Source organism: Diadema antillarum, unplaced genomic scaffold (assembly GCF_040938485.1).
Source record: "Diadema antillarum isolate AM-2024a unplaced genomic scaffold, OU_Dant_1.0 scf00000215, whole genome shotgun sequence".
NCBI classification, from domain to species: Eukaryota; Metazoa; Echinodermata; class Echinoidea; order Diadematoida; family Diadematidae; genus Diadema; species Diadema antillarum.
The window spans coordinates 240-72,328 of record NW_027271104.1 but is presented as its reverse complement, the minus strand read 5'-3'; the positions used below and the strand labels follow the sequence as shown (position 1 = coordinate 72,328).

The window sequence follows — 72,089 nt, the reverse complement described above, 5'->3', positions numbered from 1 at the left end:
ATAATAGGGAAGGTTAATTGAAACCTTCGAGGAAAACAATTTCGATTACATGGAAACAGAAACCACGAATATTGTAAGCCTATACGTCATGTTGTTATATTGTTCTTATATTTATATCTTATGTGTTACCTTTTGATCTTAGTATATAATTATATGAGAGCATTGTGTGTCATCTTGTCTTTATATTGATGCATTGTTTGGCTGCTGTTGGAATGTTGTCTTTTTTAAGTGCGTGCGGTGTCATCAAGGAGTTTGAATTGAACTGGTATTAATTCAACAATGACACACTACATGGTGTTGATTTGATATTGTTGGTGTAAATCTCTGTGGTATAACATCCGCACGGTGTCAAAAGGCGACCACATCAATTACTGATGTTACCGTAGTGTCAATGTGTTTACAACTTTTTTATCCTTCAAAAATCAATAACTTTCTCTGTACGTTTTTGTTAAACTTGTTGAAGTTCAAAATCAAGAAAAAAGAATAATTACTAATTAGCTGTCTAATATATATATATATATATATATATATATATATATATATGTATAGATATATATGTATAACCATTTGGGTGACACTTATTAAAAGGTGTTAATTTAAAACCCAAAATGACCTCCGTGTTTCATATAAAACATCTGATTCTTTGTAATCATATGCATAATAAGCCATTGTGAGTGGTGTGTACCGTGTGCTGATATAAGTCACTTTTGGCCCTTTCTCCCCATTCACCCCCATTTTAGCTCTTCTTCAAAAATCTATTCCATTTCCTTCATGAAATTAATAGCACGAAAAAGAAAATTGATTGTCTTAAAATGAAACTAAACGCCCCAAACAACCTCATCGGGAGTATCGCCTGAATTTAGATACACGAGTAGGAAATGCAGTGCACGCATTTGGATTTTGAATTGACGGAAATGAAACAGAGCTCCCTTATATGAAATTGATCGCTCGAATTCTGAATTTGAATGCCTGGATATTACCGCTTGCGTGCGCTGTGTGACCTTGAATGCACATTGTTGAATTAGAATGACAAAAGTGTGATATTTACCGGGGGAAACCTAATGGCAACAATATCCTGATGAAATTTTGTGTGACTTTTCATGATTTCTTCATGAAACCTTCACAAGGTACACAATGAAATTTTCGGGTGTAGGCCGAATTAAGAAGTTTTGATATGACGTATAAATCCTCACGATTGGTCGCACTTGACGTTAAATCCAAGTTTGTTACCGTTTAGGACAGGGGCATATGAGGAAAATCTATTGAACGGCGCTACCTTATTCTGAAATATATGCACAGGTTATAAAACATGGTACTGAAACACCGTAAAGCTGCTGCTATCCTATGCAGTAATAACCACATTAACTGGAATATCGTCATGATCATCAAGTATACATTATATTCATAATCATCTCAGAATATCCTAATGCGGTTGATAACAGTTTTGAGAGTTCTTGAAGACTTCTCCTCTGCTCTTTCGTTTTGCCCTTTAGAGGAATGTATCGCAATATAGTAAAGAAAACGGCTGGTTGATGAAATACTGTTGGGAATCCATATAGCTAATGATTTCAAAATTTCGAAGTTGAGATTTAGATTAAGCAAGTATTACTCCCTGAGAAGGCAACCAAATTTTAAAGCAAATTTGTTTTCAAACGCACACGAAAATTATTATATTCATTGAGAGTTATACAGTGACAATACGGATTGGAATAAGTGCAGACTTCACTATGATCTATTAACAGGAAACAAATCGTAGAAAGCTACAGTATATGACAGGTATAGATTAATGTTTCAGCATAAAGAACTGTTGATACTGTAGGGACTGCTGGAACACGGCAGTGCAAATGAATATTTGATGCGGAATGAAGGTAATAATTTTGTCAACATGTTAATTATATAGCAGGAATAAAACTGTTTTTTTTTAAGTGCGTTTATCATGATACATAGAGAGCAAAACAAAGTCTTTCCATTGATCCTTTATTTGTAATATTAGAAAGAATATTCTTGACGTTCAAGTACAGAGACCCTTTCGATGTGACATCTGAAGGAAATGCATGGGCTCTGAGCATGTTATTTACGTTGCCCGAAAACATGCATGCACTCGTAAACTTAGAACAATCTGGTGTCTTTTATTGATTCCAAAAGTAGTTGTGAAGCCCATTGTTTAAAGGATTAATCAAAATCGTGCTGTCAAGACAAACATTTGAGTAATCAGAGAATAACACAATTATGATAGCGCAACCTCCGCCTGTGAAATAGACAACACAAGTTAAACTGGCATGTATGCATTCTTATATGACATGAATGATTGTGTGTTGATGAGAATGAGGTCTGTCAATTCTAAGTATTTGCAGTCATATTCTATAGCAAGATCAAATCATTTCAAGAGACTTGAACCAGCATGACCAATTAGCTTCTCATCTTTGTGACTTTCTCTTTAGTATTGGTGACACTAAGATACACTTAAGTATATTCTCCTTGAACTCCAACGGCTTCTCTGCAGCCTTGATTTTGAAAATTGTCGAGCATTTTTCTTTTCTTTTCTTTTAGTAGCACCATTGCTTTATCTTGAGGAGTTTTCTGCTTTGATATAAAAATGTAGCTAGTGTGCATATTGTGACGAGATTACATAAACAATAAGAGAACAGCCTATGTTATAGCTTGAGTTCTCAGAAGTAAGAATGTGTAACGGTTGGACATGAATCTATTAATTCGAATTCAACGCTTCTGTAATAAAAACTTAGAAGCATTACAAGAGCTTCCAATTTAGTCAAGGGAAGAGGTGAATATGTTTTTTCATTACCGAGTTCAGGATGTCCTCGACTAATCCCATTGTACTAAATTCACTTGTTGTTTTGTAAGTCTTTATTTATTGGTTCTAATAAAGTCTCTGTGATTCAATTTTCTTACAAAGCTGGCGCCCAACTACTCGTCGCGCAACCACCCGTCACCCTTGTTCTTGGAAGATCAGCATCTATCCCTTGCGGAATCGATGAGAGAGCCCTAAGCGTATATTGGCAGAAAGGCGAATTTAGATCTTGGAAAAAGCAGCACAACGTGGTGGCATTAGATGATCTACACGAGCCAATAAAGAGAACGTATTATGCAGACCGTTTCAACATCACCAATGATTATTCGCTGACAATAAAAGATATCAAATTTGAGGACGAAGGAAGATACTTCTGTACAGTCAGAGAATATGTCACTGAAAATCTTATTACCGGTGTTACAGACATCCTCATTGAAAGTGAGTTAATCTGTCATGTTTAAGATACACTGTAAAGGTACAATTGATAGAAATAAATAAATCATTGAATTCTGCAGATTGAACTACTTCTAAGAGAAGAAACACAAAACAGACGTCATCATAATGTACCAGCACGTAATATAAAATAAAAGTCATTTTCTTTTCTTTTCGTTTCTTTTCTTATCTTTTCTTTTCTTTTCTTTTCTTTTCTTTTCTTTTCTTTTCTTTTCTTTTCTTTTCTTTTCTTTTCTTTTCACATCAAATAAGGATTCCTCTGTAATCCCTTTCCGGTAAAAAAAAAAGAATATAAAAGTTACCGTTGCGATAGAGAACAAGTGCTACTGCTCAATGTTTTTTTTTTCTTGGAAGAGAAAAAAGACACCCCCCCCCCCCCCAAAAAAAAGAGATCATTTCCTAAACTTAAATCTTAATCGCCATGTCCTTCTGATTTCTCTACTGCAGCGACGATCACATCATAGATCTGAGCCGGGTAGATAATTTTGAAAAACTTTGTAACTGAAATAACAAAACAAACTATACATTAATGAGAATGCGTTTGTTGATGTGAGAAAAAAAAATGCAGCAGGCAACAATTTGACAGGGATTCAAAATATCACTGGATTTGTAGGGCGCCCAAGCAATCTGTTTGGAACGGTGGCTTTGCAAAGCGTATCATTATCGGGATATACCTGGGAATTTTTATGTTCTGTACGAGAAGACGAGTCTCACAAATGCACTGTATAACAATACTCTAAATACTGCAAATAAACTTGTCCAGTGGCGTTTTAATATTTAACGTATGTGATAACATAATACTGTGGTAAAATTATCCGTACAGATCATGCGTTTGGTCTGTATAATCTGTCCCTCCTCATTACCCCTCCCCCCCCCCCCCCCCATCCACCCGCACAACTTTGTTTTGTTGTTGTTGCTGCTGCTGCTGCTGCTGCTGTTGTTGTTGTTGTTGTTGTTGTTGTTGTTGTTGTTGTTGTTGTTGTTTACTTTGAGTAAGCGAAGTTTGGTAGTTTGTAACTTATCGAATTACGGGTTGCCCGCCAAACAGCCCTTTGGAAAGCCGACACAAACGATTTGTCTAACAACCATCACCCTTTAAACAAGTAAATTCTGTGAGATCTTAACTCAAGAGTTGAATCTAATGATTTTGCAAAGATAACCTCAACTATTGTCCAAGGACAATCTGCTCGGACATATTACGATGGAGACTTTGAGGCACCATGATGGTCATGCAAAGAGACACAAAAATAACACATATCATATTTTTGAAGAAACATTCATTGGAGAGTTATGGGAAAAGTCAGATTTTAAGTAAATACATGTATCGAGAGATAGTCTTTAATTTTCCACATAGCGTATGCGTGTGACTTTCTAGACTTACAAAACGTTTCTTCGAATAACATTCGTAATGATTAAGCTCTCCTGGACTGATTCATAATCTTGTCATATAATGATCACAAATTCATGTCATGTGATTTTTATCACAGCTTATAGTGTGCTTCCTTCATAAACTTTTGTCAGCCATCCTGACAAGACCAAGATGGAAGTCAATTTACATGTGTTGTGAAATAAAAATTCATTTATAATTTCAGTCTTCACGAATTCTCATGTCAAAGATGTGCGTTACATTCAAAGCATACAAGCAAAGAAATCATATCATACAGAATTCAGAGTATCCTTGTCACAAAGGCACTAAAATAACCTTTTCATTTTACATGACTATGGTGGATACGTTTTCGTGGAGACAGTACACTGATAACATATGAACGTTTTAGGTTGCCTACTTATCACATTGTTAGTAAATCCAAAGTTACCATTTAAAGTATAATGCAATGGTGTTTTGAGGGACACTTCTGTCCTTATTATGTGATGAATTGTCACAATACCAATCATAGATCGGGTCGTGGTAGACGAGTCCTCGGTCTCGCTTCAACTGGGAAGAGGCGCCACAATAACGTGCCATTTCACGGCGTCAACAAAGAGTGTGCGTTGGAAGAAAGATGGAGTCCTAATAGCTGACGATGAGCGCTACCTGATTTCAACAGAAGACCATTCGCTGTTTGTACTCCACGTGACTATTTATGATGGCGGGATATACGTGTGTGAATACTCAGAACCCGAAAAGAAAATGCTGTATCAGGATGTTACACACGTAATAGTAATAGGTGAGCTTGCTTAAACATCGTTTTGGTTATAGTGTGTGTTATGCAGCTTTAACTGTTTGTGTTTTCACAATTGTGTATGTTTCTACCTCAAGCAAGAACAAATCAGGCATGAGTGCAATTTCTGATCTTTTCTAATGTCAGTACTGATACGTAGAGATTGTCTAAAGCATGTACGATACACAGGTTTAAGGGGTTGCAATCTGTTTAACCTTAAGATGTTTGCAAAATGAGTATTATTGTATCAATGACAGGTTGGGGGAGGTTCACAGTCATCAATAGGCCTACCACAGTACATATGTAATTAATGAGACAATATGTAATTCACTCTAAGAAAGTAGGCCTACATTCTACTTTTCGTTTGGAATAGAGGTTGAGAAAATAAGATATTTTTCTTCCTTGTACAGGTACACCAGTCAATCCGTTTCCAATCATTGATGTGTGCGATAGGAAGGTTGAAGGATCGAAACAGAACTGCACTTACAAAGCGTCTGCCCCTCTATCTATTTCATGCTCCGTATATAGCTATTTTCCCAACATTCTATTGGACTTTCTACGTAACAAAGAAATAATAGAGCCCCTGACTTTAAAGGAGACCTCAAACAGCGACGGAACGAAGAATAGGGAGATCTCTATTCATGCTGCCCCTAACGATGAGCCGTATGTATGCAGGTCATACCGGATACCTGGAGTGGACGGAGAGAGATCAGCTGCAGTTATAATTGCTAAAACTAAAGGGAGACTACTTAGCACGGCATTTATAGGTAAACCTATAATAGTACAATAATCTTGTTTCCTTCTTATTCTAAACAGTACATCTGCTGTGATAATCTATAGAGTAATAGAAACAGAATAAAATCTCATTCTGCAAAATTCAGCCTTATCTTGTTTTTGTTGAAACCAATTAGATGACAACAACACCCATCTTGATAATTTCGGTGACCAATATCGCCATTCTGTTTAATGCTTAGTAACTTCACTTTGTCTATAGTATATTGCCTCATGAAATTACGTTATCAACGTATAGCGAAGTCCAATTGAGAAGACGATGAGAAATATCGTCAATTAACGATTAATGAAATTAAAGATTAAAAAATTGTTGATACGAGAGGATACTCGGATTACTTACTAAAAAAAAGGAATATTCTATTCAGACAGGAAACGAGTTGAGCTGGGAGGCTGGCTAATGAATTCCATTCCTCAGTATAAAAGTGAAATAGCCCCATATGGAAAATGCCTTACGATATATAGATTAGACAACAAATCTGGCACCATGACTATTATATCTCCCTTTTTTTTCCACTGATAATTTTCTGCAATTAGCATTTCTTGCCGTGGTCTCGGGAATGCTGACTATCTCAACTGCCACTTTATTAACGGAATATATTCGCTCCGAACGAAAAGCTAGAAATCCGCGAGGTAAGTGATATCAACCTTGTTTGTCATGTTTGTTTGTTTTTTGTGTATCCAAGACACTGAAGCACAGGTCACCAGTAATCGCTTTTGTGTTCGCTACTTAAATGTCTATGCATGCATGTCGCGAGACATGAACTTGAGTATCAGTTACTCGACCTAAGCTGGGATGAGTATTCTTTGCCTATTATCTAAGTTATATGTCAAGGGCTGTACTCTCAATTCTATTTTTTTTTTTCACGAGATAACCCCTACAAAAATACTTTACATGGATGAAATATCACTGTCTTCATCCAGTTGCTACAACTCATTTATCCCGGCTATCATGTCCATTTTGAAATTCAGTACTGCTTAGTTTTGAGGCAAAGGACTACTCCTTGGCCCGAATTCATGAAGGTGTTACAATGAAACCAATGAAACCGTAGACAATTTGTATGGAGCACCAAGTGTTGCATGGCCTGTTTCGTTTCGAAATCAGTCATTTCGTCGACGAATTAATGTTGTCATTTCGTCGACGAAATGACTGATTTCGTAACGAAATAGGCCAAGCGACACTTGGCGCCCCATTAAACACTACAGTCTTTGTCCATGATTTGAATCATGGTTTCAATTGTACCACCTTCGTGAATTCGGGCCCTTATGTTTACATCAATACCCCTGGAAGGACATTATACAATAATTCATTTGACATTTGAAAGAAAATGTTACAAGTTCGGGTATAAATGTTGTATTAGTATTCGCAGATATGACAGAATTCTGGTTTTCTGAGGATAGTTCTCTTCTTTCCTCATCATTCCAATTTAGCACGTAAAACTTCTGGCGATGAGATGCAAACATCAAACGGTAAGTTATAGCAGCTGAGATATACTGTGAGAGAATTTTTATTTCCTTTAGGCAATTCAATACTCCAGGCAACGATTGGTGGTGGAACATTTTTTATTTTCATTTTTTACTTCTTTTTTTTTTGGGGGGGGGAGTATATTAGCAAAGAAAAGAGATCCCCGTTAATGAAATGCCACGGGTAGATATTAATATACCATTTACTTATATATTTATATTTAACTAGCAGCACCCGTGGAAATCCACGGGTCTGAGGGGTTTTACTCTTTTTTTCCCTCTCATATATACGATTTTACACATTTTTATTGATGAAATAAAAAGAACAGTTACTTGTGCTCTCTTCTACTCATGACCACCATGCCCTCACACACATTTTCACCCTCGCAGAACAAACAAACAAACATTCGGGGAATTTAAAAATCACCAAAAAACGCTTGATGAGATTCTCCGAAAGTTCTGCCCACAGATTCTTCCCGTCTGAACGGGGAGATGCTATTGACACTGTATGACTTTGATATTAATTATACCCCCTGTTCTTGCATCCATGCAGGCACCCGAGCGAATCCGCGGCTGGTCTCAAGGCATCGCATTTTTTTTTTTCATTCCTATTTCTTTTCCCACGTTATGAGAAAAAAATATAATATTTTCGTCTTCAATCGCTCCCTCCTTTTTGTTTTTAATCACCAAAACTTGGTTCGATGTATCAGAGAACCATCCGTTTATATACTTCAGACTAAACATCATCATTATTATTATCATATTGTTATCATTATTATGCTCCTACTGTTATATTATTATTGTGATCATATAGTCATTAGGCTTTATAAGTATAAGAAACCCGTGGAAATCTACGGGTCTCAGGGCTTCGTATTCTTTCTTTAATATTTCTTCAACCACGTTATGACAGAAGAAATACACAAAGATTATTTTTGTCTTCATTTGCTCCCTCATTTCTGTTTTCATAATCAAAACTTGGGTTGATGGATTTAGAACCGCCTGTTTATCTCATTGATACTGTTTATTGTTTTTACTATCATTATAATCATTGATTATGATTATGATTATGATTATGATTATTACCATCATTATTATTTTCAGGGAGGGGAGATCATAGTCATTCGGTTTCATTGCTATTTTATATAATTCATTGACATGGGGATGACTCAAGGGAATTCAGAAAAAAAGTTTATCGGTCAAGGATAGTGAATCTTTTTGTCCGTCATGTCAAGGTTACTCTCAAGGTTACTTATTTCAAATAGCTTCGTTATCATTGATATTTATTTTTAAACATTAAAACAATCCAGTAGGCCTACCTGTTTGCGTCTCTTCCGCCCACTCTTAGTTATGGATTATAGCACCCCTCCCCATTAATTTGTATTGGCCTATTCTCTTATTATCATTATTACAGTGTAATATTGTTATTGTTATTATCATTTTTATTATTACTAACATTTGTATAATTATTATTATTTTTTTAATCATGTTCCAAATTTCACATTTCATATTCAGGTTACATATTCCATTTGATTTTGAAGTAAAATATGTTTAACACAACAGTCAATTTTAGACATAATTTCACAAATGTATAAGGACATGTAATACAATGATGTGTAAATATGAGGAACCTACTAAAAAGCAATGCTTGTAGGATGTAGGTTCCAAAGAAATAATGTAAGCGTTTAGTGCAACATGCTAATTACGAAAGATGACGAAACACATTCGAAATTCAGTATGTCGAGATTATAATAAAATCTACGGAATGAACAAAATAGTTTATAATTTTCAAGGTAAAAACTCAAGGATTTAATGCAACATAAAATTGCAATATTGGTCAAACAAATGTAGTCAAATGTAGTCACCCGAGCGAGGCACCATTAGGGGAGAGGAGAGAGTAGAGTCATAATATAGGGATGATCAACATAGGGAGGCAGAAATGTTAATTTGTTAAGAATTGTAAAAATCTCTTTCCCCCATTTTTCTGCTCTTGATAAAAAGCTTTTCTGAAGACAGTCCTGCGCAAACTGTCAAAAACTGCTTCACTGCACTAACATACTCAATCTTGTGCTGAGCAGGACTACCCCAGTTGTGTTTTTGTTGCTATTGTGCTGAGAGAAATACAATATTTTCGTCTTCACTATACTGCTCTCTTCTTTTAGTTTTTATCACCAAACCTTGGTTTGATAGATCATAGAACCACCCGTTTATCTGCTTCAGACACAGGTACATTTTATCATCATTATTATCATTATTGTTATTATCATTATTATTATTATCGTTATTATATTACCACTATAATCTCCACTATTATTTGTGGAGGGGGAGATCATATTATAGTCATTAGGTTTAATAAGTAGGCACCTGTTGGAATCCATGCATCTCAGGGCCTCGTATTTTTTTTCTTTAACTCTTTTATATGGTTGAAAGAAGAATATTTTTGTCTTCATTTGCTCCCTCTTTTTTATTTTTATCAACAAAACTTGGTGTGATGGACCATAGAATTACCCATTTTATTTCCACCTGGAAATTCAAAAAAAAAAAAAAAAAAAAGCGGTCGGCAAAGCGAGGGTTTCCTCTACGTCCGCTCATCTTATGAATATTCATGTTTACAGCAGCCCTACAGTAAATGAATGGACAGCGGCGCGTGTAATCTGATATGGAAGGATACGATCGGCAAGGACAAAATTTAAGTGGATATTTAGCCGTCCTAAACAGTCTGAGTACAATGATACCCGCTTGAGAGTAAACTAAATGACGTACCTGAGCTGCATATGTATAGTATCCTGCAGTTGTGCAAAATACAATAAAATAACAGCATTCGTTGTTTTCATTAGGGCACGCCAATGCCAATGGCGAACGTCACTGTACGTAAATGCCCTTGTATGATCGCGCGCGCCGTGTATATACGATATGAGAGTCCATCACGCGAAAGCAGATAGTGTTTCATGTAACCATCGTCAATACATACACACAGGCGCAGGCCACACACTGGCGTACCGTGCCCACCCGAGAGTACATTGTGTGCGTGCCTGCGTGTCCGCCGGAAGATGTCAAAGATTTCGCTGCACCCATCATCTTTAGTATCCCACTGTCTCTGCCAGATAAATGATGCACTATCGAGAAAGTAGGAGTCCAGCGCAGGATTGGTGAATATTAAAACGCTTGGCTCTTTCGTCACGCACAAAAATGCATTATGCATGTAGCTAATTAATTTTTCTTTTTCGTCCTCGACGTCGACACGGAGGCGGAGAGGGGACGAAACCCGCGCCATTCGATGCAGGATACTCTCCTGCGGCCGACGGCACCGGTCGCAGCTGCCCGGAGCCGACGGCTCGGGAGGAGATAGACAATCCAGCAACGCCGGAATAAAACAGGAAAAATACATAAGGCCGCGACAACAACAACAACTTCGAGTATTATAGTATAGGATATTTTCGTTATGTGTATATATATATGTATATATATATATATATATATATATACATTACACACTATATATAGTGCGATGAAGGGTATATACCATGTACAGACGCAGTGTTGCTTCTTCATTAAAAGCTATAGGCCCTATATAGTGAGAAATCGGAACGAGCGGTAAGTGTATCTGTGGGTTCCAACAGGTTTAAAGGCTGCCGAGCTTTCGATCCATATTCAGTGGACCTGCCAGGGCTTCAGTTGATGTGGGTGCTGGGCTTGGGTGTTCGTAGGTGCTGCATGTGATGAGTGTGTGTGTGTTCGCGCGTACATGTGTGTGTGCGTGTATTTATCAAAAGGCGTAACAACATCCTTGGTTCAGTATCATGTTGATCCCTTTCTAAAGTGCAAATCCATGATAGTGGGAATGATAATTCAAAATTTTTATTATTAAACTTCTCGCATCTATGTGGATTGAACCCAAACAATTCAAACAATTTTTATTTGCATCGTTTGAAATATCAGAATATCTTTGATTATGTAAAGAATAAGATTTATCATTGAATTCTTCTACTATAGTCCACTCTAATGATTTATAACATTTTGGTCGCATATATTATGATCAAAATCCATATAGTGTATTGGAATACACCAAAATGTTATGAATTGGGTAAGTATGAATAATGAAGAATGGGAACTCATTTGTCCTGAACACTGTGAGGAAAAGGTAGAAAGAGGGGAGAGAATTCGGGAGAGAAGTGAAGATAGAATGATTTTCCAAAAACACATATCAAACATAGAACGAAAACACAACAAAATTGTATACAATACCTATCATGCACTTCTTTTACAAACTAAGGCGTTTGCTACAAGTACTAGACAGTGGACAGTGGAAGTGGACAGATGATAATCTCACACCTCCTTTCCCTAGACTTGGCATAACTTGCATTTTTTTTTTTTTTACATTTTACTAATGTGATTAGGAAAAGACATTGCAGGGAAACGTGCTAGTTATGCTAAATCCATAGGGGAATTAGGATTTCAATGTACCTGTAAGTAATATTCTTTATAGTGATTGACAGCTGATGTTATTCACAGAATCTTGGTTAGGAAGGCCTTGTGTGGTCGTATTCACAATTTGAAGAAAAAAAAAATACACAATCAAAGTCGTATAAAACACATGGTACATGAGGGGATTATCTAGATATTCTTTTGGTCACATAGATCTGGGCATTATGAATCATTAAACGTCAGCATGCACTTGCATTGCATAGTGTTCCTGTCACTCGACGATTCACATTTCTATGAGGTAATCTGACAGAGTGTAACATCATTTTCAGTTGAAGAGAAATGGAATCGGCCAATCACCGCAGAGGAAATACAGAATATCGCTTTTCAACTTTCACACGGAAGAGTCAGGAGACCTAGCAGTGCTTCATCGAGCGAAATGGCACATGGAGAAGGCGAAACAAGCAGGCTGTGCATTACTGACACTGACTGGAAGGCTTCATTTGATACATACTTAACTTTACTTGACGGGGTTGCGCGACAACGTGGAAAACACGATCAATTCAGAATGGAGCTCTGGAAATTTGTTCGAAAGAAGGCCAATCGCCATGATCTTTTGAGTGAGTAATTAGAAGAGTAAATGCTGCTTCTATATTAGAAATTTATAAGCACCAATCCTGCTTAACAGATTAAGCAGGATCATGGTCTAGGGTATGGTCTGACAAGTTGATCAAGACTATAGAATCAGGAGGTTTCTATCACCTCCCTCTCCTCCCCCATTTTTTCTTTCTCTCTCCCTTTCTGTTTCCTTAACCCCATTTCATGGAATTGCTGAGAATAGATGAAAATGCCTACTTGCAACAGAAAAAAAAACAGAATAAATCAAAATAATCAATGAATCTTTCGAACAAACGAAATGATCTGAGGTGATTACTGTACTTAGATTTTTATCAAATCTGACAAATTAGGTGATCCGTTCAATTCGGAATTGGAGCGATTGGCATGCAATTTCTGAAATGTTCATAGGAGAACAAGAATTTCTTCCTGTGGACGAAAGTGTGGGTTCTGCCATAAGGGTGACATGTAAAATTGTCAAATTCTCCGAGGTTACTGTAATGTGCATATCTTATCCACATGCAGCCATGACGTAATCAAATTGAAATATTGTTGTATAAATTCGATAGAAAATCAAATAACCTGCAACAAGTTAAAACCTTGAAGAAAATTGTTCAAGAATGAGTGACATTTATCAAACTCGATTGAATTTGAAATGAGTTTACATCATTTGGAAATTTCACTTTTTTTTCACAGAAATTTGATGATTCATATCATTTTTGTCAGCCTTCATGAACCCTCAGATGACTTTTCCAGCCCATCACCTTTCAGAAAATGTGACAAAAAATCTGGGTCACTGACTACTGTAACATGCGATAATGAATTTAAAATATGCGTTATTTTCGCACATTTTGCACAGCATACTTATGAACTTATGAACGCACGCACTGAATTTCAACTTTGATGGGCTCGTTTGACGTCATGTCAAGCCTGAGACTGAAACTTTTTTTTTAAATTGAGAAAAATTCTCATTGATATCAGAAACCAATTCCACGACAAAAAAAAAAGAGAAATCAGTTTTGCATTGCGTACGGGGATCTGGGTGCAAATTTTCAAATTATAAGTGGTCAAAATGGCATGAAACATAGGCAAAATGATTTCTAAATGACTTCTTTTTCAAAATGAAATATTTGCGGGTGTAGCAGGATATTTTTCTTTTCTGCCTTGTACATAGGCCTATAGATTATTACAAAAAAAAAGTGAACTTACCAACTTTTACAGTAGCAAAACTATTTTTACAAATAAAGATAGAGACATTATTGTGTCGTCATACGACGTCACGGTTGAGTGATCACATAATAAGTCATTCAGTACAGCATTCTGAGATCATGAGACGTACCTGAATGAAGCTTCAGGAGCTAACAAGTTGAACTTTTGGAGTTAATATTTCGAAATTTGTGTACAGAAAATCAAACTTCGTACGAAAAAAAAATATATATATATAGAGAGAGAGAGAGAAAGAGATAGGTGATCCATGCTTTGACAGGGATCACCTTAATATCTTCGACCCCATTTACACTTTCTGGGCCGGCCCGAGACTAGCCCTGTTGCGGTCTACGTGGACCCGCACTCAGTGCGATTACACTAACGATTTCAGACTGGCTCGAAATTGTAACACTTTAGTATTTTGTCGCAGTGTCGCATTGTAAACAAAGATTTTTTTCCCTGTCTTGTTCTTCTTCTTCATCGTCGTCTCTTTCGTTTTCTTCTTCTTCTTCTTTTTCTTCATCATCTTCATCTTCTTCCTCTTCTTTTTCTTCGGGTGTGATGCGATGCGGTGTATGGCGTGGATGAATTTTGTTCACTCACACAATTATCATTCACTTCGTGCATCGATCGAATGATCATCATCGTTTAGAGAGTTGCAATTACAATCTGACAATTTTCACTGCACCTGAGTCCTTGGGAAAATTCGTTTCACATTATTACATCCACTGCAGGGATGTTCTTCACTAAAAACCCCACCATTACGAGCTTGAGTACATGGTGTCTAGTACATGTACTAGGTGTTTCAAAAAACATTTCCCACTTTTGATTCTTAATGATTCATAAATTATATATCAGATAACACTGTCATTGATATGAGTAATAGCTGAATAGTGTACAATTTAGTTAAAGGTGGTTTGAATATGGAAACATAAATCAGTTTCATGAAATCCATGATTAATTTCACAGTTAGGTTCCAGATTTTGCTCTATTTTCAACCCTCTGTACAAAATTTCACTTTGCACAGGGGTCAATGGGTGTGTATGGGAGTGTGTGGTTAAGACCCTGACAATGGTCCTAAACAATGGTTAGGGTTTGAATGCTTCATTATTTATTCATGAGAAATTCCACTATCACAACTAGTCTTTATTCAGCCTCTGGCAGTATCTGTGTAAAGTCAAACGCCTGCCGATACTGTCGGTGGGTCTCGACAGTGCTCTCCCTACTTCTGAAAAACAAAATTACAATGAATACCTTCTGTTCTATCGTAAACATGGTGTCAGGAAGCAAAGAAAATCACTTAGAGTATACACTTGTGTAAATGGAGCCTTGAATAAATCTACTGTGAAACATATCGCCCCAATGATAAATGCTGCTGAACTCTTTACCAAAAATGATTTCTTTTTATCAAAAAGCGAAAAATTTGTCAGACTATTTAATTAGTAGACAGTTGTATTAAAATGAGAAACTTTAGATCATTTATGCTTATTTATATCCAAACTTTAGTGATATGTGAAGCAAAAATTGAAAATGATTGCCAGCTGGAATGGAATGTGGTGTTTGCAAGCACATGGAAACGTGTGCTTCCTTTTTCCACGTGCATGCAGTTTACCCTTTACCGTGCATGAATCCAGACTAGCAGTGCCCAGGGCAATCCACATGAATTATTCATTAAGCATTCATGTGCCTGGGAGCGCGAGACTGACGCCTAGTCAACAGGTGGTTCAGGCATGTCCATTGTTCAGGGCCATTGTCAGCACACACTCACATACACATCCTTGGTTCCTGTGCAAGGTTCAATTTTTGTACAGAGGGTTAAAATTTGACCAAAATCTGAAACCTTACTTCAAAATCAATCTTAGATTTAATGAAACTAATTTATGCTTTCACATTTAAATTACCTTCAATCAAATTGTACACTATTCAGCTATTATTTATATCAATGACAGTTTTATCGGACGAATAGTTTTTGAGCTATTAATGATCAAAAGTGGGAAATGTTTTTTGAAACACCTAGTATCTGTTGCGTATAAGCCCAGCCGGACTTTATTTTGCAGTGTTTACTAATGACTTGACAATACTTTGGTTGATTTCTGATATAAACTCGCATAGATAACACAACGCATAGTTAATACTTTGGGAAACACATTGTATTGAGACGTCATGTGATAAGCGTTTTTCTGATATTGCCGAGATGTTCCTCTATTAAGGTAACTTATATTGCTCAAGAGCTTATGACCTCCGTCTGTAAGCATGAGTGTTGTGCATTAAGGCAGGCTGACAAACGCAATTATAATTGACACGTAATCCAACCTGGCTGTCACAATTTTCCCTCTGTAGATGACATACTGCCAGGATATAACGATGAGACTTCAAGTCGTATTAAACAGCCGACGACGGAACGTGGTAAGTTACAAAGGGAAATTTTTGTAGACTACGAAGGAGAAGCTTTCTTGCAAAAAAAAAAAATTAAAAAAAATGCTACGACATCACCATTATGTTTCGGGATATTTTTGATGACGTTGTCTGTCGTCATTGCGTTTTGCTTTTTTGAAGTCACACTGTACCCCCCTCCCCCCCCCCCCAAAAAAAAGAGTGCTGAAAAGTGAGTGCAACTTATATCTTTTGTTAAGTACACACATTTTCCAAATATGAATGCATGGCACATAAGTACTAGAATTAAATATAATTCAATAATGTGAAATATGTTAAATTCTAACTTCCATTTTCCTGTTGGGAAAGAAAACAAACATTGAATAAGTTGTATTTGCAGAAAGATGGATAAGAGAGAAGAAATTTTAGTATGCGAAGTTTTATGACTCTTAACTTTAGGCTTTTTAATTGCTCCGTTGTGTTTGTGATCATTGCTAATTGATGCACTGACTACACATGATCAACTTACATTTCTGACGTGCCCTTCATGAAATCATGTATTGCTTTATTAATTTTCATGGATGCTTCTGGAAAATGGAAACTAAATTGACATGCAACAGATTATGAAAAATCGGCTATTTTCGTTATTCCTAATTTTCCTTGCTACAAATATAAAATAAGGTTCGTTTTTCAGAGCACCAATTTGTGACGCTTATTTTGAAAACTAGTTCGTCCGAAAGTTCGTAAGTCCAAAAAATGAAATAAGGTTTGTTTTATTCCGAAGGTTCGTTAATCAGGAAATGGGGGGGGGGGGGGGGGGGGGGGCGTGCGCACTAACGAGTTTTCGGAATAACAATCTCCAACCTTGCAAAATACCCAGGTCAGAACAGTTTACGTAATTTGATAATTATTTCATTCATTTCATTTTATTTATTCATTTCTATTTTCAACAAAAAATATAAGTGTAGAGGACAAACCATGAAAAATATCAAGATTTTTCATTTCATTTCATTCTATTTCATTCCCGATAAAAATGTAGAGCACAATAGGACATTTGCATACACACACAAAAAAAAACTAGAGTACAATGTGACTTTTGCATTCATTATTCACATATCGTAATATAAAGTTATCACACATTTTGTTAAGCTGATTTTCATGATATTTACTAATTTGGAAAATAAAGTGGAATCTTAAAAGGATTTATTCCAATATGATTCCCCTCAAATCATCGTATATCACGTGCGAATATATGATATATGATTATGATTATGGATACATATACGTTCATGTAAATTCTGCGTACATAATATTATTATACATGCATGCATACACGTACTTGCGAGATACTAGGCATAAATCGGCCGACATGAAAACACTAAATGACGAACATAGATAATAAAGACATGGTGTTGTGTGCTCGATCTCGGATGCGTCCGTCAGGTACATGTAGTAGTAGTAGTAGTAGTAGCAGTAGTAGTAGTAGTAGTAGTAATAGAAGTAGTAATAGTAGTAGTATATAGTGTAGATATAGAAGATATACAGTTTATTACCATATTTATTTATTATTCATGGTGTGTTTTACTGTAGCATAAAACGCTGTCCCGCTACGAACTACCCATCGACAACAACAAAATTATCAAACTGGAGTTTGTCCAGAAGTTTCCTGTATCAAATACGTGTTCTTTGCGTATTTCATTTTTATATGTATATTTATAGACTCTTTACGTCGGGGGAAGCCTTCCAAGCATGCCAAGGGAAAACGTACGTCTCAACACCAAAGCAACGAGAGTATTAACAACATAGAGGTCAGCTATGTCGATGAGGGACGACATTTTTATGATGTTGCATCCGAATGCATTTTTGTGCCGCTCAGTCTGTGCTTCATCATGTCATGTGACAATGAAATACTTCATGGAGGTCAGCCGGTATCATTAAAATGACATTCAAGTAAGCAATTGTATTGTTTTGGGACAACTTTTTTATTGCATGCGATAAGGCTATACCAGCCACAGCCAATGGTACCGTTGCTTTAATGAAATGTTCGAAATATTCAGATGTCAGATTTTGTTCTGATGTTGTTACACGGTGTAAATTTGTGTCAACGTGTATAGCCATGAAAAAAAAAAAATGTTATACAGGCCTTACTGAATTCTGGTTCAATAGATGCAAGTGAGACTTATATCTCAACATGTCTGCTGCACAATTAAATTGTACAATGGACAATTAGTATTCCGCTTTGTGATGAGTAAAAGCATAAGAACGTATGATAGATTTCGGGAAACCTCGGTCAGTGTTGTTTCCACTTTTGATTTTACTCTTCCGCAGGGACAACGTTTTCACTAAAAGATCTATGCAACTACAAAATTTGATATATTGGATTCCGATTTTGTTTACTACACCATTATTTCCAGCTTCTTTTCAGGAACAATGAGGAAGGAGTCGTTATTAAGGTATCCCATGCACAGGAAATTGTGACAGGGAAACCTGATCATTGTTGTTCCATGAAGACTTGTTTCTCAGCTATTCGTTAAAAAAATGAACGCACTACGCTTACGATGAACAAGTTTGTCTCGAATACCAGAGTAGGGTTCCACTTTATACCAGCAATTTTAGTTTCAATTCATTCTAATTAGAAAACATGTAAACAAATTGGTTAAAGAAATAGCGTAATGAGGCGTCTTCTAACTCACGTTTTAATGGGTATACCATAGTTATATCGTTTAATTATGTAATAGCAAACAGAATAACCTGGAATTTACGATAATCAGTTCCACTGAATCCTGTGGAATAAATATGTACTGTAGTAAGCAATCTTCTACAAATATAGGGCCTAACCAACTGAAATATTCATGTTTTCATTACCTACGCTATCTGTGTGTATATGTTACAGAGAATGTTTTTTTTTTTTATGTTAGCTTTTTTTTGTGTGTGTAACGCATACTGAGTAGTAGGTCCTATGTTTTATGCGTTTATTGTTGTGTCCGACGCACGGTGCTTACCATTGTATATATAAACATAATCATGTGACAATGCCACTGTCTTGCTATATAAATTTAGATGTTCACCTCACATTTTGGTGTCATGGAAGCCCTTGCCAAAACACAAGAGGTGAGCAGACTGAACTGTCTCAAACGGTTAGCAGTTGGATTTTGTTCTGGTTTTCAATACACGGTATAAACTTGTGTCAGAGCATTTACCTGACGAAAAGTTTGTAATAGGCCTAAGGTCTTGTTTACCTTTGGGAGCAGTGACATAAAAAAAAAAACATGTTCAAGAGATCACTTTTGATGCATATGTGTAGGTCAGTTCTATCACAAAACATCCTACCATATATATCATACATGTATATATATTTGCAATACAGTCTAAAATATAACGAGATATCACTATTTTTCTCATTAAACCATAACCGTAGACTGTTTGGTCAGGAAACGTTTCTATTATATATTTTGTTCACATTTTGTATATTTGATAATACTTAAAATCAATAATATCATACTGGTTCATATTTTTACATTGGTTGTGTCTGTCCCTAACTCACATTTTCGAACTATTTTGAAGCATATATGTTTCATCTGCAAATTGTAAATCAAGCCTTTAATTCTGTTGCAAGTATTGCAAATGATTACTCAACATGCCTATTATACAAATTTACTTGCAAACATATGAATTATTTGTCCTTATATATTTTGAACTAATTATACATTATTTCCATTTATTGTACTCATTGTGACCTAAAAAGAATCAATGGTGGCATAACCGGTGGAAATTAACGAGGGTACATTACGGTTATCCACTTCATATCTATCTAACTATAAGCATAGTCTGATAAACAATCCCCTTTTATACCCAGGTAATTTTCTACATATAGAACCTAAGCACTTGCCGAAACAAAAGAAGTGAGCAAACATCCATTAAAATATGTGACAGACCAGATGACACCACATGAAATACTGTTATAACCAGGTTTTCTTTATCCAGGGTAACCTCTGCACTGTTGCCACTGCTCTGCCAGCCAGAGGGTCGTGCCATTATCATTACCCTATATAGCGTTGCCAGGTTTCCATTTATAATACACCTGGGTCGAGAGGGACATGGTGGGTAAAAACATTTTGTCCAAGGATATTTAAGCACTGGGCAGGAATCGAACTAGGGTCCTCCGATTAGGAGTCGGGAGTTTTATCCACTATGCCACAGCGTAGTCAGAGATTCATACACAGTACCAATGCCTGTCCGCTAATCAATTCTGTTCTTATACGTCAATGTAGGGCAATAACCAGTTGCAATAGATATTATTGGCATTTGATCATGTCGAGGTGCAGTTAATCCTGTCCGTATGAAGGGGGGGGGGGAACAAAAAATTATAAGCCTTTCATAACACAGTCCTATACTTGTGTGACGAACATTCAAAAATATTAGAGTGTACATATCTTTTTTTTTAAATATGCGAAGTGTGCTTTTACTTGGTTGTATACTTCAAACTTTTATTCGGAACGGACTTTGGGTTCCGTTATTTAATCACAGATAGCATTGTGTTGTCGATTAGCATCGATATCATTCCATTAAGTTTTGTAGCAGTAAGTTTTCCTTTCATATTTTGAATTGTAATTTGATCTGTATTGTATTTGTTGTTTTTTTTTTGTTATATATGAAAATATAATCGTCAAGCACAAGCCACCTTGCAAAGAACTGAATCCTTTGATTTGACCAATTAAATGATCTTGCCATCGAATTAAAGGACTCTTTACATTCGTGAATGACTGTGTAGGTGTCTTATCAAAATTAAAAAGTGTATTCACTATACCTTCTAATAATTTGGTAAATATTTATAATGCAATAATTCTACCTCATCTTAATTATTGCAATGAAATATGGGGGAACACGTACAGAGTACACACTCGTAGATCATGCTTCAAAAACGAGCTTTACGTATGATAAGCAGTAGTCATTTTACTATTCTTGTTCAAGTTTATCAGTCCTTGTGCAATTTCGAGTGCTTCCAATTTTTGATCTGATCAAACTTAATGTTTTGTGGTTTATGCTTAAAAACCATCAAAATATGTTGCCTGACATATTCAACAGCATATTCCAGATGAATTCCTCAACATTCCACTCATATTCCATCCGATAACACTATAATTTTCGTTAACTTTTGACCTACTAAACTCATGCAGTGCAATCTATTCGTTTCACTGGTGTCAAAAAATGGAATTCCATTGATGGTGATCTTAAACAGTACCAACCTTTCCAGGTTTAAAGTTCTATACAAACGGACCGTATTTAGACAGATGGTATCCATGACTGACTAGACTTCCTTTCTTCCTCTGCATTTCTTTCTCTCATCTCTTATTCTCTGTGAACTTAGGATGGATGTATGAGCGAGTGTGTGTGTGTGTATGTGCCAACAAATTAAGCCAAGGTATATCTTTGTTGTTGTTTTTTGTGAACTGGTGAATTGTGTACATGTATGTTATTTCAGTTTACACTGACCATGTGTATGCTTTGGTCCACGTCACAAGAAGTGTTGGTTAATGTATCTTACCCTTTTTGTCTGAGGGCTCCAGCTACAAGCACATAAAATTGCTTCTTGGGATTCATGTCACGTATATGTTTCTTTGTAATGACTTGTATTGTTTTATATTTTGTCAGCTAAATAAATCAATAAATGAATAAATGGCTATAAGGAAATACAACAAAAAGAAACTATTCTGCTGTGTCATATGCTTCGAGTTCGCATACTTCGGTTGATTGCTTCATTTCCTCATCTACCATGAACAGTCTTTCCTCTCTCTCTCTCTCTCTCTCTCTCTCTCTCTCTCTCATTCACATTCACTCACACACACAAGAACACACAAGCACACACATATACCACCACCACACTACCTACATAGAACCACCAAGGCACAGAGAAGATGCTGACTGACAGATAAAGGATCTGCAAAAGAACTCATCAAGCCAATGGTCATTTTAAAAAGTAGCAAATTTGCTTGCAAGCAATCGCTTCAAGCATACACACAAGCTTGTCAGTAAGGTCACGCTCAAGCAATTGCAAATATATTATATGCATAACCTTTTGCTTATACCCGAACCTTTTGCTTGTCCTGCACAAGCAATTGCTTGCGATTTCAACAAAAGGGACTGGCCGATTCCTATCAGTTCCCCAACCGATTCCTGAATCTGCCAAGCCCTGCCAGGTCCCACGCGGAGAAAGGTCTCCACGCTCTCAAAAGATGTCGTACAATTGTGTGCGTGTGTGTGAGTGTGTATGTGTGTGTGTGTTAGTGCTAACCACTGGACATTCCCCTTGTTGAAACAAAACCAAAAGTTTCAGAGACATCCCAGGAGAAATTTCGTGATTCACACCATTCCTTTGGTCTTTTACAAATATGTCCATGATGTCTAAAAGCGAACGTCCCAGTTAAGTAAAAGCGGGCAAAGCAATTTCTTGCTCTTGCTAGCAAAAGCTTTTGCTTGCAAGCAATTGCTTATTTTTGTGCAAAGCACTCGAGCAAAAGGCAGGTACAAGCAATTGCTACTTTTTATGCATACGGTCCAATTTCTTTCCGAGGCGTAATATGTAATCTTAGCGTATACAACTGTAGCCCTATATAATAATCAGTTGTGCTGGTAATATTCATACCCCTGGAATTTTTTTTCTGTGTATTTCTACGAAGGTTCAATTTGTTTTTCAAGTAATTACACTAGAAAAGTTACAAGAGGTTTTGACAAATGCAACATAAATCTATGTTTTCCCCAGTCTGTTGAGAAATTCTTGCCGTTGGGCTACATTGGCTGTTCCAACAAGATAACGATTCCAGTCACATGGGCCAGGAAAAAAAGTACAGAAAGTGTTTAAAGACAAACACAAAAATTGCTTTGAAATGGCCAAGCCAAAGCCGAGACCTCTATCCTATATAACAAATGTATGTGGTGGGAACTGAAGCAAAATGTCTGTGCAAGAAAACCAAGCACTTTTTTTTTGGGGGGGGGGGGAGGGGAACCTAGAGAGAAATATGACAGAGAGTTGGCCAAAACCCCATTGGAAAACATGTAAGAACCTAGTACATGAGCTACAGGTGACGTCTTCAACATGCCAGGTCAAATTTTAGACTATGCCATTGATTTTCACCTTCCACGTACTAATTTTCGCTAAAAAAAAACCCCGATAAAATATACGGGCCCTAGAAATTGGAATGACCTCTCCCCCGAAATAACAAGCTGCTTGTCTTTATATTCCTTTAAACGCAAATTAAGAGTCTTTATTGAGTGCTTATCTTGCAGAAACTGAATAATTGTAATGTCTTATGTAAAATTGTGGTATGTTATTGTCCGATCAAACATTCTTGTCAACACGCTGCAGATTCCATTTTGGGTCTTGCTGTCGGGCTCTCCGAATTCATCATTATCAATTCCACATTCTACTTCGCTTCCCTCTCTTCCTCTTTCCCTCTTTCTCTCTCTAACTTTCTATACAGAGCTTGACGGCGGACACTAAATGGCTAGATAGCTGTACATGTTACTTCTTGTGTCTTACTGATCATATCCTGGCGATAGCTTTAATGCAACAATAGTTTATAGTGTATATACCGAAGTAGGCCTTATGATTATGCAAATCATGTTGTACTTCTGAAACCATTGAATGATAGCTCGGTCACAGTAATAGTTCACATTTTAGTTTTTTTTTTTCTTTTTCTTCTTCTTATTTGGCACCCTTACATCATCTGGTCTTATCTAATATCCGTTCTCCGTTTCTTTTTCACAAACACTGACTACTCGGGGCTTACAGCCAAACAAGCTTGCATTCATGTAGGTCCCGCCATACTTTTCTTTGATCAACCCCATCTCGATTTCGAATTTGACCAGTTATTACATATAATTACTGTGTTATCACCATGTATATTGTGGTGTTTTGCACATTGTTTACAAGGTGAAAGAACTTGTTTGATTTCTGTTATAATGTCCATAAATGAGAAGTGTGGAAATAAAATGAATTGAATTGAATCGAATTGATTATAAAGTCATATCTATAAACAGGTGTTTGAATACTTGGTAGCACATCTTCTTTTTACAAATTTGTGAAATAAAGCAAAAATTAAAAAAAAAAGAATTCTCAAATACATAATTATGTTGTACTTGTCAAAGTATTTTGTAAACTTATTTACATAATGTATAAGGTATAAAATGAATAAAATCTGCAAAGACGCAGCAATTAAAAAAAAAAAGAAGCTTCGCGTATGTACTGTATATAATAATGTCAGAATAACTATACATGTATATATCATGTATGTCTATATACAATAGACTCTCGTTGTAACAATATCCGCGGGACCGGGATTTTTCTTTTGTTTTATCAAAATTTCATTAAAACCGAACAAATAAACAATAAAAAACATGGAGCGGATAATATTGCGGCATGAATTGTATTTCGGTGCAACCAAAATTTTGTTATAATCGTGTTCGTTAAAACGGGAGTGCACTGTATAATAATATGATACACACACACACACACACACACACACACACACACACATATATATATATATATATATATATATATATATATATATATATATATATATAAAATAGAGACTAGTGGATTGAGAGTTTCAAACACATAACTATCCCAAGATGCAAAGTATCTGTACAGGCAAAAAATCTAGTAAATTACTCCTTTATTTCAACTGAAGAAAAACATTATGAAACTCGTCTCCCAAGTTCATACATTATGCTTCTCCAAGAAAACTACACAGCAAATGAATCCCCGCATAGAATCAAAAGAACAATTTACTCTGACATAGTCAAACATAGCATCTTTAATGCGCTGCTAGCGTGTTGTACAGTACTACGAAAGACAAGTTTAATTTGTATCTCACCACCCTAATGTTACAACACCGGCAATAATCAAGAATGATTCGTGTAGCTTGTGTATAATAATCCATAGTGAAGCAGCTGGGCTTCAAAATTTAACATAGTTGTAAAGTAAGTACTGAGTCACCATGTATTAAAGTGATCCTAGTTATGCCAGTGATTTTTCCAGTCATACAAGTCTGTATGGCGAGGAATCAACGCACATGTGTCCCACCCCACTTTACACATCGACAGAGATACATCACTGCAATGGTATATTATGGAACTTCCTAAATCACATTACACACGGTGTATCCTCTGAGTTCTGGCATATATGTGTACCCTAAAGGGTTGTAGGTATAGAATGCAAGTCAATTAACAATTACAATTGTAACAGGGAGGAAAGAAAATGGGTGAAATGCAGAAAGAAGCATCAGTTAATACACCCAACGAGGTATTAAGCAATTAATAATTACATGTAATACCCCCTTGATATACGTATAGTGATTATGCAATTTTTTTAATAACATGCAAGCTCCCAACTATGTGGATGATGTCATAACAGCATCAGAAACTCTTAGTACTACTGTTTGGTTACACATTTGAGGACAAATGCCTGAAAGAAAGTACTAAATGTATCCTAAACCTCAGAGCTCCTACTACCTTTTTCCATTACACTCTGAGGATTATTGAATGTTTGCTCTTGTATAATAAACTTCATGGGTTTATGCTTTGGTATACATGTACGCAACACAGGCATAATTAATCACAATAGAAAAAAAACGGTATCTGCTATACATACGTGATACATTGTACGTGTGATAAGCAACACATGAAAAATATATATTTCTAAAAAAAGGAGTACATTTCACACAAGGATATTACAAGCATGTGGAGTATCACATAATAACCAAAGGACTGTCTGAGTATAGTACTTCATAACTTTTTTCTTTTCTTTTTTTACAAGTGAACAAAATTTACAGCGCATTAAGAAAATATAATTGATATGCATCTGTCATTTGTACTTTTATTCAATTCAAAACATGTTTCTTATCATAAGTGATTAAATTCTTACATCAATAGCCCTACCGTATGTTCATGGTTAACAATTTTAAGTTTACACATATTTGTTACACATATCATGCAACAAGTACATAACCCATCAACTTTTAACCATATGACAAAAAAGAATAGAGCAGATTATTATTGAGTTTACAAAAGAAGATCAAGATCACTATTGTATTTCAATTTGACCCTTTATATAAGTTAGTTGAAGTTTGTAATGTACAGCTATGTGCAATGGCGGTTGGCTTTAGTGGGTTCTCTATAACAATCAAGTTTCACAAGACACTATGGAAATACACAATGAACATCATTAGGGAATCATTGCTCTTAAAGCCATAAGATCACTAATCATACTCTGAAATTTTAAACTACAAATCATAACACCTTCTGGGCACTTCAGAAGCCCAACAAGACCATTTTGGACACAAGTGTGAATTTTCCTCCTCTGCAACCGAATTAATTTCTCTGGCCTTCATCTGTTCGTCTAAGCTCTTACGCAGGTCTGCCAACATTCCCACATCCAAATCAGGGAGATTCCTTACAGCAATCAGGGAGATATTTGTGTGTGGTACATGCATTTCGATGGGCGAAAAAAAAAATTTCCAAAACCAGGGAGATTTTAATATTCTCTTACATGAATTTCGACATGAACAGATATTGACATTTTTAGGGAGACTCCTGCAGAATCAGGGAGACTTCGCAGCTCTGCTCATGCTGCAGCAGATTTTAATCTAGAGAGTGCATATGTCCACATTGTACCTTGAAGTAGATGCTGCATTTGAAGGATACAGAAGATATAATAGACAAGCATGAAACCGACCAAAGGACAGGCAATAATGACAAACGATGCCCAAAAGCAAGTTGAAGGTCAGTCTCACTTATCTTCATAGAGAACACTGCAAAAGCAGCACCTCTGTGTCAGAGACAAACAATCCAAATTGTCCTTGTTCTGGAAAGCCTAATCCAATAATATCCCTAAATATGGCCAAGAAAACTGAGAGGGTACCTTGAATTTCTATTTGGTTTTGTTATGACATGGAGTTCTTCCTGCTCAAGACTTTCTGAGTTTAGTATAAGAAAAATTTTATCTACCTGCAAATCTTAATCATGAGGGGCTATGTCTTTTCTCTCCCTTTTGTTTATTTATTGACTTTTGTTTTCTTGTTCTTTGCATTCATGGACTTGTTTTTGGTTGTTCTGATTCTTTTTTTTCCCATTGCTCTGACACAGTACAGGTTGTCACTGCATTCATTCCATTAAAAACTTTGTCCACACTTGACTCACACATAGAAGGTGGTAATGAAAAACTCTATACATGGCTCTTATGTCCTTTGTGGGTTGTTTTTTTTTTTTCATAATCATTTGAAGGGTACTCCTGGAAAAACTACAAAAGGAAAAAAATATCCAAACAAAATCAGCCTCAAGTATACCTTTCTCCACCATTCCATTTTGTAAACCTCTGGCAATATGCAGTTTGGCTTCAACTTTACATTAATCATTCACTTTTACATGGAGAAAACATGCTCCATTCTGTTTCTCCAAAACAAGTTAATCCACAAATATTGAAATCAGGATCATTGTTCATGAATAAGTTGGGGTCGGTCTGTACCAAGCACTGCATTATGATGAAAGAAAATAATTTGTACACAGATTACATAATCGCACTTGATAATGTCAAATAGCTTTAACATTGTATAACCTAAGTACTCACTAAATACAACCATCTTATACCAAACCTAAAATTGTTGAGTGGTTGCTTCACCTTCATCACATGTCTCTGATATGACAAACTAATTTCAGAATTATTGCTTCAACTTAATGGTGTTACCTTTAGTTCAAAACTAATTTCCTCCTAAACATCACATCATATTCTGAAAACTTTGTTTATCAACCCATGTTACACATCAATACACCCAAAGAAGAAATTCATAACATTCAAGATGGCACAATTACTCATTTAGTCTGTGTTTATGTATTTACAACACCTTGAACTTTTACAAAATATCGACAGACTACTTGCGTTATAAAAATCAATGCACCAGAAGTCTATAGTAAACATGACGCACGAAACAAAGCTACAGGTAACCTTGGAAACGAGAAAATGACACAGATAAAAGTTACGCAGTACAAATCATCTACAACACAATCAACACATAGTACTTTACGGAAAGCTACGCAATTTTTGAAGTACTTTTTTATTTATTCATCTTCCACCCACTCACTATACACAGAGAGATAGCTATGTTGAGAATTTGAATTTATACACGGTTTCTGCTCTTGATGTTGCTGTCGCGAATGAAGCAATCAGAGACATGTTTGGATAATAATTTATCAACTTAAAACTCCAGGAAGCAATGTAGTGGTGCTCTGATGTTAAAAATTAACACACCTCTGACTGTACGAAATATCTCCGTCAATGGCAGTTTGAGAATGATTTTGGAAACTGATTAAAGCATATTACAACGGACAGCAGTCCAGTAAATTTGAATAATACACAAATAGGCAGTTTCACAAGCTTATGTGATCTGAATGTCCCTTACAGCTACTGTTACTACATCCTCTCTTGAAGGTGTTTGTTGTCATTTTTTTTTTTTTTTTTGGTGTCTTTGTCAAAAACCTGATACAGTGTATTTCATCTTGTTATTTTTTGAACTATGGCTGGATGGACGCTTACAAAGTGATGGATGTACATGGATCCCTCCAACATTTGCGTAGAAAAATTAAATGAATGCAAAGTATTAGAGGTACACAGTTTAAAGTTGAGAAGACAGATATTTCTTCACAGCTCAGAGTAATATGAACAGGCAGAGATCACACCAAACTCATCACCACGACATGCCCAAACAGAGATGCTCCTTGTTAAATGGTAGAAGTAGAACCAACACATTAACAGTATGTCCTATGGTTACATTATGCCATGAACATTAGTTTTCTTAGTGGTTGTAAAACGTATTTATTACAGTCTGAAATTTGCTTTCAGGTAAACGCACACTGAACACATTTTGAAGAACACACCAAAAGGGGAAAAACAGACAGCTGCCATTTTTTTCACACTGTGCAATTTAGGAGCATTGTGATTTGTATGCACTCAGAGTACATCATATTTCCTCGTATCTTTGTATGACCAATGAAGAGGCTGAGTGTTGCGTGCTTAAAGTCTTTCAGTCCCAAGGACAACGTATCAATATGCAATGTCATTGAGATTTTAGAATGGTAGTCTTTTAGACTGTCATTTCACACACCATCCAGTAACTGCCACACATTTTTTTTTTTCTGAAAGTGTTTGGGCAGGGCATGATCTACTCTTAACTATTATTCCAGCATCCCGACCAAGCAACCATCACCTACCACTGCAGAAAACAGTTTTTTTTTCTTCTCCACGCAAGAAAAGTTAGACAAGCATTTGTGCACAGAAACTACATTGGGCTCCGTCTATTACTTTTTTTTTTTCATCACATACTTCCCTCTCAAATTCAAGCCACTAAATCTATGATTCTACAGTACTTGACAGTTTTTCACAGACTAGGAATGTATATGATTCTTTTTTTGTTGTAATTTTTAGTCATAAAAAGATGAGGAAATATATAATCTTTCTTTGAAAAAAAAAATGTATACTTTTTCTTTTTATTTTCTCTTCTTTTTTTTTTATCTATACACATTACAAATGTTCATAATATTTCAATCAAACAATCAAAAAGATGGATTTGGATTCCAGTATCTCAGGCAATCACTAGAGGCACGTCATCAGAAAATCCTCGGATCATCGGTTGATCTTCATCGGAGCCTACATGGGAGGAAAAAAGCAAAGGGGGAAAAAAACCTCTCAATATTTTGAAAAGGAGCAGACAGCCTTGTTGAAACGAAACCAAAGCCCAAATATAAATACAGTATGGATTAAAGGGGATGGCTGGTAACTGATCAGAGGGAACCAGTGGGATGTGCTGTGGGATGATGGTTCCAATTCTTGTGGGATTCATCATAGAGTACACTTTATATCTGTTGTGTGAAAATTATTTGCTTCAGAATGTTCTCATATTCAAGTAATGTGCAGTTTAATACCCTGTCACTGTACAGGCATGCTAGCCTGGAAACATTAAACTGCACATTACTCGAGTATGAGACCATTCTGAAGCAAATAATTTTCACACAACAATAGATACATAATGTACTCTAAAATGAATCCCACACGAATTGGAACAATCATCCCCCAGCATTCCCACCGATTCCCACTGATCGGTTACTAGCCATCCCCTTTAAAGTGGAAGAAACAATATCATTTTGATGACATTGAGTATTTCACTGCAAGAGGAACTTCACTTCAAGTGTCTATGGAACCTCAGAAATAAAATCATGATGATTATAAGATTGAATGACATACAGGCTCTCATTCAATGAGCTATGTAGATACTATCCTGAAAGGAAATAAGTCATCAGTGAATATTACCCCTCGGAACCATTTTTGATACAGTGGACTCCCGATAAAATGAAGTCCTCGGGACAAGCAATTTTCTTTCGTTATACCCAAATTTCGTTGTAACCGAACAAATTAAACAATAAAAATACATAGCGTGGATAATGTTGCAGCCTAAATTTTTACTTCGTTGAGACGGCACTTCTTTATAACCGTGTTCATTATAACGAGAGTGCACTGTACATGACAGCCAGAAAATAAAAACTTATTTTATGTTATGTACAAGTATGTTTTATACAGATAAAAGAGCATCAATTCTAGAGCATTCATCAAACTGACTCTCTATCAAAGTGATCTGAAAATAACAGCTCCAATCTCAAACCTGCTTAAGTTCAAATAACAAAGAAATAAACTGCTTGTGGGATCTTCCACAGTGGTTGATTTTCCATCATCAGTGATGGAATGAACTTGTGTATGAACATCAAGCACACTGCTACCATTCTCTCAATGGTCTCATACCCTTGAAAACGTGAAGTGTGAGACTTACACTACTGCACTGGTCAAATCATACAAGTATGCTCAAAATTTCTGGGAAAATGCAAGATAATTGATCAAGCAGTGTACTTCAATAGTGCAAGTGGGAAACACATATTCACAACAAAGCAGAAATCAAAACTTAAAAAACAAGGACAAATCATCAAAATAATGACTTGGGTCAGGCACATATGGCTTGGCTGTGAAAAACCGCAATTTTAACATCGGGAATACCTTTTATCACAATGCAGATGAAAGTAGCTTTGCACATCATAGCAAGATTCACCCTATTATCTAAAATGCAACTGCAATGTTAAATGTACATTTTATACTGCTTAATTTTTTGGAAGTTTTCAAACATTTATCAAATTAGGAAGCATACAGAGAAGATTATCAAAAGTCTTTAGATTTGCATTCAGTGTACACACTCCACACATGCAATCAGGTGCACAAGTTCATTCAACATACACACACATAATTTCAGGTTATTTGTATGTTTGCTATGGTGGGTAGGTTGACAACTTAATATTAAAACTTGACCTTGCATCACAAAACCACAAAGGAACTTACACAGAGTCAATTTTTCTGGTAGATATCAATACAATTCTAACATATATATGTACTTATACATGTCATATATTATTAAACTTGTGCACAAGCAACAAAGCATTCAGAGAAATATATCATACTCATTACGTCACAAAAAGATAATCATAAGACACAAATACACGACACGGATGCAAAGAAACAATGTGTGCATTGTATGACAGCAAAGGAAATATATGTATTTTACAGTGCCTGGAGGGGGAAAAAAAAAGACAAAAAAGTCAGGAGGAAGACTAAATCCTTACCTTGAAGCTCAGCTAATAATTCTGATTGCATATCAAGAGAGAAGTAGATAGACAGAAATGAGTTAGTGATGAAAGATAGACTTGACTTTACAGACGTGTATCAGTGAGAGTGATTCAATCGGATGGAGGGAGAAGAGGAGGAAATGGAGGGGGAATAGGAGGTGGAGGAAGAGGGGGAGGAGGAGAACCCAGGAGGTGGTGGTGATGAAGATGAGGAGGAGGTGGAGGAGGAGGTGGAGGAAGGTGGACAAGAGGAGGAGGAGGTAAAGGGGGAATGGAGAGGAGGAGAAGGAGAAGGGGAGGAGGAGGAGAGAGCAGAGGAGGTCGAAAAAGAGGGGGAGGAAGAGAATCCAGGAGATAGTGGTGGTAATGAAGATGAGGAGGAGGTGGAGGAGGAGGTGGAGGAAGGTGGACAGGAGGAGGAGGAGGTAAAGGGGGAATGGAGAGGAGGAGACGGATTAGGAGGAGAAGCAGGAGGAAGTGGAGGAGGAGGGGGAGGAGGAAGAGGAGAACCCTGGAGATGGTGGTAGGGACGGTGGTGGTGACGAGAAGGAGGTGGAGGAGAAGGAGGAAGAGGAGGAGGAAAAGATGGAGGATACGGGGAGGAGGTGGCAGGGGAGTGGAGAGGAGGAGAAGGAGGAGGGGGAAGATGTTGAGGAGGAGGAAGAGGATGCTAAGGAGGAGGAGGTATGGATCTCTGATGGAGGAGGAGAAGGAGATGGAGGAGGTGGAGAAGGTAATGGAGGAGTTGGAGAAGAACAAAGAGGAGGAAGAGGAGAAGAAAGTAGAGGAACAAAAGTAAGAGGAATTGGAGGAGGAGGAGGAAGTGGAAGAGGACGAGAAGGGAGTAGAGGAGGAAGAGGAGGAATTGAAGAAAGAGAGTAAGGAGGAGGAGGCTTAGGAATAGGAGGTTGTGGATATCTGATGGAGGAGGAGATGATGGAAGAGTTGGAGAAGGACACAAAGGAGGAGGAGGGGGTGGAGGAGGATGAAGAGGAGGATGAGGAAGTGGATGAAGGAGGTGGAGCAGCCATTCTGATCACTAAACACACACTATCACATTGCTTATGATGACTCATCTGTGCTGAAGTTTGACACTCAGCACAGGAAAAACACAGCCTGTCTGTCACAGAATGCCATACCCAAAACCTTATCTCTCTCTCTCTCTTCTTTGCATCTTTCAAAAAATTTAAAACAATCACAACATTCTGTGTCCCTTCATCTTACAAATCAACATTCACGGTGGCATTCAAAAAGAACTTCCAGTTGAAAAACGATACAATATGTAGCTCCCTCACTTTGCATCTCTCTGCGTAGAAAGGAAACCATTCCAGTCCCAGGTCATGGGATGTAGGCATTGTATACTCCTAGCTGAACAAACACTTACCGAGGTCGCCACCGTCATCGTCTTCGCTCGGCGAGAACGTCGCCGTCCCCGACCGCGTGTCATAGTGGCTGTTGGCAAAGGACATGAAGCTCTGCTGAAGTCGGCGGTGGCGGACGACAAAGTAGACCAGGACGACGATGAGGACGATGACGAGGAGAACGGTGGCACCGATGCCAGCCATCAGGGGCGTGTTGTCGGCAGAAAACGGTTTGGCCGGGGCCTTACCTGCATCACAGAGACACATACTTTCCTCATTAAAGACTTGGAACAGAACTACAACTATATTAGGCAAATAGCATCCTTGTGGTTTTGACTTTAAACATATCACTAAATATGAAAATATTATAAATATGATACCATGATGTAGAGACCAAGCTCTACAATGTGATACCAATAGCTCAATACCTCCCCCCCCCCCCCCCCCAATAAAAAAATTAAAAAAACGTGATAATGCCCTTCTGGTTCTCAGCCGACGAAATTCATTATCTACCACCACTTGCCCTACTTGTCACTGAGGTACAGGGCTAGATAATTTGCAAAAGGGCGTTTGTCCACTACATATTGTGAAATTCAATTCACCAGAAAAGGAGTTATGTCACTGCAAGATAAACCTTGACTGTGATTCATACACTTCAGTTCAATTTGAGATCAGAATGTTGCCTAGATTTCTAATCTTTCAATCCAATCACGGCCTTTTTAGCAACTAGCAAAGCACTCAGAGAGCACAGACCTCTACCAAGTAATTCATTTCCACCCATACTACACACAAGCTTAAAATTGCCCTATTTCCACCATGATAAAGGAGTCATCCTATTGTGTCTAAGAGTCGACCCCATCGGTAGCTTACTGCACTCTCTACGCCTTGAGCATGTGCTCAGTATGCCTATGCCTATGCACACCTCAAACACTTGCAGCTTCAACATCCTTGTTTGTTTGCCTATTTGCCAATGAGTAATCCTTCAACAACTTTTTTTTTTCAAAAATTCCAGAATTCAGACATTGGATCACTACTACAATTTAATCATTTCCTTATCTCATTATCAATATTTCCTGCTAGTTTCATCTAAATCTGTTCATAACTTTTTGCTTTATTATGAAAACATACAGACAAACACATAAACATATGGCGATAAAAACATAACCTCCTTGGCCAAGGCAATAAAGAAAAACTAGAAATGTCGCTAAGGCGACTGCTATGCCTCCGCCATAATGCATTATTCTCCTAATAGGTCTATAGTACATGTGGACAATGTATAATTACATTTTCACAATATTGGCAAAATATTGAAATTACATGTTTGTCACAAATGTGTTGAATGTTCACCTTCCTTTACCAAGGTTTAATTAGATGAATAGGAGAGCATGTATTTGGGGATTCAAGGACTTTAACTTGACTTTGACCCATTCATAAGTGTATGAATACTGTAATTTTCAAGGTATGGAGAAAAAGTGTAATTTCTGTATTGAAAAGTACACTGTTACCATTTTCTTTTGGCCTTTGACCCTAAAATTCATAGGATAATCACTGTCAGGCAGAACATGCATAAATATGTAGTAAGTTTCAAGATAACTCGAGCAACTTCTGAGATATGGCGGAAAAAGTAAGTTCAGCACTTTCCCTTGATCTTTGACCTTTTGACCTTTGAGGCAAATCCCCCCCCCCCCCCCAAAAAAAAAAAAGAGAAAAAGAAAATTTCCACATAATCTAGGTTATACATGCATACACCAAGTGCAAAGAAAAAAAAAATTGCTGGCATTACATAAATACATGTATGAGGGAAATAGTAAAAATTTGAAGTGTTGCACTTGACCTTTGACCCCTGACCTTTGACCCTATGAACCCTAGATTCTCTAGATAATAACTGCCAGTCAGTAAATGTATATATACTATGTTCCATGAAGATACCTTGAACAATTTCCAAGGTACAGAGAAAAAAGCGAAGTTTTAATATCTTGACCTTTTGACCTTTGACCTTTGACCTCATGACCCAAAACTTTCACCAGAGAATCTTAATTGGGTAATACATGTATACACTAAGTTTCAAGAAAATATCTTCAGGCATTGCATAGATATGGAGGAAATAGTGAAATTTTACGTATTTGACCTTGACCATGTGCACCCATAAGTTGATAGGCACAACTTCACCCCCTAATACACATACATGCCAAGTTTCATTAGGATACCTTAAAAGGTTTTGATAGTAACCCTGTCCACAAAATTTATTACGGACGGACGGAAGGACGGACGGACAGACGGAAGGACGGACGGACGGACGGACGGACGGACAACCTTACGGTGATATACTTGTGTGTCTACCCCTTTGTTCTCCCTTTTGTTAAAATAGACACACAAGCAAAAATTTTAGCCACACAAGCCTGACGGAATAAGGCCATCTATTGTGCACTATTGTTCTCCTAGCCACACAAGCATACTCTCGTTAGCACGGACGGACAGATGGACGGACGGACAACCCGAAAACATAATGCCTCCGGCACCACTTCGTGGCGGAGGCATAAAAATTGAAACATACCACCAGATGTGTCAGCAATCTCGAGGGCAGGTTCCCCAAAGAATCCTCCATATTTATCCGTACTGACCATAACCGCGTAGACAGCATTAGAGTAATCTATGGACAATGAAAAAAGAAAGAAAAAGCAAGAATAGGCAGAGGAAAACAATAAACCTTAATAGGGCAGGACCATGATGTGTGATTGATTGATTGATTGATTGGCTGGTTCATTCATTCATTCATTCACTCATGGTTGATTGATCAATTGATCAATTGATTCATTCATTCATTCATTCATTCATTCACTCACTCATGGTTGATTGATTGATTAATTGATTCATTCATTCCCTCATGGCTGATTGATCGATTGATTCAGTGATTCATTCATTCATTCATTCACTCATGGTTGATCGATTGATTGATTCATTCATTCATTCATTCACTCACAGTTGACTGATTGATTGTTTGATTGATTTATTCATTCATTCACTCACGGTTGATTGATCGATTGATTGATCAATTCATTCATTCATTCATTCATTCACTCATGGTTGATTGATCGACTGATTGATTCCTTCATTAATTCGTTCTTCATTCATTTTTTATTTTCACAAGGTAGCCGTTAAAGAACTGTATTTTAAAGGGTCCCTACATAAGAACTCAATTTACATACCAATTACCGTACAAAATTACATACAAATATACAGGAAAATAATGACACATAATTACAAACTGAATGCAAAATCAAGACTATTAAAAAAGAATCACACTGGGAAAGCATTATAATACCAAAAAGCAAAGGTGTTCCTTCAATATGATTGTCAATGTAGCCACAACACACTTTAATGGATCAACATAGTAATAGGGGAGTGAATTGTTAAGAGTGGATGAAACCTAAAACTTAGCTTTCACACTCACAGGCACACACACACACACACACACACACACAAACAGACACACCTCTTTAAAAAAAAGTGGAACAGACCAATTCCCACCCAGCAGCAAATCCGCCATTACTGCCGTGTCCCGTGCGCACACGCATGTGCTGAATGCATGATACATATTGCTGTGGGCACAAGTCGGTCGCAATATAAATCATGCACTCGCTTTGTTACATATCCGCACTTGGGACGCCACAATAGTGGTGGATTCTGTCACCAGGTCGGACCAGTCTCTAAATACACATCACACTCACTTTTGTGGGAGTACTCATAATGTGTGTGTGTGAAAGGTAAGCCTGTGGTTATTTGCCACGCAGACAGGTTCCTCTTTGCCTGTTCGCGAGCGGTGTCCGGGATGGAGTCGTAGTCGGTGATGTTGGGGAACAGGTCACTCACTTTGGCGATGTAGACAGCGTAACCCTGGACAGGCAACAAAGGGAAGATTCGGTAAAGCGGAATTCTGCCATATTATGACACTATGGACCGAATTCACAAAGGTGGTACAAATGAAACCATGGTTTAAACCATGGACAAAAACCATGGAGAGCCAAGTGTCGCATGGAATATTTCGTTACGAATTCAGTCATTTCGTCGATGAAATGATTGTTTTGTAATGAAATAACATTTTGTAACTAAATGAACATTTCGTCCACGACATGATGATTTCGTTAACGAAACGGTCATTTTGTTGACGAAATGACCAATTTTGTAACGAAATATTCCGTGCGACACTTGGCGCTCCATGGTTTTTGTCCATGGTTTAAACCATGGTTTCATTGGTACCACCTTCGTTAATTCGGGCCATTATGGCTATTTGTCTACCACAACTCCATCACATAAAATTGCTCATGATTTTATATCACCTAGATGATGCAACACTTGCATCTTGAGGGTTTTTGAGATATTCAACAAGGTCTCCAAAATGGCCGCCAAAATCTAAAATTCCTACATATTTCCTTATAAATGATGAAAAAAATTCAGCACAAAAATGGGGTTTTACCGCATTTCAAGAGTGCTATTAAAATCCGAATCAGTATGATGCAAATTTTGCATTTTGAGGATTCTATGATATTCGTGATGGCCACCAATATTTAAAATTTCTGTATATTTTCTTTTAGATGATGAAAGTTTGAAAAGCTTTGATGGTTTAAACCTATTTTGAGGGTGCTGAACCTGAATGTGGATATGATTACTTCTGTGTCCCTGAAAATTTTGAGAAATCCGAAATACCTGCCAAAAAATTGAAATTTTAATATCAATTATTTCTGTATAAATTTTACAAAATTGAGATTAAACTGATCGTTCAACTCTGCTTTGAGGACCTGAATCTGGTTGATGCAACTCTTGTATTAATGAGCATTTTTACACATCCAAAATGGCTGCCAAAAATTCCAATATATATACAAGTATTTCCTTATAAATGGTGAATTTAATCAATACAAAATTATGGTTTTACCCAATTTCCAGGGTGGTGAATTTGAATCTGGTTCACGCAACTCTTGAGTGTCCTTGAGATTTTTGAGACACTAAAGATTTTTAATATTCATTTTGGCCGCCACCTTGAATATCTCAACTAGAAATGTCGCTATGGCAACTGGTATTGCCTCCGCCATAATGCATGGTTCTCCTAATAGGTCTATAGTACAGTGTCTTGACAATGTGTGATGACAGTCTCACATAATTAATAAAATATTAAAATGACAGGTTTGTCACAAATGTGTTGAACATTCACTTTCCTTGAAATAGGTTTAGTTGAATGATTGGCTATATTGTCTACAAATGCAGGTATTTGGGGATTTGAGGATTTCTTACTTGACTTTTGACCCTTTTTGAAGTTTGTAAAGGAAGAAATGAAATTTGACCTTCTAACTTTTGGCAAAAAAAAAAACACACACAAACAAACTTCCCAGAGAATCTCTATTGGGTAATACATGCATTTAAAAAGTCCTGCAGGCATTGCATAAATATGAGAGAAATAGTGAAATTTTGAGGAGTTGACCCTGACCTTTGACCACCCTGACCTTTGACCCCAAACCCCTAAATTCCCTAGATAATCACTGCCAGTCAGTACATGCATATGTACTAAGTTCCATGAAGATACAATGTACCTTGAACCATTTGTGAGATATGGAGAAAAAAGTGAAATTCTAACATTTTCACTTGACCTTTGATCTTTGATCTCATGACCCAAAACTCTCTGTGGATAATCTATATTTGGCAGGTTATGTATACACTAAGTTTCAAGAAAATATCTTCATCCATTGCATATGTGTAGATATGGGGGAAATTGTGAAGCTTTGAGCATTTGACCTTGACCTTTTGACCCTTGACCTTGAGCATGTGTACCCAAAAGTGGATAGGCACAACGGAAGGACGGATGGACGGACGGACAACCCGAAAACATAATGCATCGAAAACATAAAAACCATTGGGTAGACAGCAAAACAAGGTTCAGCCTCTGGCACCCAGACTAGCACTGAGGGGTGAATCTTTTATACCAAGGTATTGTTCCACGTGTGTGCAGGAGGCCCCCAGTAGAGCTGGATATCCCCACTGTCAAGAGTCTTGGGTATGAATGCTTGGGGGATGGACGGGCGTCCTGCCATGAGGAAAGAGAATAAGCGACAGGTGTGTAAATACTAGAGCTTATACACAAAGTACATGATATCACAAGTGATGCATTTTCTACAGCAATGATATTCAACAGGACGGTCAGAGATTTTTTCCGGTGGAAATATATGACCGAGAGTCACGCAGACTCAACAACAACAACAACTAAATTATTACAATGATTTCATGCCATAACAAAGCATTAACTCCTCATTTTGATGCTTTCACAAACATCTATACATTTTTGTAGCATCCTTCCTTTTCATTTTGCCTTTGGTATGTTGAAGGAGGAGAAACATAAAGTAAACTGAAATTCAAACTGAAACAAGCAATATGTATAGGATGCACACAAAGTATATATTGTCTTTTTGGAAATTTGCTTTAAAAAAAAAAAACATAAACTTAATATTCCAAAGAGAAGTAAATTTCCCTTCATGTGACATAGAGCCATAAGACTACCTGACATTAAAAGACCTCTGCTTTCACACAAAGGCACAGGGAATCAAATTCTTTGCTGACCAAAATCGTGATACTCCACTTTTGAGATGAGGGACATTGCATTAGTCTTATACAGTGTACATTGAAGGTGGCCATGTCTTTGTGAGCTGCTAATTTCGTACATATCCCTCAACTTGCAAACTCTGCAAAAATAAATCATTTTGGAAATACCTAGCATATATGTTGTGTGTTATCAGGTTACCCATATAAAGTTGGAGATTGTGAAAGGAAGAAACTGCCAATAAAGCTGACTTTGGCAATATATCTGTTTACAAATACTTTCCCTATGATGACATAGGGCATAATGATACATCGCTTCAAAGGTTAGCATCTGAAAAATTTATATCTGCCCCCAAAACCAAGCAATTATTTTCCCCAACATTACATGGCTTACATGACAAAGTATCAGACATAATGCTGTATGCGCAAAATATTTTGCGAGGTTTCTATTTTCGTGAATTTCGCATGTCAGGTGCTATTTGCGAAGTTAAAGACACACAAAAATAACGACTCTGATCCTGATATGAATGTGAAGCACATGTATACATTTCTCCCTTCAGTACAGGACTCCACAATCGCTAATTTAACCACTCGTGAAATCATCGGGAAGTACCCATTCAGAAAATTTAGATTCACTATTCTAATAATATGGCGTATGCAATACTGGGTGCACTCACTTGTCGTGCCACTTATGACACCCGTCGTCTTGGAATCCTTGAAGTCAGCCCGCACCTCAAAGGAGTACGTCCCCCCGGGGACAAGACCCGACACGGTCGCATTGACAGTGCGGTTTTTGGTGGCAGCGATGGAGATGTTGGACCTCGCGTCCGGCTCCGAGCTATTCCAATAGTGGAGGACATAAGGCTGGATGAGGATGGGGGAGGGGGGGGACGCAAAAATGGCAGAAATAGTATCAAAGATCAACATTGAGGAATGATGAAGGGGAAAACAATAAGGTAGTTCAGAATTAGCTCGTGTACAAGTGGTGGATCCAGAGGGAAGCACATTGGGAATGCGGCCCCTCTTTATTCTTGGTTAAAACAAAGAAATAGAAAGAAAAATGGGTGGGGGCAATGCACCCCCACCCCTCTAATTTTGTAAAGGAGCCTCCCTTTTACAGAATTGCTGGATCTGCTCCTGTATACTCATTATGACCTTTCTTTTTCCAAGCGAGTTAGGCACTTCACTAGTTTTCAAAGCAGCAGAATGCATACTGTAAGCTTGCCTGATGTAACAATTTACGGAGTTCATGTTCAAACAAAGAACGAACTTGCGTTTAGACTGGGTGACCAGAATAGTCCATCAGTTGACATTTTAGCAGGCATCCATTTCATTGCTTTGTAATGAATGCAACAACAACCCTTTGTCTTTGTTTGTTAATATTGCCAATACCAGACTTGCTGTCAGGTGGGTATGCTGGCAAGCACCATTTTGGATAAGGACCACATGAATAATCATTACATCACAAATGCCTACCTCAGTGAATTAACAAACAACAAGAGACCCGCGGGTCTAGCGCTCACCTGAGTATCGCAAGTTCACCTTTCACGCAGTCACTAACCTAAATTATTCACAGCTCTACCAAAATTTGACCAGGCATTCTCAAGTAGAAGATGAAAATGTACAATAAAGGCCCATTTTTTTTTAAGATTCCTTAATTTGGGGGGATTGGGGCCCCCTGGGTGGGGCATGGTGCCCATTTTGATAAATTGAGATCCTGACCCCCTAGGGATGCTACCTGCCAAGTTTGACAAAAATCCATCATGAGGTTTTCAGGAAGAAGATGAAAATGTACAATTCAGGCCCCCATTTGGACCCTTCCAACCACCCCCCCCCCCCCCTACCCAAGAGGGGCACCCCTGGATCTCCTATGAACAAACTTGAAACTACAGTTATTAATGTACTCACTCATAGTATTATCTCAGCTCTATAACTTCTGATTCTAGAGAAGATTTATAAAGATTCCTTCATTTGGGGGGTTTGGGACCCCTGGGGGCCCCCTGGGTGGGGCATGGTGCCCATTTTAACAAATTGAGATCCTAACCCCCTAGGGATGCTACCTGCCAAGTTTGGTGAAAATGGGTCATGGGGTTCTCAAGAAGACGATAAAAATGTACAATTTAGGCCCCATTAGGACCCCTCCTCACCCCCTCCCCTGGGTCCCAAGGGGGGCACCCCTGATTCTGCCATGAACAAACTTGAAACTACAGTCATCAATGTACTAACTCATAGTATTAACTAAGCACTATCACTTCTGGTTCTAGAGAAGAAGATTTTTGCAGAATCCTTAATTTTGGGGGGCTTGGGCCCCCTGAGGCCCCCCTGGGTGGGGCATGGTGCCCATTTTAACAAATTGAGTTCCTAACCCCCTAGGGATGCTACCTGCCAAGTTTGGTGAAAATGGGTCATGGGGTTCTCAAGAAGAAGATGAAAATGTACAATTTAGGCCCCATTAGAACCCTTCCCCACCCCCCTCCCCTGGGTCCCAAGGGGGGCACCCCTGATTCTGCCATGAACAAACTTGAAACTACAGTCATCAATGTACTAACTCATAGTATTAACTAAGCACTATCACTTCTGGTTCTAGAGAAGAAGATTTTTGCAGAATCCTTAATTTTGGGGGGCTTGGGCCCCCTGAGGCCCCCCTGGGTGGGGCATGGTGCCCATTTTTACAAATTGAGTTCCTAACCCCCTAGGGATGCTACCTGCCAAGTTTGGTGAAAATGGGTAATGGGGTTCTCAAGAAGAAGATGAAAATGTACAATTTAGGCCCCATTAGAACCCTTCCCCACCCCCCTCCCCTGGGTCCCAAGGGGGGCACCCCTGATTCTGCCATGAACAAACTTGAAACTACAGTCATCAATGTACTAACTCATAGTATTAACTTAGCTCTATCACTTCTGGTTCTAGAGAAGAAGATTTTTACAGATTCCTTAATTTTGGGGGGTTTGGGCCCCCCTGGGGGCCCCCTGGGTGGGGCATGGTGCCCATTTTAACAAATTGAGTTCCTAACCCCCTAGGGATGCTACCTGCCAAGTTTGATGAAAATCGGTCTTGGGGTTTTCAAGAAGAAGATGAAAATGTAAAAAGTTTACGCACGACGCACGACGGACGACGGACGACGGACGACGGACGACGGACGACGGACGACGCACGACGCACGACGCACGACGGACGCCGGACGAAGGGCGATCGCAATACATGTAGCTCACTTGAGCCTTTGGCTCAGGTGAGCTAAAAATGCCTGTTGGTACAAATGACCTTTTTCTGCCCATGCGCAAAGTGTAATCATGATCCGGTCTACTCAAAAATACACCATGCTCTGAAAGCTCTTCTTCAAATCATGGATACCAGGTAGCAGTAATAGCGCCCTCTTGTGAGAAATACAGTCCAGCAGAAAATAGTGCAATTTCTGTTCCTTTCACTTCTGTTTATGTGGGTTTTTTTTGTCTCTTTGTTTGTCTGTCTGTTTTTGCTTATATTTTTCTCTTTTGTACGATATCACCGATTGACACCCCCCTCTCCTTCCCCACCCCCCCCCCCCCCCCCCATGAAAACTCGGTATCAAATATCACAGATAGGCCCCAGTCACATATAAACACGGATCCTCAAGGATCTACATGGTGATCAGGGGAGATCCGGGGAGATCCGAGGAGATCCGGGATAGTTTCGACCTCGATGGAGTGTCGACGAGCATTGATATGACTGTACACACGGTATCAACACGACAGCTACACGGATAAGGCCGGAAGAGTGCGGCATCTACACGGATCAACACGGCAGCTACACGGCAGCCACACAGACCATCCCGGATTGCTCTGCCAACACAGCAATCCCCGGATGACGGTGGATGTTTTTGACCTCCAAAAGTTGCCGCGTTTGCCTCCCAGATGTCCCCAGATCTACACAGACATACACGGATGTCCAAAGATGTCCAAGGCGTCAACACGGATCTCTCCCCGGATCACCCCGGATCTGATCCACGGTAGTCCAGAGTGATCCAGGATGTCTATGTGACTGGGGCATACAAACAGGATTTAATCATCACTCACCACAGCATAGGGCATAAGCTGTCTCGGGGAATTCCACTCCACCACAACATCCCGAAAGTTTATCTTGGGCAGCTTGAGGTACTGAGGAGGCAGTTTTTGGTCTGTAGAAGGGATTCGACAGCAAAGAGAAGGGATGATTTTGATTTAAAACACAGGAAACAAGATCTATGCATTTGTTTACATTTTTATGTACAAACATTGTAAGTATACTTGCATGTACATTTGTATATGTGAATAGTTTTATTGTACAATGTGTACTCCATTCTTTTTGATATGAAATATTTGCAATCAAACCTGCTAAAAGAAAAAACAAGGAAATCATCACAAAAATACAGGATACTTTTAATCATAAACTCAAGAATATTAATTGTTATGCAACACATGCGGTATCATTGGAAAGGACTCATTGTGCCCTATCTGATGGTGGACATGATGAAAATGCGTAAATTTGTTGTTTTTGTTGCAATTGTTTTTGTGCAAATGATTGGCCAATTACACACAAATACACACAGATTATTCATTCAGAGCTTGTGTGGAAAAAAAAAACATGGTAAAGAATCCAAGCATAATACACTTGGGTGAGATTTGAACCCATGACCTCCTGATTGTTACACAGGCGTCATATCCCTTAAACTACCGAGCTCGTGCCATAAAAAGCCAGTGACGGTTCCGATCCCTTACGGCAGGGGGTACTACATTTTTATTCAAATTGTTGTTGTTTGTTGATTATCAGCCACACACTTGGGGGGGGGGGGGGGACAAACAACTCAAAATGTTCACAAAAGCAAAAGCAAAAAAAATATAATAGCATTATATACCAACAGCACAGCACTCCAAGAAATGGCATATCCTATCTTTGCCATGCCATGGTGGCTTCATTTCGGGGGCTAGACAGCTAAGATTTGGACAGGACATCACTGCAGTGATTATCTGGCAGTTAAAGGGACTGTACAGTACTGGTTGCGGTAGGGATTCATGTTTTGAACATTCTTAAGTGAGATGATGAAAAGCCTCTTATGAAATATGAAAGACCATGTAATTTTAAGAAGGATTCAACATTTATTTGATGAAAATTGGTTTTCAAATGGCTGAGATATCCCAAAAAGTGCTAATAATAAAAGGCGACATGCCACAACTTTATTATGATCTCTTTGTTTCAAATTGTTTTTGGATATCTCAGCCATTTCAACACCAATTTTCATCGAATAAACTTCTGATACCCCTTAGAACTGCACGCTCTTTGACATCTCATAGAGTGGTTTCTGAATATCACGCAAAACGTTAAAAGCTAAATCTTCACCTCGACCAGAACTGTACACACCCTTTAAACGTCTAAAGAGTGATTTTTTGCCAAATTTCAGATACGAGGTTTCGTCACCCCAGCGATGCGTCGCTTGTCTGTACAGTGCCCCCTGCTTTGGGGGGGAAGACTCACCATACTGCGTTGTGGCGTTGGCCAGCGCCTTCGGTGCGTCCTCGCAGTCGAGGGAGAGTCTGACAGCAAACTGATACGTCACGGCCGAGAGCAGTTTCCCTATCGTCAGCTGCGAGTTGCTGGTGTGTGTGTCAAAACGCACCGGTGTGCCCTCACTATACGCTATCTCATAACTCTGGAAGAAAAAGGAAGTGAGGAGTACATTACCACACATTTCACACACACACAAAAAAAAAGACTCGAACTAGAAATGTCGCTACGGCGACTGGTGTATGCCTCCGCCATAATGCATGGTTCTCCTAATAGGTCTATAGTACAATGTCTTGACAATGTGTGATGACAGTTTTACGCAAATGGCAAAATATTAAAATGACAGGTTTGCCACAAATGTGCTGAATGTTCACTTTCCTAGAACTAGGTTCAATTGGATGAATGATTAAAACGTCAGAGTGCAGGTATTTGGGGGAACTGATGATTTTTACTTGACTTTTGACCCTTTTATAAGTTTATGCATTGAGTAATTTTCAAGGTATTGAGAAAAAGTATAATTTCAGTATCAAATGGTAAAATAGTATTATCTAAACCTGGCCTTTGACCTTTGACCTCAAAGTTCCACAGAGAATCACTGTTAGGTAGAACATGCATAAATATGTAAGTTTCATGATAATACCTTGAGTTACTTTTGAGATATGGAGGAAGAAGTGCAATTTAGCACTTTCACTTGACCTTTGACCTTTTGACCTTTGACCTTTTAGCAAGAAACTTCCCACAGAATATATATTGGGTTATACATGCATACATCAAGTTTAAAAAAAAATCCTTCAGGCATTGCATAAATACTGTGTATAAGGAAAGTAGTGATATTTTGAGGAGTTGACCTTGACCTTTGACCCATGACCCCCAACATCCCTAGATAATCACTGCCCATTGGTACATGCACATATACTAAGTTCCATGAAGATACCTTGAACCATTTGCGAGATATGGAGAAAAACATGAAATTTCAACCTTTTTTTCACAAAATAACCTGTGACCTTTGACCTTTGACCCCGTGACCCTAAAATCCAAACAAAGTATTATCCCCCCAGGATATTCCCTCACACCAAGTTTGATGCAAAACCATCTCACGGTTCTTGAGATATCGACAAAAACAAAACGGGACGGACGTACGGACGGACGGACGACCCGAAAACATAATGCCTCCGGCCACTTCGTTGGCGGAGGCATAAAAAAGATAAAATCTAAATCCATGCAAAAATATTGATATTTTACTCCAACAAAAAAGAAATTTTACCCTCCCCATTTACAGAAACAACACAAATATTAGTAAAGTATTATAATCTAATGATAGCGCATCACAAGAGACGTGGTTTCTTGGATGTAGTTGGTTAGGAGGTGCTTGGGTTAATTTTCAAAATTAATCGGAATGTCTCAGGGGTCTTATCTCTCCCTCATTCTCTCTATTTATCTTTTATATGTCTCTATATATCTCTCTCTCCCTCTCTCTCACACATACACACACACACACTCATATATTTCTCACCGCTCTAGGCGGCATGTGATCCGGCGGAGACCAGGTGAGTTGGACAGCAGTTGTGTTCACAGCCTTGGCTCGGAAATTCTTGGGCGCCGAGTAGCCTGTCCCAGTCGTCCTTGCCTGCTCCGGTTGCGAGGGGGGACTCACGCCCTGCTCGTTGAAGGCGACGACGTCGAACTCATAGGTGACCCCCGGACACAGCCGCTGAACTACATGTTTGGGATTGCGAAAATCAGGGATAGGAGATTTTTAATAATCAACAGTCATGACATCATCGACCAGGCTTCACTATCCAATAGAAGAGAAGAAATTTGAAAGGAAGAAAAAATGCAGAAAGTGTAGAGAGCAGGGCAGAGATTCCCCGGGTAAAAAACAAACAAAAAATTGTCCATGAGGGAAAGAACGAAAGAAAGAAAAAAAACACTAAAAAAAAAACACACTGTATGAAAATTTCATTGAACCTACAGCACAAGCTACACATCGGCCTCTGCAAGCAACGATTATCTTTAACCCGTTGAGGACGAGTCCAGAGTATACTCGGGCAGGTGTCTATCAATGGTAAATGCATGCTGTAGCAAAATCAGCCCATCCTCAAAGGGTTAAGCAACATTTTTCACTTACCAACGACATTCGTTGTCGTGGCGTTCTGGACATTCCTCCTTGGAGAGCGCCCTTCTTCTTCACTGACACTCGAAAATATCATGTACCCCTATACGGGATGTGAAAGCAATCCAAAATTCCAGGTTAGATCTAAAATGTATCAAGATTTGTCTGTTACTCCCTCCCCCCTCTCCCTTCCCTTGGTCCTTTGATAACGAGCATTTATCTTTCCTTGAAAAAGTCATTGCATGTTTGCACGCTGCATACGGTATTGTACATATCTTTGCATATTCATGTATGGAAATTTCTGGTTGAATAGAGTCAGTCTGCTGAAACTAAAATGCTAAATAAGATGGCGTCTCAGGGCTCCATTTTATCACAACTTGTAAATTGATTCAAAGTTCCAAAAATCAATAACTCCGCATACCCAATCATTAGTCCATGAATCAATTATATCCTCTTACTCCATTACCTGCTTTATCGAAACTTATAATTGATTAGTCCCAGAAATCAATAACAACTCTCCACAATCAAGTATAAAGTCCATTAATCAATGTTAACTTCTCAATCCATTATTAGTACGTTTTATCAAGAGACCTACAATAATTGAAATCAATCATAACTTCCTCCCGAATCCATTGTACATTTCAAAACTCAATCACAACTTTTTAAATTCATTATAAGTCTTATGGTTAATCCAATTCACCTACAAGTGGATTGGAACAAACCATCAATTTACCATGCTTCCCTAGTCAAGTCACAAAAGTCTATCTGTGCAAAGGGATGGTACAATTTGCTGTCCATCATTCTGAAGCAAATAATTTTCACACTACAATAGATATATAATGTACTCTCAAATGAATCCCATAAGGATCGGAACAATCATCCCCCAGCACATCCCACTGATTCCCACTGATCAGTTACTAGCCATCCCCTTTAAAGAGTGATGAAGGTGGATGACACAAACCTTGACGTCTGCGCCACCCTGGAGAACGGGCGCGGTCCAGGAGAGGGTGACGCTGTCCGTCTGGATATTACTAGCCCTCAGATTGGTGGGCGGAAACATGAGGTTTCCTGTGTGAAGGCCAATCAGGATCCCACATTTCAGAATCAGGCTTTTATCAAGTTACACCGTCAATAACAACAAGAAATCTTTCTATATAATTATATGCATATGAAGAGTTTGATTACAAAATGACTTAACTCCATTCTTGTTCATTTGCAATATTTCTGATTAAACTGTTCAATAAAAACACAGAAAATGATAAGAAAATATGAAACATTCTTTTAATGACCATAACTTCAAGAATATTCCTTGTTACATGCATGTTCAAAGTGAGGAATCACTGGAAAGGTTTTCTCTTTCCTGTCTGACGATGGACTTACTTTAAAAGTTTCACAATGGTCCTTACATCTTGCGATCAAGTTCTCATATCATATGATTCTTCTAAAAATGGCCTTTTTTATTGTTCTTTTCAATCCACACAGAATGACAACATACAGTACAGAAATGCACAGAAAGCTTGTATGACCTCACCAAAAAAAAAAAAAAGAAAAAAGAGAAGGGGACGTCAGGTTTGCTTCTGTAACACTTTGCAACGAAATCATGTAGATGCACAACAATGTACACACAGCAATTACGTGTACATTGTACCTGTGCGTGTGTCTCACACTCTATGAAACTTAAAGGGGAAGAGGGAAATTACACAAAATACTAATAAAACAAAAGTGAACAAAGGAGGGAATCGTCTTCTCACCTTGTCCAATAAAAATGGTGTACACGCTGCTGAAATTTCCATAGAGCTCATTGACAAAAATTCTGACCTGCATTCAAGAGAGACACAAAAAAAAAAAAAAAAACAGAACAATGTAAACATGCACATAAGTTACAGTTAGGTACATTGTATCCACTACACTTGTACACGGTGTACATATCTCAGTCGTCAGTGTTTTGCAAGTGTCTGTCTGTTTGTCTGACATCAAATGTGAACTTTGACGTCTTCTCTCCACAAGGCGTGGAGAATTAATCCCTGCCTTGACCTCAGACGTACTACACTTTACAGACGGTGAACAGAGGCCTTTCCTTGTACCCATTATCACGGCCCCCACCTGCTTAAATGTGCATCTTAACCCATTCCATATGGGAACCAGGTGGCCTGCGTATTATAAAGTCTATTGGCATTTCTGAATTCAGTATGGAGAATGTTAAGGGGTACATTCACATGTTTGGACAATGAACACGGTATAATCGTATATCGTCACGGATAAAAAGAATCATTTTCCTCATTTTGGTCTTATTTGGCTGAGGTGCCTTTTCAGACTTTAACTGCCTTTGAATTAACACAAATGACGGGGAGCAGCAAACCTCAAAACGTGACAAATTTTGTGCCATAAAATTTGTACTTATTGAAGTGGACACTTGTGGACATGCATGTAACATTACTTTAATATGGGGTAAGACATACTTTTCGTCTCCAGTTACTGTAAATGTTTACTCTGATATACATGTAATCTGTGAAAAAATGTGAAAAAATTGAGAAACAGACAACAATCAACCTGCTAAAATCTATACTACAACTGCACATGCATTTTTCTTGATTAAAGAGAGATATTTATCTTCTGCGCAACTAGTTTTTGAATTTCTCAAAGTGCCGCCTTGCTTTTATCCAGGCTGGCTGTCGGCGATGAGGATAAGATAAAACCAGGAAAGCATGTTCTCGTGACACTTTTGACAGGGAAAAGTGCATGAAGTAATCAACAAATGATGAATGTCCATGTGCAGCAGGTCCATGCTTTGACATACTGTAAAAACCATTACCGTTCACATGCATTTTGATTTCATGGATTTTGCGAGAGGTAAGATCCATGATATTCAAATGCATGTGAAAATTCTTGTCTACACTACAAACGTATGTGCATTGAGTGCTAGTGTCAATTCGCGAAAAACTTCACGCCGCAAAAAAGGCCATCGGCTCCAATTCGCAAAAATTTAATGGGAGAGGTCTGGAAGATGCATGTCTTTCACACACACACACACACACACACACAAAATAACATTTGAGAAATTTGTTTTGCCATTTGTTTGATGTCATTCTACTATTGTGACATAACAAACTGTTGCAGAGTTCAAGTATACAGATGGTAGCCCACACAATCACCTAGAACTCAAATACTTTCAAAACTTCTGAAAGAATTTTCCAATTTCCCTCAATCTTTCTACATTTGCTAGACTCATAATATATCGTCAGCTGAACACCATAAGGGGGCTTTCACGTTCTACAATTTAAGCGTATATCAAATCAAAACAATCAATTTTCGTGAAATAAAAAAGCGTAATATAGAATCAAAAGTGGGTGTATTAATATAAGCACTGTTTCAGATATGGGGTAAAATAGCGCCCTTGTGGCTTTAACTTTGACTATTTTACCTAAAATAAACATGATTTAAAATTGACACCACAAGTGTAGAGGATATTGAGGTCCACAACATGATACACTGTACCAATCACTCAATACCCCCAAAGAATTGTAATATAGCCCCGCTGGTTCTCTATCGACGGTATGTTGGGGTGGGAAGGAGGGAGTCCCCTTTTTGAAGTCCAAGCACACACTCAGACATACTGGACCCACATTATGGAATTCTTTACCAGATACAGTTACAAATTCCTCCAACTACAAATATCTTTCAGAAGAATCTTAAAAGATATTTGCTAGATGGTTAGAGTTGCCATTATGAAATACACAATGATTATGATAAATAATTTTTGTGGTTCTTGTTTTCTAGGGGTTTATATGACTAATCATGATTACTTAATTTTATAACATAAATGTATTTGTGTGTGTGTGTGAGTGCGTCTGTTTTTGTAATGTTTTGATCGTAAAGCAATATTGTTTCCTCTTATTCCTTTGGTTTGGAATCACTCTGACAAGACCCTGGTCTTTCGTAGTTTCCATGTTTCATTTATAATATGTTATGTATTGCACGTTCATGTACTCGTTCACTGTCCTCAGTTTGTTGTACAAATGATATGTCTTTTAGATGAAACAGAATAAAGTTCAAGTTCAAGCACATCGGTGTACCTTGAAGCCGTAGGTGGTGCCCTTGGTGAGCCGAGAGATGGGGTAGTAGGGGTTCAGGGTGTATTGTGTCGACTCCCAGACAGTTGATTGGTTACCATGGTATTGCACCTGTAACGAGATACGTACCACACCAATATAGTCAATAAAAACAAACAAATTGATGGCAGGCCAGCAAATTTTCCAAAATGGTTCATCTTTTGGTGGTCCGATCGGGCAGCTAAAACGCAAAACAAAACTTATATATTTCTGTTTATTTCTGGCAAGTACATTTCCTTTTTGAGCCATTAAAATGTCATATTCAAAGATTTTGTGGCCCAAATGAGCCACCAGAAAAAAAAAAAAAAAAATATTAGTGTCAAGCCCTGATATACAACACATATAATTTGTACAGTGTATACACACTACTACAGACAACTCCCTTTAAAACAAAGTCTAAGGGACCTGCAATTTTCTTTTGTTACACCCAAATTTTGTTAAAGCTGAACAATTAAACTAAAGTTGCATCTAATGATATGTAGATAATAATTTGGGGACCTGAATTTCTCATTCATTGGACCAAATTTTGTCATTTTATAATGGCAATTTATGGTATATAGAGAGATAGACAGATAGATAGATAGATAGACAGACAGATAGACAGATAGATAGATAGATAGATAGACAGATAGATAGATAGATAGACAGACAGATAGATAGATAGATAGATAGACAGACAGATAGATAGATAGATACATGTAGATAGATAGATGATAGCTAGTGTAGGTAGGTAGATACGTAGATAGATAGATAGATAGATAGATAGATAGCTAGATAGATAGCTAGCTAGATAGACAGATAGATAGATTGATAGATAGATAGAGATAGAGAGAGATGGATGGATGGATAGATAGATGAAGACAAAGACATGGGACATTTCCCTGAGACTGTTTCAAAAATCTCTGTTTCCTTAATTTCCACTCAAGCCCACTTCACTACTGGCCTAAAACGTATCCTTTACCACAGTGCATTGGCCCGCAAAAAACACTTTATGTTGGCTCACAATGCACAAATGTTTAATAAGTCCTCACACAATTATATTTCATTGCGACCTTTATAGTAACTAGGGGAAATGCGATTGCACTCGCACATAATCTGACACGATGCGTAAAGGAAATAGCAATATTTAATATTATCGGCCTACAAGAAGCACTTTATGTTGGCTCATGATGTGCAAATATATGAAAGGTCCTCATGCAATATCACTCCATCTTGACCCTAGTGGCTTGGGGAAATGCAACTGCACATGAGCTACAAACATATAGTCAGGGATTCATATTATCTGACACAATGTGTGAAGAAAATTGCAATCTTTTTCGACAATGGGCCAAGAGGATGGTTTCGAGAAATATGTGTACAGTGTCACGCGGTTGCGGCCATCCTGACCGCCTCACCTGGTAAAATGGGACGGAGCTGTAAGTGACCGGCGTCCAGGTGAGGTTGACCGTGATGGTGTCGTCGTTCTCGTGGATCAGGCGGTGGCCCGTGATGGTGGGTACCGGCAGATGCAGCGCATCTGCGCAGAGAGGCCGAAGGAGGAGAGGTTAAAGGGATCGTACAGTTTTGGTTGAGACCTAATTTCAGGTTTCTAACATTTTTCTGGTGAGATAATGAGAAACCTCTTATGAAATATGAAAGAGCATGTAATTCTATGAGGAATTCAACGTTTATTTAATGAAAATTGGTTTTGAAATGGCTGAAATATCTAAAAAAGAGCGATTCTAACAAAGTGTGGGACCCACTCTTTATTACGATCGCTTTGTTTTACTTTGTTTTTGGATGTTACAGCTATTCCAAACCCGATTTTCATCAAATAAACTTTGAATTCCTCTTAAAGTGGTATGCTCTGTACTATATCATAAGTGTTTTCTTGGTATCTCGCAAAAAGTTAAAAGCCCAATTCTCATCTCCACCAATACTGTACTATCCCTTTAACATTGGATGTCCCTTTTTGCAAGCATCACAAGATTTTGCATGATTGCAGAATAATGACTCCAAACATCATCTACTAAATCTTACGGTATTGCATCACAGAGTTTCAAAAATACAAATGAAAATTAACCCTTATTTCACTCAAGAAAAATCCTCCCCATTTCAACTGATATCAGTTGGAATTGAGTGTGGGGGGGGGGGGGGGGATACGAATGAATTCACTAGAAATCTATAGTTTCTCTTAAGCATCCATGATAAGGAAGTTTCCTGTTCTATTTTTCTGAGGGAAGGTCAGAATTACCTAAATAAAACCATTCGACTTGAAAACTTTCACAAACTGGCGACTAACATTCAACATGTAGAGTAGACAAAATCTTTTACTGAATTGAATGATTATGGCCCCAAACTGGTAGACTACGCGTTCTCTGTACGTACCTCCTGGTGTGGTATAGTAGAAAAGGGGTGCCCTGTTGTACTCCTTGCCGTTGATCACGACGGATGCTGTGAACTCATACCTGGTACTCGCCTTCAGCGACGTCCAGACGTAGTGGCTCGATTGGGCGGCTATGTCTTGGAAGACCGAATTGGGCAGGTCACGACCAGGCTCATCGGCATTTGGGATCGCCTCTCTATGGGTAGATGGGGGGAGGAGGAGGGGGTGAGAGGGGGGTAGGATACACATTGCAGAGTCGGTTGAAAAATTAAAGGGATGCTATAGTTTTGATTGAGATGGGGCTTCAGGTGGGCATTTCATGAAGCATTTTGTCCAAGAAATTTGTCAGACAGACTTGCTCTCAGCCAATCAGAAGCAAGGATTTCAGTAGCTTATAACAGTTCGTCAAACAAAATATCTGACAAAATACTTCATGAAATTCCCCCCCAGGTTACCAACTTTTTTTGTGAGATAATGAGAAACCTCTAATGAAAAATGAAAGAACACACAAAATACTAAGAAGAATTCAATGCTCAGTGATGGAAATTGATTTTGAAATGGCTGAGATAAGCAAAACGACAAAAAGGTCCTGAAAAGGACCCATCTTTTATGAGGACCCCTCTGTTTTAGTTTGATTTTTGTACATCTCAGCCAATTCAAAAACAACTTCCATCAATTTCTTTATACAAAATATATCAAGCAAGTCCAAATTTTTCACGAATTGGGACTTCCCGACGATTTCGCAAGTGGCAAAATTTGTGATCATGGAGTACAGTACTGAATAGAGAAATGTGCGTCACATTCACATTGGGATCAGAGTCACTATTCTAAAGTGTCTTTTACTTTTGCAAATAGCACCTGACTCATGAAATTCATGATAAATAAAAACCTTGCGAAATATTTGACGTTTCCAGTAAACCACACTTCTCTTGTCTACAAACTTTGATGAGAGAATCGTGGTACAAAATCAAACATATTCCACGACCGTCACATGTTACCACTCATGGAACAGATTAGTCAAGTGCAAAATTCTCAAAATATTCAAAGCTGACTGTCACCTTGAATCTTTAATTTTTTTTTTTCACTCACCGCTTGTAGACCCGGATGTGGTAGGACTGGCTTCCCATCTGCGAGGTAGAGAACGTCATCCTCGCCGAACTGATAGTGTTGCCCTCTTCCACCAGCAAATTCTGCACAACGTATGTTCCTGGATGAATGACAAGATTTTAGGGAGTTGTGATGGAAGAAAATATTGAGAGCAGCAACAAATAACCTCAAATTTGAGGGGTTCACGGATGGAGGAGGCCAAGCAATTGGCCAAGGTACCTTAAGAACTACTCTATCTCTTGCTGTGCATATTTCCGTCAAATGATATTCCACATGTGACCGTATATCATTAAACCAACAAAAAGTCGCCAGACATGGATTTTTAAATAGTCGAGGGCAGATTCTGAAAGAGCAGACTCAAAGCTTTACTATAATGCATGTGTGTATAACTCTACTCAACTTAACTTCCCCTTACCTATCTGAATATTGGAATAAAGCGCACACTCTAAAAAAGTGTAAACTGAGAAAACAGTCTTTGAAGTGTACATGGTCTATTCAAGTGCTTGATCTTTACCAAGCTGTGCTAGCTGTACGATGAATGGGACAAGAAAACAGGATGTAAACCAGTGGAGCAACAACAATAAGGGATTATCAGATTAAGCTGAAATTGAACATGCTTTATTAACACATTCTGTTAATGAGTAATGCCAACTTTCAAAGTAGCAGCATCATCCTTTCTAAAGTTATTACAGTTGAAATTGAAGAGCATGTACAGGGTTTTTAAGAAATGAAAAGGGGATTCTATAAGACACACATAATTACACTATTCTGCAAAAAAAAAAAAAAAAGTGTTGGAGAAAAACTGCTGAAAACACAATTTCCTGTTTGTTTTATGATCCAAAACTTCAGCATTATGTAGAAGACTTGCTCTTTCAGAGAATATGAAAACCTACATGTACAGATTGGGTAGGTTGACCCATTTTGCCTGTTTTCAGTCCTCACATAAAATCAGTGCGTGCAACTTTTTGTTGGTTTTGTGATACATTGTATATATTATCAAGTATTTATGAAAACAGCCTGAACTTTAAGGAATGTCGCTTGTATTTCTTTTTCTTTTTTGCTTAATGTCAATTGCCCTGTTCAAAGAACAAATAAAAAATCCTAAATCTTCCGAAACTTCTTCAGGAGCTGAAATTAGGTTTCTCATGCCTGAGGCAATTTGTGTGATCTGCAACATATATTAATAGCTCCTAACACTGCACTGAAAAATTATCCTGAAATTACGTACACAACCATAAACCAGCATCAAAATAAAAGTACCCAAATATTCTTGCTTGCTATTCATATGTTCCAGCAGTTTACAGCTGTATATGTCTTGATTCCACGGAATGAAAAACGTGTGATACTCATCTTATCTGGCCGAGCACGAAAAATTACTCAAACGAAAATATCCTTTTCTACAGTATAATTGCACAAATACTTTAAATGAAGACCTCCAGATGATATTTAGCCTTCTGCATTCAAACATCTATAAATCGGTCATACTGGGTAGTTTCAGAATTTGTAGTGATTGCTATGAGGAATAAGAATGTTTTACAAATTCATAACAAATCACAATGACTTAGGATGATTATACTGGTCTGTTACTGCATACGCCGAATATTTCGTGAGGTTTTTATTTTCGTGAATTTCACAAGTTAGGTGCTATTCGCAAAATTAAAGACACGCAAAAACATGGACTCTCATCAATCTGTGAATGTGACGTATGCGTGTACATTTCTCCATTCGATACAGGACTCCATAATCACAAATTCAACCACTCGCGACATCATCAGGAAGTTCCCATTTGCGAAAATTTACACTCGCTAAATATATGGCGCATACAGTATTTACATATGTTGTCTGAAATGTTCCTTTGACTACAATCATTCTCCTTTCAAAGGACAGTCTTCACTCACGATCACAGCTGGGATCTGCCTCATCTTCCAGCGCCACGCAGTCGACGTAGCCGTTGCACTTCTTCAAGTCGTCGATGCACGCTCCGGACTCCGCGCAGTGGAACTGGTTGTTGCCACACAGGCTGGTTGTTGGGCGGGCTGTCACCGTCGCTGCAACAAACGAGATTGGTGTGAAAACAATCAAGTGAACGGATTCGTAACCGAGTCATCCTAGCTTCGCAGGGCTAATTAGGTAAAGCACTTTGTATCTCATTGGCGGATTCAGAGAGGGGCGCACCGGACACACACTCCCTCCTTATTTTTGGTTAAAACAAAAGAAATAAAAAGAAAAATGGGGGTGGTACACGCACCCTCCCTTTAATTTTGTAAAAGTGCCTCCCCTTTACAGAATTCCTGGATCCACCCTTACATCTGGTTACAAACTCATTTCCATCATTCCTTAAAGTTCTTGCTGAAGCATGTCCACTCGTCCTTTTTCCTATCTCCATAGACTTAATACATAGGCCACCAGGTTCGCGCAGATGACAGGTTAAAATTATTCATAACACAATTTGTTGAGTTAGGATGATTGTAAATTCTGTAAATTCCAAATTATTGAACATTGTCATCATGATTTCTTAGAGTAAATGCATTATCATTGTCAAGGACATTGCAATATAAAACATATCTCTCTTTCCCTCTCTCAAATTTAGTGATGATATTGAGGTTGTCTGACGAAATCACAAATCAAACTGAAATTTTGTGCAATTTTAACATATGGAGATAGCCAAATGTGTACAGAACTGAGATGAAAAGAATAAGAAATCCTATGGCCTGTACTTGCAAATTGCACTGTATCAATGCATGTACATGTAAACAGCCAGAGAGAGAGAGAGAGAGAGAGATAAGTGTACAATGTAGATGAACATACAGCATAGTAGATTAAGTACAATTCCCCCAAACTGTTTGAGCCTTCAATATAAAGCTATCTTGTACCTTCTTAAAGGCGCATTTTAAGCCGTTGAGGACGAGGTCCCGAGTATACTCGGGCACGGGTCTATGGGAAATATGTGTTGTAGCAAAATCAGACCATCCTCAACGGCTTCACTTCAATGAAAATGAATGAGAAATCTTTGAAGAGTCAAACCAAGGGGAAACTCACGACAGTTGAGTTCGTCGCTGGTGTCTGAGCACTGGTAGTAGCCATCACACACATCGCTGATGGGGATGCACTTCTGTCCGTCCGCACACTTGAACTCGCGGACACCGCACGTGCGCACAGTCGTCGGCACGTATGGCGTGGTTGGGATACGCGCTGTCATGAAATGGATGAATAGATCATTCATTAAGGATAGCCTTGGGGCATTCCTCTCAGATATTGGGTAAACATATCTTTATATCAAATGAGTTCTAGAGCAAAATTCTATCTACCTGCCAAGGTTCATGTTGATACAATTACTGTATACAATGGCACACTGCACATTGCACACTGGCACTGGTCCGACTCTCCCTGACCAGTCAAAATCACTGTTGGACAAGTAACTTTTTTTCAGAAACTGGCCAGAAAATAGGTCCCTACTGGTGAGCCAGACAGGTTGAACCAGTAGAAAATTTGGCGTGTGTGCAGCCCTGCTGTATACTCCATGCATTCAGCAAAGCCTAATTTTTTCAAGAATCAGGACTTCACAACAATTTTCAGAGTAGTTACAAATTGTAAATTCGCAATTGTGGAGTACAAGTAATGAAGGAAGAAAAGCACGCTTCCATGTCACATTCGTCACTGTAGGAATCAGAATAGTTTTGCTTGTTGCTAAATTTGCAAAAAGAATTCAACTCATGATATTTGCGATTTCTGTGATTATAAGATTGAGGTGTACTCCAACAAACATGGAGGCCACACCAGAGGGGACTCTCATTGTACAGTGAAAATTTATGGATGTTAAAGGCACACTCATAAAATTATGCGAACATTGGAGAAATCCGTAGTTTAGTTCGAATGAAACACAAACATTACAAACTATAAGTTTCTGACAATTTTTTTTTCAACTGTTTTCACTAAAGCAATGACATCAGTCTTAAATCAGAAAGGATTTGATGCAATGGATGTCATTTGTTCATTCTGATTTTATGCCAAAAACGTAAAATTTTGTGAAGATTTGTGTGCAAAGCAAATGGTAAACTTGTGAGATGTATGAAACATCACAGCTCCACCTTATACTTGGATATGTGATTACAACTGGTATCAACATTTTTTTTTTGTAAGCTTAAAATTGAAATTCCACAATTTTACCACTTATGACCAATTTCAACAACACAATATTAAAGTGTTTGTTCGGCTTTATCCCAAGACTCCATGGCCTAAATTCACAGAGGCAGTTTTCACTTAGTCCAAAAGATTGTTTGAATTCAGACAACATTTAATACCAAGATTGAGACACTGAATACTGTTGTGTTCAAATAGAGGCTCCTTTATACCGGCATCACACCGCCCCGAAACCGAGCACGCATGGGCACACGACAGAGGAAGACATTCAGTTTCGGCTCTGATCGTATCAACACCAGGTCACTCATGAGGGCATCTTACCTCTCCATGTGCCATGTTCGCGCGTCCGACTCAGTCGACTGCATGCCAACTTCGCATATTCTGCTCAAACACACAAACCTGCTAAAACACACAAACCTGCTCAAACACACAAACCTGCCTAAACCGATCGATTAATCGCCAAATGCCACAGTACAATGAAAGTGTTTCTCACGCTTCTATTTCTTTCACATATAGCTTGCATTTTATGCGATTGACTAACAACCTGTGTTCCCTACTGGATTTACGAGTAAGTTTCTGTCACTGTTTTGCATGCAAAAGTCATGCCTTTACAGTAATTTAGCTACAAGTCAAGTGAATAAAAAAACAATCATGAATTTGTCATACAATTCTACATCAGAGCAAAGCTCGGAATCTTCTCACAACTTTAATCACTATTATGTCCACCTTAACAGAAATCTATAGAAGTAACATACATTGTAGATATAACAGACGTTGGTGTCTAAGAATAATGTGGCACACAGTGGGTTTCCACCATGGCACATAAGGAGTTAAGCCATCGCATCACCGCTGGTGGAGTTTCTCCGGCTCCGCCAGCCACTTTGTGAGCAGTGGCAAAATCTTTGGCAAGCCAATAAATTGCCCGAAGATCTTGTGAAGGTTGATACTCTTGTCAATTCAGGGACAGCGTGACAACATTTCACAAAGAGTCTCACGTGAATTCATCTTTTCTCCAATACTCACTTCCACAGTGGTCCTCATCGCTGCCGTCGGAGCAGTCTGCCTCTCCATCGCACTCGAACCATCGCCAGATGCAGGGCGGCGTCGCACCAATGCCACAGGGCACATGGAAGAACCCGCAGGATGGCGGCGTTGCGGGCATTTCCGTCGTAGCTACGGCAACAAGCACGTACATGTATATCAGATTTTAGTAGAGAGGGCATGTATCTCACCCTTCCCCCATGATTACATGTACATAATTTGTACTTTATGAGGAGAAATAAACTGGTTCACTCAAAGTTTAAAGGTCCAGTCTAACTTTGGGAGCAATGATTTAAGAAACGAAAAATCAAGATATCACATCTGATGGATATGTTTATGTGTGTTGTATCACAAAATATCCTGACATATAAAATTTTCGAAATAAAGCCTAAAACGTAAGGAAAAATCTCTGTTTTTCTCAATATGAATAAACCATAACTGCAGACGGTTTAATCTGGAAACATTTCTATCATAACTATTGTTCACATTCTGTATACTTAACAGTACTTAACATTGATTATACTGATTCCAATTTTTACATTAGTTGTATCTATCCGTAACTCACATCTTAGAACTATTTTGAAGCACTAGTGCTGGGTTTTTGTTTTATCTGCAAATGGCAAATTAAGTTCATCCTGATATCATACTGCTTTGTATGAAAACAGAAAAATCGAAGAAATAGATCAATGAAAATTTTGGAGAAAAAAAAAATAAACACATTAAAAATGTTTTGAGCAGAGCTGATAAAGTTTAGAGAGCATGGCAAAATTGGCAACTCTGTGCAATGTATGTGTCAAGCACCTCTCCATTTGTTTTGTACACAAAATTTAATTCGTTTCCATTTTTCACAACTATTTTGGCACAGACAGACCTTATCAATCTGCTGAGGAGATCACACAAAAAATAGATTTCTTTTGTTAATATATACCAAGAATAAGCTTATCCTCATGAGAAAAAGGGAAAGATTTGTGACTTTTTGTGTACATTCAGTACTCGGAGAGCTACTCAACACCTATGTTACACAGAGTTGCAAACTTGTGTTGTCCTCCACACTTTGACAGTGCATAACTTTTTATCATGTTGCTTATTTTCTGCCCAAAGTTCCACTGATCTACTTTTTTTTTCCGATTTTCTGTTTTCATACTAAGCAACATAATGTCAAGATGTAACTCCCCTTTGAAGATTCCAATTCTACAACCATAGTTTGGGGAGAATTTGAGTACTTCTTTAAGACCACAAAGCTTAAAAACAAACAAACAACACAAAAGCTAAAAAACAAACAAACAACACAAAAGCTGATAGGAGTACTGAAAAGCATCCTTTCTACTTTGCAGACATGTAGCACAGAGTGCTGATGGCGAAGTCATACAAAAGTTTCAACGAACAAATAGCTGACGAAAATATCCACGAAACATTTACAAAACGAAGTAGGTCACGGATTCAGATATCCCAGCGTTTCTTTTTCATTCTCGTCTTTTTGTCTTCTTTGTGTGAACTTTCTTCTCTTTTTTTTTCTTCTTTTCCTCGGTTTCACTTACTGCCGCACGTGATTTCGTCGCTGTTGTCGCCGCAGTCGTCATATGCGTCGCACTCCCAGTACCACGGGATGCACCTCCCGTTGTCACACGTGAACTCGCCAGAGCCGCAGGAGCCCGGTGCAATCGTCGTGTAATCGACTGTCAAAAGGTTAACGGAAAAAGATTACAGACGACGAAGAGCAGCAACAACAACAACAATAAAGATGGATGGGATAATCCACTGAAAGGTACAATCAAGTCAAAAAGTGCGTTCGTTTTTTTTTTTTCACATCACGGGCGTGTGACAATTTCTACTTTAATGATATACCATACCATTTGTGGTGCCATATATGGCCACTAACTCCCCCCCCCCCCCAAAAAAAAGCCATGTTTATCGTTGCCATCTGTCTTAAAGCAGGCATTTCCCACCCTGCTGCTTAATTTTAGGTTAACTACAGTTCATTTTGTGTGATAGTCTGGCACATTGCAATAGAACCAGTACCTGCTAAAAGAATAGCTGCCATAAGCACAAAGGATGCACTTGGAGCTACTGTATGAATCAAAACTTTTAACCAAGATTAGATTCTGAACTCGGCATGTGAGCACAGCGTGCAGAATTATCAATAGTAAGACTAGTCCTATCATATTACGTATTTAGAGCTCTACACATTGCATCTGGTCCACCAAAATCTTTCAATAACAGGAGAACTCTGCCTAGAACACAATTACTGTAAATATCTAATCACTGGCCACTGGCAGTGGAGTCGGTACGATGGCAGTACGCTATGCGCAAATGAATAAGGTGATCTAACGCACCCAACATTCCGTGTTAAGGCAGGGTCATCGTTTTAGGATTCACTTCCGCACTATTGGTGATGCAGAGTTTCTCTAATACACTGTACAAAAGGCACGAGCAGTGCAATCCTGTTTTAACAAACACAGTTATAATGAAATTCCAGTTGCAACAAAATTAAAATTCAGGCCGCAACATTATCTACTATATCTTTATTACCTCCGCCAAGGGGGGAGGTTATGTTTTCGTTACTGTTGGTTTGTTTGTTTGTTAGTTACAGTAGTTCGTCCGTTCGTTTGTCCGTGTGCAAAATAACTCAAAAAGTAGTTAACGGATTGGGATGAAACTTGCAGGAAAGGTTGAAAATGACACAAGTAACAAACGATTAACTTTTGGTAGTGATCCGAGAATTTTGGGGGAATTTATGAAGGATTTTTGATATTTTGGCAGGTAGGGTCAATGAACTTGGGAGTTCAGGCTGCGCGTATTTGAGGTTTGCATGCGCACACTAAAGCGCGTGCTCTAGTTTCTGCTAGGGCGAGGCACGCTGTGCAGCTGAGGGTTTATGACGTAACAAAGGCTTCTATATTAGGAAATCAGGCGGCTTTCAGCACACAATGCAGTACGTATGAGTGGAAATCACTGATCTCTGTGGAAGAACAAGATCAGAGCGGGTGGAAATGGGCTGCATGCTTGGCGGAGGTCTGCGCTCTCAGAGTGCTTCTCTAGTTGTTTATTTGTTTGGATATAATGACAGAAACTACCAGTCCAGAGGACTTCGTTATAACGGGTCTCGGAGTCCACTGTACATTCTTTGGTAAACCACATTTCATTTTTCCCTTTCATTCTAACAAAAATATTTTCACTTTACAATAGAAATCCACCTTCAGAGGTTGAAACTTTCTATTTCTTTTCCCAACAAGTGACAATTGCTGTACAAAAATCTGTAAAACTATATTAGTTGGAGATTGAGATAGAAATGCACCATGTTTCTCTTGTACCATAAAATAGAGCTCAAATTGTGCCATGACACCTCGTTGCCCACATATTGTAACAGAAATCAAACAGCACTGCCATTCTTTTACGTTCATATGCAATAGGGAGAATTGATCAATCTCCGTTCGCAAGAAGAAAAAAAGAAAGAAAAGACGGAGTCCACGTACTGCAGTCGTATTCGTCGGATCCATCGCCACAGTCATCGTAGCCGTCACACTTCCACCAGTACGGGACGCACGTGCCCGAAGTCAGGCATCGGAAGTCACTGCCCGAGCAAGAGAACGGGTTGACGGTGGTGTAGGACGGGTATTCTGTCGTCCCAGCTAGAAAGGGTTTGCACAAAGAGTTTAAAATTGTATTAAAGAGACTGGGATACTAGAAGTTATATAGTGTATGAGGTTACAGGAACTAAATGCAAAAGCGCATTGACCTGTGTTGATCCGTGATAACCACAAAATCACTTTTCTGGCCAAATGATTATCTTTATGTGCCCATATATTTAATAATGGTGTTTCTACTAACCTTCTTCAGATTGTTTGGATATGCCAACAAACAGCCTTTTAAACCAAAATTTTTTCACTGACATCATCTGTTAATCATTACTAAAAGTTCTAGTATTAAATGATTTACACAAGACATCGAAAAGCATTTTCACCGAGACTGAGCATAATTTGCAAGTTTCCACACAATATCTGTTGTGAAAAATATCAGTAACATGTAAGCATGTAAGTTACAGTATGCTCAGTTCAGGGGGAGGTGCATTCCAATGTCTTTTGTTAATTAATACTGTGAAGCAAGATCTGTTCGTGGCATGAAATTTTCACGAATTGTCACTGTCATTCAATGCATACGGTGTCCATTAGAACTTTCGCGTGTATCTTAATTTTCGCGATCTTGGCTCTCACAAAACTTGCCAAATTAGAATGCACGTGAAACATTCCTGGTTTTACAGTAATGTTGCACACAGGGGGTCCACAACACGGCCTACTATGAGTTAAACCTTCGAGTCATCATTTTACGTTTGCTCTGTCTCCTTGGCAACAACTTACAAGGACAGTTCCTCTCGTCGCTGTTGTCGCCGCAGTCGTCGTAGTCGTCGCACTCCCAGTAGTCCGGGATGCAGTGGTTATTATCGCACTGGAACTGGCTGGTGGAGCAAGTCAGGCTGTCACCTGCATGTAACGATAAATCATGGATTGAACCCACAATATGCAAACACTCTAGAAAATTGTTAATTGAGAAAAGAAGCTCCGAAGTATAGGGTCTGACATCTTCCCTCTGAGCACTGTAACCGCACCATCCCTGGAAGCCTTCTGCCATCAGCGGACGGAAGGCAGTGGATAAGTCCCTGCACTGTTTTCACTCTCACCATGTATATACTAACACATGCATACCCTGCACCATGCACCTGAACCACTGTGCTTCACACACATACTCACACATCCAAAGTTTGCGAGGATCATCAAGTTTAAAGGAGGCAAACTGAACCAGAAAAAGAAGAAGAGCATTCAGACATCAAAATAAGGACGATTCCGTGGTGTAATCGGGGAAATACACGTACATGTACCTGTACGCTTCATTCAATCTAATGGGCAAAATTAATGACTTCTAAAACACGGAAGCTTTCATTTTCTCTCGTCAAGACATGGCAAGATAAATTTGAGTTATCTTCTGCAGAATAGGAGACACTTGGCAGCCATGGTGAGAACACAGGTACAGTATAGACCAGTTCATAATTCCACTTTGTGCATGAGCAGAAAAAGGTAATTTGTACCAACAGGCATTTTGGTTTATTAATTCACTGAGATAAGCATCTGTAATGTGATGATTATTCATGTGATCCTTATCCAAATAGTGCTTGCCAGCACATCCACCTGAGAGCAAGAATGGTATGTGGCAATATCAAAAGAAAAAAGTTGTTATTGCATTCAATACGAAACAATGAAGTAGATGCCTGCTAAAGTGTCAACTGACGGACTATTCTGGTCACCTGGTCTAAACACAAGTTCATACTTTGTTTGAACACAAATTCCATACATTGTTATGTTGGGCAGCTGATGCATTATACCGCTTTGAAAATGAGTGATGTGCTTAACCAACTGAGAAAAAAATAAAGGTCATTTGTACCAAGGTGTACATGAGCTAATTACGAACTGGCTTATTGAGCTGGAATATTAGAACTCTTACTGCAAACACTGAATGTCAAAATGGAGCAGGAGGTATTTCATTTCCTAGAAGTGTGGTCCATCCATTTTCATTGCCATTCTCTTATATTTCATCAACTACTGTACATGTATCAAACAACAGAGTTTAAATTTCACAATTTTACGATGTTCACCAAGCGCCAGTCAGCATTTATGTTTGCCTTTTGTTTTGTTTTGTTTTGTTTTGTTTGTTTTTCTTATTGTTTGTGGAGTAGTATTTGTGGAGAGCCACTAAGGTTTAGTGGTTTAGACCATAGACACTCAAATAGTGGGGTTCCTGGTTCAAGTCCACTGGCTGCAGCAGTCAAGCAAGGCACATTTACATCATCTGTAGTTCCAAACAAGGGTCAAAGAACCATCAATCCCATAGCACCCACTCCCTCAGCTTGCCTATAAGCATTCATCAGGAGCCCTTCCAAGGGGTCGCAAAAAATTAATCCGAACACTGAAAGACACGCACACACATTTGCATCACAGAAAAATTGAATACATCTAATAATGACCTTTTATAACAAATTAACACATCAAAAGACCTGGTAATCATGGTGATACCATAGGTTGCGAAGGGTAGCCTGGCTCAAATACATGTTTGAGAATCCTAAATAACAAATTGGGTATACAATTTGTAACATTATATCACTGGTCTCTGTATAAGCATGCATACTGTCGAAGAATCTCAACTGTATGCACGTATTTGCTGACCAGCGCAATTCATTGTTTTTGACTGCACGTTAAATAGAATTAAATTGGGCCCGTTAACGATCGCCCCGTCACTGAACAGGCATGCTACCCTGGAAACATTGAACTGCACATTACTTGAATATGAGACCATTCTGAAGCAAATCATTTTCACACAACAATTGATTTACAATGTACTCTGAAATGAATCCCATAAGGATTGGAACAATCATCCCCCAGCATTCCCACTGATTCCCACTGACCAGTTACTAGCCATACCCTTTAAAGATTCATTTTTCTCTGAATTCTTTCTGCCTATGGAGCCATAACAAACAAATTGAACTTAGAGAGGTGTATCTCTTTAAACTTGATGCCAAGAAAGAAAGAGAAAGGTAAAGAGGAGGGCCAAGGCTTACAGTTCATCTCATCCCAATTGTCACCGCAGTCGTTGTCCCCGTCACAGATCCAGTTCTGGGGGATGCAGTGTCCGCTGGGGCAGGTGGAGAAGTTGGCAGGGCAGACACCGGCAGTTGTTGGCTCAACTGTAAAAATATCAAACAGCACAGTGTTGGGTTTTTGTGTGTGTGTGTATGTGTGGTTTGTTCGTTTGTTTATTATAAAATGATATTCATAATTTCATTTCATTTCATTTACATGTGTGGTTTCTTTGTTTGTTTATTATTGAAATCATATTCATAATTTCATTTTATTTCATTCATTTTTCCTCATCCAAATGAAACAAAATTGTTACGAAGGAACATCATTTGTCCAAGCAAGTGAAAAGGCATATTGACATAACGCAAAGACCTAAATACAAATATGTACAGTGTACATGAAACAAATGTCAAATATTAAAACCAAACTGTACATGTACATGAATATTATGTGTACATCCTATACACAAAGAGTACACACATAGTATGCATAAACATTATGCAAACATAAGAGACATGTCAATCTTTGGGCAGTCACGGGGGAATCAAAAAGCACTGAATATGTAGTGTACAATTAGCAAGTTCCATAAATAATATAGGAAAAGGTTTTACTTCTTTTGATTTGAAGAAAAAAAATTGAGAAAACAATCCATAATCATGCAAATACACTAAGATACATTGTAAAATGTAAGTACAGAATATACAGTTGTAGAATGCTAAAGAGCATACAATTCCAAGAGGAATTCAACATTTATTTGATGAAAATTGGCTTTGAAATGGCTTAGATATCACACAAAGAGATCCTAATAAAAGGCAGGACCCACCTTTTATTAGGATCGCTTGGTTTTTGATTTGTTTTGGGATTTCTCAGCCATTTCAAAACCGATTTCCGTCAAATAAACTTTGATCCCCTCTTAGAATTGTATGCTCTTTAACACTTCGTAGAGTGGTTTCTAAGTATCTAGCAAAAAGTCAAATGCTGAATCCTCACCTCAACCAATGCTACAGTACCGACAGCAAATTATTTTCCACATATTCGCGAATGTTTGCGCATTGCGCGCATATTCGCGCATAGTAAATTCACGAATATTTGCGAATATTCACGCATTGCAAATGCGTTATGTACTATATTTCACTTCTGATATCAAGCGCTAATTATTTCCAAATATTCCCGAATATTCGTAAATGTGCGATTCGCAAGTATTCGGAAATATTCCTGAATGTTCGAGTGAAATAATTCGCTGTCGGTACTGTATGCCGCTCCATTAAATTGTTCCCTTGTCTAGACACATGTGATTCACTCTGGGGAAATGTTAAAGGAAACCAAACCCAAAGAAAAATGTGGATTGAGTGAAAGCAGTAACATTCATAGGACACATCAGTGAAAGTTTGAAGAATATATGACAATCGATGCAAAAGTGATGAGCTTAAAGCTTTGGTGTTGGAACAGCTGGATGAGGAGACTACTAGAGGTTACGACGTCATGTGTGGACAACAATAAAAAGAAAATATACAGGGAATTCCACAAAAATCATTTTTCATGAAAATTACACATTCCATCATATTGATACTGACATACATAAAGGCTAACAATTATTCGCCCTTCTGAAAGCTGTTAGTCAAGTGCTCTTTCATTTTGGTAGAAAAGTGAATTTTTGTGGAATTCCCTTTATATTTTCTTTACGTTGTTGTCCACACATAATGTCATAACCTCTAGTAGTCTCCTCATCCAGCGGTTCCCACACCAAAACTTTAACAATTCATAACTTTTGCATCAATTGTCCGATTTTCCTCAAACTTTCACTGATGTATTCAACTAATGTTGCTGCTTTCACTCAATCCACATTTCTCTTTGTTTTTGTTACCTTTAAGAACAGAGGAGGGGCAAAGCGAAAGTAAAAACAAAAACAAAAATAACGAGAGAGAGAGAAAAAAAGAAATGGCTCACTCGTTGAGTAGCAGTCTTCTTCATCCGATCCGTCCCAGCAATCATTATCCATGTCGCACCGGTAAGACGCCTGGATGCAGCGTTTGTTATTGCATGTGAACTCGTCCGTAGCGCATGTGGGGAATGCTGGAGAGAGTAGATTCCAGATAGAGAGGTTCATCCATGCAAGCATGCATACTACAAAGTGTATGTAAACTTTGGCATGTCACATAAAGAAATTTCAGCATTAATCATTTTGTAAACAAGGCTGATGACACAGATATTTTTATAAAATGTCAACATTCCTTGTTCTTGCTTAATTGTAGCATCTATTGTGAGAAAATAACTCAATAATATACAGTGGTCAGCACAGTGATGACAATTTACACCTTTGTTCAATGGCATACAAAGCGTGACCTGAAATTCACGCAAAGAAGATGACTACCAATTCCATCTAAACTACGAATAGACCACTTCAATCTCCTGAAATGATCAATATGCAAATCAGTATAAGTCGGGAAAACACTTTTACACAGATTTTTGACAGCATCGTGAAATTCAGAGAAAATAATGTACATGTATAAATCACACACATATTTACCACTATGTGCTGTGGTTATGCACAATGACATTAAAGACAGTGTTCAAACTGCACTGTCGTTCACTACATGTACGGCACAGTGCTCACTGAAATACGGTACTTTAAAGGAGATTATAGAACTCCGCATAATTTTCAGACTTTTGCATTCAAACATTTCTATATTGGTTATACTGGGTACAGAGTTGCAGAATTTTTGTGATTGGGATAAGGAATAAGAATGTCTTCAAAATTTATAAGAAATCACAGTGAACAAGGATGATGGCATACAAGTAGAATCTTCACAGAAGAATACATTTATGATTGAGTGCTCATGGAAGCAGAACAGAAGAAGAAAGCATGCATAAATTCTACACCTGCAGGTGAACTTGTTATTAAAGGACAAGTTCACCTTCATAGACATGTGGGTTGAGTGAATGCAGCAATATTAGTAGAACACATCAGTGAGAGTTTGAACAAAATCGGACAATCCATTGAAAAGTTATGAATTTTTGAAGTTTCTGCTCAGTCACGACTGGATGAAAAGACTACTATAGCTTGTGATGTCACATGAGTACAACGATATAAAGAAAGAATAAAGAAAATTCAACATATTTCCATTTTTCTCGCATAACAAAAGAACACTCGACTTCTCTCTTTCAGAAGGCAGGGGAAATAATATTACCCTTAGCATACGTCAGTAGCAAGTCGAAGAAATGTGCACTTTATTCAAAAAGTAAAATTTTGTGGAATTTTCTTTTTATTTTTCTTATATAGTTGTACGCATGTGACATCATACACTGTAGTAGTCTTCTCTTCCAGCAGTGACTGCGCAGATACTTAAAATATTCGTAACTTTTGAACGGATTGTCCAATTTTCCTCAAATTTTCACTGATGTGTTCTACTAATATTGCTATATTCTCTCAATCCTTATGTATATGAAGGTGGACTTGTCCTTTAAAGATCCTATATGAAGGGAATAAATGTTCGTAAAATTCGTTTGTAGATGAAATATATGTTGGTAATTGACCAATTATGCAAAAAGTTTGGCTCAAATCCCCGCAAGCATCTAGATATCCGCTATTTGCAAGTCCCAAACATCCCCCTCCCTCCCCCTCGAAAACCAGCCACAGTACGGGACTCCAAAAGTTGTGACGTCACGCCAGGGTAGTTAGAGCCACGGGCCCCGGATGCTCTGTAGAAAAGCATTTGGCATCGGGAAAGAATTTCTGTCAATTTTTTTTCAAAGTCTGAAATCTCTGCTATTTATACTTTTGACACCAACTCTTTACTGTTTGTCTACACTTAATAGTATTATCATGAACTGCTTCTTCTCAAACAATTATTTTGTATTACTATGATCTGCAACAAGCCCAAATTTCACACAATTATCACAATTTTCTCCTCATAGTTTTGGTGCGAAAGTAGATCCGGTCGGCCGTCGGTCGGTATGACGTATCACCTCGCAGCTCGTATCGTATGCATTGTACGTACGTACGTGCGGTTCACATTTGTATCATCGTAACTTTTTCATAGCGGTTCGTTTCGAAATTTCGCGTCGATCAATTTTGAGCTTTCACTCCTTCCGAAAATGGCCGAGAACAGTGAGTTATCAGAGTGATCTTTTTATGGACTTTGAGGAGTACGTTAGTGAAGAGGAATGAAGCGACAAAAGCAGAGAAGGGGACGAGAATATAGACGAGGACGATGGAAGTTGGGAAGATGTAAGCTGGGGAGAGGACGATGGAGAAGTGGGAGAGCAAGGTGCTGTCGACGTCAATCCAGCCGGGGAAGCAGCGGCAGGGCCACGGGTGCCGCAACCCTATGAGCCGCTGCCTTTCGATGGAGATGGAATGGCAAACGACGGGGATGCTCCTCGTCTCGATTTTAGACATATTCATTAAGACATATTTCAAATTTCATGGCGAAATGATGTTTCTATCTTGAGAAATTTAACTTTGAAATCACAGCAATATCACCCCATTTTTTTACGAGCACGCATGAAAATGTGACCCAAATCATGTTTGCAAACAACGCCGAAAAGCTGCATTCGCGTGTGGATCTCCAGCGATCAGATAATGAGCGTACAGCGGTTAGAAAATACGCGTAACAAGCGCAGAAGCCACTCCCCCTATGTGTTGTCATACCCTGTGTGCGCTGCGTGCGTACGTACGTGCTCGGTATTCAGTTTACATTCGATTCACATGTACCGTATTGAGCGCCCCTACAACACGTACGAACCCCGGCGTATGTATGCAGGCGCAGCTAGCTAGCAGCAGCTAGGCAGCCCCGCCGGTAAAATTCGGGGAGCCGAGCGGACGAGAGAGCATCGCGATTGCAAGCCAGGGCAAGCCGGCATGGCGAGCATGGTTACGTTCGCACTTTGGCTAAGCGGACATGATTGTATTCACAACCGACTTCTCGGCTTTATAGTGCCAGTGACTCGAGCATCGCGAGTGCACTTTCGAAATATAAATGCCATATAAATGAACAACGATAAGATCATAACCAATCCACAAGTAAACTAATAATAGTAGACAGAAATTTAGTCTGGTTGTTTTGCAAGACGTACGTGATTTGTGAGCGTGACTGTATCCGATATGTACAGTACAGGGTGCGTGCTATG

General features: G+C 38.4%; 1 protein-coding gene and 1 long non-coding RNA gene across 2 annotated transcripts; both read right to left on the bottom strand.

The window, feature by feature from the left end:
* Positions 1-29,630: 29,630 nt before the first annotated feature.
* LOC139724479 (sortilin-related receptor-like) lies at positions 29,631-69,078 on the bottom strand. Its single transcript, XM_071635614.1, has 21 exons — positions 68,907-69,078; positions 66,941-67,066; positions 64,692-64,814; positions 63,810-63,965; positions 61,875-62,012; positions 60,319-60,468; positions 58,195-58,347; positions 57,054-57,203; positions 55,138-55,255; positions 54,051-54,244; positions 48,536-48,642; positions 47,590-47,677; positions 46,975-47,177; positions 45,432-45,606; positions 43,997-44,097; positions 40,622-40,808; positions 39,335-39,435; positions 37,091-37,256; positions 35,917-36,012; positions 33,386-33,610; positions 29,631-29,986 (listed from the first exon to the last, which is right to left on the bottom strand). The coding sequence occupies exons 1-21, from the start codon at positions 69,076-69,078 to the stop codon at positions 29,922-29,924; spliced, it is 2,994 nt and encodes a 997-aa protein (XP_071491715.1). The 3' UTR covers positions 29,631-29,921.
* Positions 49,325-53,201, bottom strand: LOC139724477 (uncharacterized). The gene is made up of 3 exons (XR_011710470.1): positions 53,078-53,201; positions 51,648-51,755; positions 49,325-49,392 (listed from the first exon to the last, which is right to left on the bottom strand). It is a non-coding gene; the product is annotated as an uncharacterized lncRNA (long non-coding RNA).
* Positions 69,079-72,089: the final 3,011 nt, after the last annotated feature.

Coding starts and splice junctions, on each gene's coding strand:
- LOC139724479 (XM_071635614.1), bottom strand. CDS start 69,078: ATGCTTGCATGGATGAACCTCTCTATCTGGAATCTACTCTCTCCAGCA. Junction 63,966..64,691: donor CGACGAGAGGAACTGTCCTT/GTAAGTTGTTGC, acceptor AACCCTTTCTAG/CTGGGACGACAGAATACCCG. Junction 39,436..40,621: donor TGTCATAAGTGGCACGACAA/GTGAGTGCACCC, acceptor TCCTCATGGCAG/GACGCCCGTCCATCCCCCAA.